Source organism: Pholis gunnellus (assembly GCF_910591455.1).
Source record: "Pholis gunnellus genome assembly, chromosome: 12".
NCBI lineage: Eukaryota > Metazoa > Chordata > Actinopteri > Perciformes > Pholidae > Pholis > Pholis gunnellus.
Genome location: NC_136539.1, coordinates 12,049,769 through 12,110,716, shown reverse-complemented (window position 1 = coordinate 12,110,716; position 60,948 = coordinate 12,049,769). Strand labels below are relative to the sequence as shown.

The 60,948-nt window shown below is 41.1% G+C and overlaps 3 protein-coding genes across 3 annotated transcripts; 1 reads left to right on the top strand and 2 right to left on the bottom strand.

The window, feature by feature from the left end:
- Nucleotides 1–439: 439 nt before the first annotated feature.
- On the bottom strand, nucleotides 440–2,741 carry LOC306704169 (claudin-10-like; the record flags this gene model as incomplete). The annotated part of the gene is made up of 5 exons (XM_079170399.1): nucleotides 440–707; nucleotides 798–905; nucleotides 1,007–1,094; nucleotides 1,186–1,347; nucleotides 2,510–2,741. The coding sequence occupies 5 exons, from the start codon at nucleotides 2,739–2,741 to the stop codon at nucleotides 512–514; spliced, it is 786 nt and encodes a 261-aa protein (XP_079026525.1). The 3' UTR covers nucleotides 440–511.
- A 1,175-nt stretch (nucleotides 2,742–3,916) lies between these two features.
- On the bottom strand, nucleotides 3,917–8,214 carry LOC306703795 (claudin-10-like; the record flags this gene model as incomplete). Its single annotated transcript, XM_079169867.1, has 6 exons — nucleotides 3,917–4,073; nucleotides 4,186–4,284; nucleotides 4,371–4,452; nucleotides 4,536–4,697; nucleotides 5,389–5,600; nucleotides 8,081–8,214. 6 exons carry the CDS (start codon nucleotides 8,212–8,214, stop codon nucleotides 3,917–3,919), a joined length of 846 nt encoding a protein of 281 aa, XP_079025993.1.
- A 1,947-nt stretch (nucleotides 8,215–10,161) lies between these two features.
- LOC306703711 (ATP-binding cassette sub-family C member 4-like) lies at nucleotides 10,162–46,089 on the top strand. The gene is made up of 31 exons (XM_079169765.1): nucleotides 10,162–10,255; nucleotides 11,181–11,291; nucleotides 12,109–12,229; nucleotides 12,327–12,551; nucleotides 12,659–12,748; nucleotides 12,980–13,143; nucleotides 13,248–13,373; nucleotides 13,871–14,120; nucleotides 14,216–14,323; nucleotides 14,552–14,641; nucleotides 15,388–15,579; nucleotides 15,714–15,808; nucleotides 15,888–15,974; nucleotides 16,074–16,170; nucleotides 16,815–17,045; nucleotides 17,258–17,389; nucleotides 17,553–17,590; nucleotides 17,878–17,972; nucleotides 18,377–18,523; nucleotides 24,199–24,278; nucleotides 30,230–30,380; nucleotides 31,442–31,561; nucleotides 31,713–31,823; nucleotides 31,928–32,028; nucleotides 33,083–33,274; nucleotides 37,806–37,961; nucleotides 40,833–40,922; nucleotides 41,382–41,554; nucleotides 42,249–42,354; nucleotides 43,680–43,814; nucleotides 45,186–46,089. Exons 1-31 carry the CDS (start codon nucleotides 10,182–10,184, stop codon nucleotides 45,261–45,263), a joined length of 3,966 nt encoding a protein of 1,321 aa, XP_079025891.1. The 5' UTR covers nucleotides 10,162–10,181; the 3' UTR covers nucleotides 45,264–46,089.
- The last annotated feature ends 14,859 nt before the right edge of the window (nucleotides 46,090–60,948 follow it).

Genomic DNA, 60,948 nt, shown 5'->3' with positions numbered 1-60,948 from the left:
ATTTTTAATCATGCATGCTTATGAAATCATCTAGTTTAAAGGATAATATCACTTTAATAAGACTTAGGTCTTATTTTTGTAGTTGGCTGTCATTTTAAACAGTTGAGATAACGGTGTACTCAGCAAGTAATTTCTCATCCAAACTAAAAAAGAAAATATGCACTTTCTCATTGCCATTCATATTAGCATTTTTACTGTATCAATTTAGAAATATTCCAATGACGTTATCAATAATAATCCACGCTTTGGTTAAATCACAACAAAATTAACAATGAGCATGGAAGTGAACAACAACAATAAGTAAACACAAGACAGCGTATTCTATACAGAGTATGACCTGTTCTCCAAAAACAAAACTCGACAAGATCATTAAAACAACAACAGCAATAACAACAAAATACAATTGTACATGATGCTCTGAAGAGGAAGCAGAGGGTGTTTCATTCTATCTACAGTATGCAATATTCTGATTGTTAGTGAAACTATACATAAAAAAAAAAGCTTTGTGCAACTACACAAATGCATCTCTTTCTGAGATTTTCGTGCGCGTTGTCTGAGAGAGCTTTGAGATCTTGGAGCTGTTGGATGGATCTGAGCCCAAATAAGAGCCATACTGCCTGGGGGGTCTGTAGTATCCGGTGTACAGGGTTCTTTCTCTGGAGCGAGGGGCCATGTACGTGCCTCCTCCATAGGCATATACCACTTTACTGTAAGACCAAAACATGTACATGTTCATAATGTGGAATGAACTCAGAAGACAAAGGAAAAAAAAAGTGAAGATGGATGAATTTAAATACCTTTCTGGGACAATTACCCGGTAGACGGTCACAGCGTAAAACATAGCCCCTAGAAGGATGAAAAAACATCCCGCCAATCCTAGAAATATGGGAGTTCCCAGGTCATACCTGGAATTAGTTAAATGTAAGACACAGAGTCTAAATTATACATACTTTAAATACTTCAGATTTTTCATAATATTATATTGTGATGTAGACAGAAAAGGTACCGTAAGACTCCCGGCCCTACACTCTGCGCAAAGGTTGTTCTGGCAACCCTGTTGATGTATAAGCAGTAGGCGGAAATATCTGACACACCTGCATGCAGAGGTTTTGTTGAAATCAAGAAATAATGAGGGCAAAACATTTCTGTAATTTACAGAGACAAGCGTGTTTGTTGTGTACTCACTGCCAGCAATATGAAACACTGCTCCGGCAAAAAGCAGTTTGTCCTTGGTTTTCTCAGCTCCACCGATGTAAGTGCACTCCATCCCAAAAAAACAAAATACAACACCAAAAAAACCAAGAGTTAAACCGCACATTAGCAATCCTCGTACTGCCTGGACAAAAGCTGTAAGAAGCAGAAAGAAAGAGTTCAGGCAAAGTATTCAACAGTTCTCTCAGACAGAAAAGACTCTAATGTGAGTATGAAATGGAGGATGCCGAAGCTCCTTTTATTCACTAGACAATGAAATACTGCTTATGCTTATAATAGTTTTCTCAGTTTTGCTGAGATTATTTTTGAAGCTGGGATGACAAAATATTCGTTGCACCTTAAATTCAAACTTTACCAAAAATGACCATAGTGAGTTGAATTAACACCTTTCTGACAAAGTTGTTACAATTATTTAACTTGTACTTACTTACTACTTAAATTGTATTGTGTGCTCATCTTAACCTCTGGAGTAAACTAAATGTCATTGACAGCCCTCATCCATTGCTATGCCTTGCTCCACCCGCTGAACAGGACTTCACACTTTTCTTTTCATTCAGAATGTTAAATCTTAGTATGCACATAAATTGTACCTAAGCACTTAGATTGAGTTTACATTTCCTCTTAAAATGTGACTTGAAGTGACCCAAAAATTCCCACAAAACTGAATGTTAAATGACAATTCTTTGATTTTAGCTATGGGGTTTTCTGTCAAAGTCAGTATTGTATTAGTTGTATTCTTAATCTCACAATATTTGAAGGTTTCACTGGGACAAATGAAACTCTGCTGTCTAATGGTAGTTTGTTACATGCACAGAATTCATAAGACTACATATTCATACAATCATCTTTTAGGATTTTATTACAGGTTTTGCCTTCAAAAATGTCCATAATATTGACTAGACAACTTTCCGACAAAACTGAAACAAAGAAATGTTCACTTTATCGTGTTGGCCTCAGCACCTTAAAGTAAGTCTATGTGACTTTTTTCTCAACAGCGGACACTGTGGCTACAAGAAGCGTCAATAATGGGATAATGTTATATGCTAAAAGGTCGGGCGACAATAGCGCAGGTAGAGAAGAATCCCGAAGTAAACTAGCAAGTTATTGCTTATGAATTCAACTTTTCATATTCAGGAAAAATATGTTATAAAGTTAGTTCTTGTTTCATAACAGTCTCACTTTAAGCGCTGGTGTGAACTAAGTGCCACTGTGAACACTCATCCATAACTGTGCCATGCTCCCCCTGTTGAATTACAGGTCTGCCAATCTGTCTATCAATTCAAAGTGAAATACTCACGTGTGACACTCCAAAGCACAGGGAAGTCTCTACAGTTGGTGACGGCTGTGGAATCGGTGAAACAATCCTTCCATAAATTGGACCAGTACCAGGCCACTTTGATGATAAAGGAGCCCCCTTGTCCTCCTAATTGCGTGATCCTCCAAAAGTCCATGGCCATGGTGCACAGCACAAACAGCCATCCCAGTGATGAAATCAAGAAGCCAAGTACTTGGATCAGACGTTTGTTCATTTTGGAAATCACTAAATGAACCCAGGTAGGGTCCACTCAGTTGGGTAGAAGCTCTAAACACGGCAAACGTCTGGTCTGCGTTAAGCATGAGTCGTTTCCTGTTTCAGGACAGGAGGACATTGTGTCTGTGTCATGTGCCATTAGTGTTGATGAGGGCTCTGTATGATTGTGTGAGATGTTTACTGTAAACTTTTTGGAGTGTGCCACCCACTTGTGATCATTTCCTCCAACTCGAGCTACTTTTTTCAGGTTTAAGTCCCTTTTTATGCATCTATTCGTATGCAGCATACATTTAATATGTGTTTGTGGTAGGAAAGATCATGCTTGTAACCACCTCAAAACGATTGATTCTTTTTGTCAAACACATCATTCGGATAAAATGGTCGACTCTCACGGATCTTCTTAAGAGAATGTAACACAGAATGCAAAACTGCTGCCCTCTGCTGACATGATGTGATCACTGATGAGGAGATATAATCTGTTGATTAAACAAGAAAACAAAGAAAAATGGTACGCTGAAACTCAATTCTTTCTTTTATATTTTATTTCTACTCATATACTCTTCCAAAAAACATAGCCTTCTCATCATTAGCCACACATTTCAATAAATTACAAAATCCAGACCTTTTCTGACCCTCTTCAAGTTTGTTTATTAAAATCATAGTTAATGCCTATATAATGGAAAACAAGAGAATCTGTGTTGGATTCCGTTTTAAATATTGTGATTACAGATGAACAACATGTGCAGGTTACGTACAGTCAAAGATAAAAACAACGAAGGAAATATCTTGTCAAATATTGCACACTTAATTGCCACAAACATCAAATATAAATAGAAAAGTATATGCAAAGGATTTGATTAGAGAGGCCCATTCTTGACCCTACATATGTTTTTGATTTAGTTGTTTAATCATAATACATACATAATCCTGAAATTCAAGGCAAAGTAATATGTACAACTGCCAAATACAGAAGCTGTCTGCTGTATAGCAAATAGAAATCCCGAACATCAGAGAGTAAACTGCATCATACAATTTAAATTCAGACCCCTGGAAGGAACATTTAGATATTCTAAATTGACTTCCCGATGAGCCACATATTAACAGTAACACATTGTACAGTACCTCTTTTAAGACTCACGATTGGCATCAACTAAAAGTGTTTATTCACATCCCTCACACATATGCATTCTTATCAAAGTGCTGCGTCCTGGAGGAGTTGCTGTACTCTGGAGGCGGCCTCTGGTTTACAGGCTTTGCCGTCCCTCTCGGGTAGGAGGAGATATGAGAATGTGAGGCAGCACCGTTGTAGATATAGTTTGTCTGACTGTGGCTGGAAAGAGACAGAACAGAGATTCGTCTTCATAAATTAAATTATGTTTCAACAGAACCGGGTCATTCGTGTATCTACCGTATAGAAACGTAGTATGTGTTACTCAAAGCACCTTTTGGAACCTGAGATGGAGAAGCAGAGCATGCTGCCTCCAACGATGCAGAGGACAGAACCTGACCAGCCGATAAAGAGAGCAGCTCCCAGTTCATACCTACAGACAAAGACCAATACTTGTTGATGATGATCATTTTCTGAATAGGGTATAAATACTCTCTGAAACAATAAAACAGTTCTTACTTCTGTGCCATATACATTGGGTCAAAAAACTCTGTTGTTATCCGGTGTGCATAGAGGGAGCACGCTGAAAGTGAGCAGAGGCCTGAGAAGAACAAGGAAAAAGTCAATGTAATCAGACCACACATATAATTACAGATATTGTAAAGATAATTTGAATGTACTTACCACTAAGAATGAAATTTACACCTGCAAAGCAAGCAATCCTAGCTTTGTTTTTATCGCTTCCTCCAATTTTTGTGCATTTCATTCCAACAAGGGCAAATATAGAGCCAAAAAACCCCAGACAGACAGCTGCAATCATCAATCCCCTGCATGCTTGAATGTAGCCTGCAAATGTAAAATAGAGGTGAAGTTATATGCAATCAAAAAAGTGTTAGTCTCTCGGGCTCCATTCTGTGGTTTTGCATTCCCTGTAGTATCACATCTGCACACCACAAGGTCAATGGGTTAGTGACCTTGTGACCATTTTACACATAAAGCAAGAAAAACAATTTGTCACAATTAACCCTAATTGTTTTTAGGCACTTTGCAGTAGTGTAGGGACTATCTTGGTATGAAACGCCCCATTAAGATGCGATTTTGTGGCAAATTGTAGCTTGGAAGTTAACCCCTGAAGTTAGTCAGTCATGGGAAAAAACACCTGAGGGTCAGAGTAAATCTCCTTTATGGTTTCCAAGCTCTTAGAACACAGGCTAAACATTGACACATTTGGAGGTAAATGAGTTGTTCCTTGAATACTTGAATTAGGCCTTAGGGTATCTATCAGTCCTGAGTAGCAATGAGCTTCAACTAGAATTTTCTTCCAAAGTTTAGACCGAGAAGGAGCTGAACACTTAACAGGCACTTCAAAACTGAGGATGAGTCAGCGCTAGTCTACAGATAGAAAAAATACAGCAAACCTTTCAGGCATTAACAAGTGTTCTTTAACAGAAAAACAAACAGGAAATCATTTCAACACGATTGACCAAAAAAGGCAGAAAAAACAAGAATCCAATAACAACGGGAACAACGAGCTGACCCTCCAGCGCCAGCATCGAGGCAAAGTCTTTGCAGTTCGAGACTCCAGTTGAATCAGTGACGCAGGTCTTCCACAGATTGGACCAGTAGGTAGCTGTGGTGATGACTGTTCCATCAAGTGAAGATACTTTCCAGTAGTCCGTCGGCAAGGTAGAAGACACCAGCACCCACCCCGAAGAGCTTAGAATAAAGGCCACGATCTCCTGAAACATGCTGCTTGTTCTGCAGAGAGGACTCCTCCACACTGCGGTGTGACATCCAATTAAATTGGTGAGATCTGAATTTGTTTAATGGTTCCCTGGCTAGTGAGGAGTGTTGAAAATGTAGCTTAGCGCTACACTAGTAAGTTCGATGGATAGGCTGCGATTGATAGTTAATGTGTTGTGGACTGTTATATTCTGTAGGGAGGAGTTTGGCCCTGAACATCAACAAGTGGCCAATGGTCTTTATGGCGCCTTCCACCCCCTCATGCAGTACACGTCACTGCGACTTACAGTCACAGATGATGGGGACTGAAAGTTCTGAATGTAGAAAGCGTCATGATGACATCAGTTACGATGTTTAAAATCATAGCAACTGTAGGCATGCACAGATAATGTAATGCTCTGTGTTAGTGTGTGTGCATATCATTTTCAGTGGGCATTGTGAGGAGCATAAAGTCCAACACTCAAACAACTAGATTAATAAGTAAATATATTGATACCATAGCGGAAAAATACTTTGTTAAAAGTGGAATTTTTTAACAAAAATGTTTACTGAATTAAAAGTTGATGCGCTTCCATATCAAACACGTAGTATTTATTCTGAGTTGTGTTACATAATTAATGTATTAACTGGTACAATGTTTTTAGTGGTCATTCCTATTCGAGGGTAGGTTAAATAAAAAATGCATCACAAGGCGTGAGCCAAATGTAAATCGTAAGGTGTTCATGTTATTTTGTCCGTCCACACCACAAAATGTATGAAAGGTGAACCTGCACCTCTCTGACAGCCTCAACAAAACAATAATATTAAGCTTCACAAATCTCGAGAGTCGAATCTGTCTTGAGAAACCACAGCAGACATTTGAGACAGGATACAGTGAATGTGTCGCTTTCACCCTTTCACCTTGCACTGCCACCTGCATAACAAGAGTGCTGTAACTTCCTCAAAGACCTGAAGTAGCAGGATTTAAATAACTTATTAACGGTGTGTCATTCACTCATACGGAAGCTCTGAGAGGAAAGTGAGAGAAAAAAGTCTGATCTAAATAGTTTTCTCGTTCTTGTTTCTAACTCCAGAACAGGTTAAAAAGGTTTTTTTAGGATATTTTTTTTTACCTGTTTTGCCATGTCAGTATTTGTTGTTGCAAGCCAGGAGAGGCTGAAATACACCAAAACCCCATGTTCTACTGTAAATAGCAATACAATCATTCACATTTTCTTCCAGGGGACTACTAATTTCTTTATCCACTCGAAACACAAGGTACATGTGTTGTATGTTGACAAGTTATGTGATGTTACTGTCATGTTTGTCTTTTGGCTAGAAATTTATTTTAATCTGCTGTTGGGCAATACATGAAGGCTTTTAGTCCTATTTAGAGCATATGGTAGTGGTGCACTTCAGCCTCTTGTGGCCGAAATTACAATCACAACCACAACAAAAAATTATTTTCACAGAAGTCAAAACACTAGAAAATGTTGTGCATATCCAAAAATATTTGATTACAAACAAAGAGCAAATTCCCTTCAATATAAAGTAAATAAAACAACATATAATATGGGTGAAAGGGATCACATGATTTCATGATTAGAATTTAATGGAGTCTGACTATTATTTTCTCCTTTACTGGCCCATTACTGCCAACAACAGGTATGTGTTTACTTCCTCTGTCGAAGCTGTGACTCAGACACGCTCAGTTTGACATTTCCAACAAAGGATTACTCATTTGCCACTGTGAACACATAATCTGTAAAACAAAATAATTATTTACTTATGTTTTTTAGCATACATTTTATTTCTTCTGTAAATCTCAAACAATACTTGTCGACGAAACATGCAATTTGTGATTATATCATCAATGATCATGTAAAAGATAAGAAAAAAGGACACAATCTGATTCTCAAGATAAAAGTCTGGATTATTTTTTAAATTAATATAATCTCATTCTTTCATTGACAAAAACAAAATGCTGTCAGAATGTATCCTCTACAATATATACCTAATGATGCACCTTTAACAAAGATTTCTTTGCAAAACAATCACTTAACAATAATGTATTTCACAACATTTTTTCATAACTTTTCCAGTAACCTTCAATAGTACTTTCAAAGACTTATTCATGTATTGAACCCATTGAAAAGTGGTAACTAGCACAATAGAAAAAAATAGGCACTGAATTTACTGAGTTTGAGATTTGAAAGAAATTGGCCGCATGTTAATGGTTCCTGATACATCACAGTTGCATGCTTGTGAAACCAAGATTAACATTTGTTTCTGTGTTGAAGAATATTTAGATTACATATTGAGGAACACTTTATGTAAAGCACAGTATACATACAATACCTCTCCATATATCAGCACATAGGCTATGTTCACCCACTAGATGTGTTTCCAACCGCTCCGTTAACATAGACAAATGCGTCATGCAGCAGTGTGAGAACAGACATATTGCTTTGTGGTCGCCCTGATACTCTGACCCCAGTATAGCTTACCTTCCAGCTGAAGGATAGTATGATGTGGTCTGCAGTGCAGAGCTCCAATGGCATTTCCAGCACAGTTGTTCCACAGACCCTGGAGCACCCAGGTCGCTGTGATGACTGAGGATGCCCGGCTGGTGGCCCTCCATTCATTGGACACTGTGGCAGCAATGGTGGCACCCAGCCCGGCCAGGCCGCTGACAAAAGCCAGAATCTGAAAGCCTGACATTTGAAGGTTTAAGATATGTAAACTGTCTTTTAACAGAGCCAAGAAAATGAGAAGAAATAATATGGCCCCAGATGGGCAAATTACACTGTGGACATGTGTTTCATTGTGATGATTTACAGACAGGACATCTTGCCTGCGTCTCTAGTGGCGAGGGATGGACACATGCGTCTGAAAGTAAAATAATAGGAAGGAAGTGAGCTGGCAGTTAGTCATTACATTTTGGCAAGCAGTATTTGAAATGCACATTTTGGTCCAGAAATAAGGTCAAGTATCATATTAACATTAAAGAAAATAAAGGAGTAATCAGTAATCCTCAAAATAAGAAGCAATGTGACAAAGTCCAGTTGGTTCATCTATTTTTGTACATAATATTTAGCAACTGAATGACTAATGATTACCAGCTCATATGTGAACGTGCAAGTTGTTTTTCACATTCACTGTTCACTTTCCCACACAAGAGTGCCCGTTTGGATCTGATACTATGAAAACTAAAAACCTATAAAAGAGAACATGGCACCCAAAACATTAATAAAACTAAGACCGTGTCAGATAGATTGCAGATCTTGTACTTGTTTACTTTTTGTAGTATTTTATAATTGCTTTCTTTTCCATTACAGAATAGGAAAAACACAAAGAAATCTATCATTACATGTGATGTTTGTGATACACATGAAATGTGTTAGGACTGTATGTGAAGTTTGTGGAGTTGATTACAGAGAACAAATAAATATCAAAAGTTTACAGTTTCGTAATTGGTAAACAAATTGTGATTCAGTGCATTTGACAGAAAATTGTGTTAGAACAGTCAATGTCAATTTTCACAATTCACAAATAACAAAGATAATTTATATGAAGTTTATAGGGTTCCTATGTTTTATTTGAGGCTATGCAGGCAAGCCACATACTGCAGGTTGTGACAAAGAATTCCTGGTAGATGTCACTTTACTCTTTCCTTGAAAAACCCCCCAAAAAAAACAGATTAAGAATTGGATTACTTTCTCTGGTCCACAAGTGAAAGTTTGTTAAAGGGGAAAGGGTAAATACACGTATCTTCTAACAGAGGTAGAAAGAAACTTTATACAGCTTACATCTGTATGTTTAAGCAGATTTCCATTTTTCTTATTCATCAGATATGAAATGCTTTGTTTGAAATAGATCGAGTAATCAAAAAGAAGAAAGGTTTGGTACATTTTGATTTATGAATAGAGGTCAAACTAATAATTTAATCAATCAGGTAAAATTGAGAGCAATAATTAATATTATTTTAATCTAAACAATACATGTTGAATGTATCTACTACTCCAGTACATTACAGGGGGACTTTTTACATTTTTAGAAATATTCATATTACCAGATACTTTAAATATTTTGTCTTATTTTCTGTAAAAACAGGCAAAAATTATATTTTATTTGAATAGAAAAAGTGTCATAGCCAATGATATAATATAATATAATACAAAATAAAGCACTATTAGGGTAGATCCTGCACGGTACTTTTGTATAAACATTTTGCATTACTTTTGATACAGTGTGGATGATATTACTTTAACTGTAGCACTGTGTTTAGAATGATAGTCTGGGTGAAAGAGGACAGAGTTCATGACATGAAGGAGTTTGAGAAATGATGGAGACTTCCATTAGCCAATCCCCAGGCGGTGGGCGGGTTTACGCTCCGACCGGCTCACCTGACAGTGAGCCAAACCAAGCCGGCGGTGCGTCTCGCGTTGTTATCCTGTCCTGAGCGTGTTGTAAGTGGGATATTGACAGACATTGGAGTTCACAGCAGCTGTTCTGTCGGGGTTTTACTCCTCTGAGTCTTAGTCGATATCCCCCTGCCACTATAGCCTGCAGGGAAAGTCCTCAGGTTGCTTTTTACTGTTGGGGGGCATGGAACCACTGCAGAAGGAGGCGAAGGATAATCCGTCGGCTTCAGCTAATCTTCTCTCCAAGATTTTCTTCTGGTAAGAAAAGCGGCCCGCAGTGACAGCCGTGCTTGACGTTAATTGAATGGAGAGCTCTCCTGTGTGACAGTTTGTGGCCATTCAAACGGCAGGCTGTCCCCTGGATGCGATAGCAGGTAGCTGCTGAGCATCCGTCCATGCGTTAACATAAACCACACCGTTCCCACACGGAGGAGGGAGCTCAGGCTCTTGGGTTTACATTTATCCCCGTAGTCTTAAATCACAACAGGCTGACTAGTGCAAAGTAGCCTACTTCTGGAGTAGCATGGAGCATGACAAAGTGTGCTATTCAGTTTCACGAGTAAAGTAAAAGTAGTTACTATAATAATAACTTCAGTTGTGTAGCACTATTCTCGACATAAATACAAAGTAAAGAGACATCAATACCCCTTCATATGTGTATTACTGTGTAAATTATGAAGTATAAAGTTTTGGAAGTGTACAACAGTAAGATATATAAACATATTCGGAAGAATGGAACATTCCACTTCTGTTAACAAAACAAGTGGTTTGGCAAGGATACTAAACTTTTGCCCTTTTGCAAAATGACAGCAGATCCTACTTTCTTATAAACAAACTCTGTTCGTCTATTTTGATGTTTTTTTTATGCACTCTGGCACCTACATTAAAGATACAAAAACTGTGAATCAATTAATTTTCATAGTGAATTAGAAAATGGTCGTCAGGGCCACACTGCATAGTATCACTGTGGTATGTAAATGTTCCAGCTCATACAATAGTTCTACTTCCATAATGTACAGTAGCAATGTATTTCTGTCTTCTTGTAAAAATCATAGACTGAAAACTTTCTATCTCTTTCATTTCCATGCTTTCTCATTGAGCTAAAACTAGGTTTTCATAGTTTATGTGAACCATCATTAATTAATTAACGACTGAGCTTACTTTCATGTAACTTTCTCTCCAGTTGGCTGAATCCCTTGTTTAGAATTGGGTACCAGAGGAAATTGGAAGAAGATGACATGTATAAAGTTCTCCCAGAGGACGCATCACATCGACTCGGGGAGGAGCTACAATGGTAAGACATTAAATAATGTCCTTTAAGACCTCTTTAGCTTGATTGTTCCCTGTTCTTACCAGCATTCATTGCTGGTTCCTGGCATCCGCTTTCATAATAGCGGTTTTGAAAAGTGTTCCCCGACTCTCCAATGGTTTCTGAGGTACAGGAATCCAATCCAGCATCATATAGTGAGTGATCAGTTGAGACTTAATTAAAGTTCTCTTGCTAGGCCTCTGAACTGATGAGACAAAACTGATCATCAACCATTAGCATGAGGTTTGGGCGTTCTCCAAGACCCGGTTCACGACTTCAGCAAAGGCATCGTACTCAAAACTACTGCCTGTAAACAACAATCAGAGCTTTATTCTCATACTAAGCCGTGGCCATGTTGGAATGACCTCCTTCTCCACTGGGACATAATCCAAGTGTTTAGTGGCCAACCACAGACGGGTGGATGTCCCCATCACTGCCTGGCACCTCTCAGCCTGGACATTTTGTAAATAGGGGACAGACCACCCCCTTTGAGCGTTTGGTTACAGAGTCACTATGTGCTTGGAAGTGAAGCCCACCTATAAATAGACAGTACCTAGATTTCAATCCACTGCAAAAGCCTAAAAAGGAGTCTCATTATTTTGTCATTACGATGCAGGGCTACAAATATTTGACTCAGTAAATATTCATATATATATGAATATGCACATTATTCTGCTCGAAATATGTGAAACTGAGTTTTTCCTGTGTATTCTTCTCCAGAAACATTCAGTAGAGCAACAGTGCCTTATAGTGAGTAACACTGCATCATTATTTTAGATTACTGACTTTTCACTTTTCAAAGGTACTGGAACAGAGAGGTTCAACAGGCGGCAAAAGATCTGCGCCCACCCAGACTTGCCAAAGTTCTTGTTCAGTGCTATTGGAAATCATACGCACGCATTGGAATATACATCTTTATAGAGGTACAGTGCAATGTCACAGTGAAACCAAACGTCTACAGAAAACTGTTTTAATGCAGCACACCCACACATCTGCCATACATCTCATTCTCTCTATCAGGAAGTTATCAAAGTCATTCAGCCGGTGCTACTTGGGAAGATCATTGAGTTCTTTGAGAGTTATGACCCCAGCAACACAGCCGCGGTCTATGAGGCCTACAGCTATGCTGCAGGCATCTCCTTGACCACCATTAGCCTCTCCGTCCTTCATCACCTCTATTTCTACCACGTCCAGCGAGCCGGCATGAAGATTCGTGTGGCCATGTGCCACATGATCTATCGGAAGGTCAGTCATTATGAGGCGCATGTATGTATATATGTCATCCTCATATTCCATATATGTTTTATTCCTGTTGTTTATATAAGTTGATTTAACACCTTTGTTCTGCAAAGGCTCTTTGTCTTAACAGCAAAGCATTTGCCAAAACTACCACAGGACAAATTGTGAACCTCTTATCCAATGATGTCAACAAATTTGACGAGGTAATTATCTGAAAGTGTCTCATGTTTATATCTTTAATTCTATATTTACATGTGACTCAATCAATAATAGGGCTGGGTGATATTGCCAAAACTTCTGTCACAAAAGTAATATCTTGATAACAATATACATCACCATACAATCATGTTTTCTGGTAATTCTGGTAAAAAAATCATGGTATCAATCCACCAAAAGACGACAAATGATCATGATGAATTATCGTTTTCTTACAGGTAACCTTATATTTGCACTTTCTGTGGATTGGTCCTATACAAGCAGTCGCTGTGATATTTTTGTTGATGTATGCGATTGGCCCATCATGCCTTGCGGGAATGGCTGTCTTCTTCATCCTGATGCCAGTACAGACTATGTTCGGACACTTGTTCTCTAGTCTCAGGTTTGTAGTCAGTCGCCAGATTTATCAAATATAGAAAACTACTTTTAGGTTTGCGTTGTTTGTTGCACCGGTGCCATTTCTGCCATTTGTGTCACTTGTTTTAGGGCTGAGACAGCAGTCCTAACAGATGACAGAATACGTACAATGAATGAAGTCATCTCTGGGATCCGCGTTATCAAGATGTATGGGTGGGAGAAGCCCTTTGCTGCATTGGTGGATGATGTCAGAAGGTACACCATAAACTAACCTGCATTCCCTTTCATCAAATTTCATTAAAATCTATTAACATGTCTTTGTAATGTCCTGTTATTAATAGGAGCAGTGTGTAGGATTTAGTCGCATCTAGCAGAGAGGTTGCAGATTGCAACCAACTGAATGTCCCTCTCTCACCCCTCCCTGTCCAAGTGCGTCGGACAGACGGTGGCCTTCAGGTAATGTGAAATTGCTATCGGCCCTCTCATGAGCCTGTGTTTGGTTTGTCCATTCTGGGCCACTGTAGAAACATGGCGGTGCACCATGGTGGACACCGTGGAAGAGGACCAGCTCCCTAAGTAGACATGAAGGGCTCATTCTAAACAAAAACACAATGATTCTTAGTTCAGCCCTAAATCCTACACATTGGTCTTCAATTGACAAGCATATGAAAACAAATGCTCTTTTTTGCTGCCATTATTGTGAATGAAGCATTAAACAGCGTTTACTGACAACCTGTCTTGTTATTGTACAGAATGGAAATCTCCAAGATCATGAAAAGCTCCTACCTGCGTGGCCTAAACATGGCGTCCTTCTTTGTGGCCAGCAAGATCATCGTCTTCATCACCGTCTGCATCTACGTACTGACTGGAAACCAGTTGTCTGCTAGCAGAGTGTTTATGGCTGTTTCCCTCTACGGGGCGGTCAGACTCACCATCACGCTCTTCTTTCCCTTTGCCATAGAGAAGGTCTCAGAGTCTCTCATCAGCATTAGAAGGATTCAGGTAAATACACCACAGACAGATAATATATTTATACTCAGTGTGTGTTGATCACTGTCAATGGAAACTAATAATCTGGATGTGATCTTTCTTTTCAGAATTTGCTTCTGCTGGATGAAGTTGCTCCTCAGCATCTGGGGCTTCCTAAGGCAGAAAAGAAGGACTGTATAGTGAAGATTCAGGATTTAATATGCTACTGGGATGTGGTAAGAATTATTGTGGGCAAAGTGTCTCTCCTTTCTATCTGTATATTGCTCACGTGCAACAATCCTTAAATCCCTCCGAGAGGGTCTAAGTAAGGATAAAGAGTGTCGCTATACAGATGGTGAGGCGCCTCTAGAATGGTCCGTTAATGTCAGTAAACCCGACAATAACAGACATAGTGAATAGTTACTACATGACACATGTTTCAGTTCATTTACCTTTTCTTTCAGATGCTAGAGGCTCCGACTTTACAGAACGTGTCTTTCACAGTGAGGCCTGAGCAGCTTCTGGCAGTAATTGGACCTGTTGGGGCTGGAAAGGTCAGATCTGTTTTGTAGTCTCATAGTCCTTCACACACATTATGATAAATCGGAGACATGTTCACTGGTAAGTCAAAATCATTGATAATATAATGTCATCAGTTGTACAGGAAGTATAGCGTTGAGTCAGTGCTGAGGTTTAGTGCTTATTTTACCAGCAGTTGAATGCCAAATAAAATGTCACTGGGGCCATTAGATTTGACTGACACAATGGAGACATAGATGGTATAATGAGCAGGAAATAGCAAGATTCCTTCATTTTACCATAAATTATTCCTGTTTTTGTATCTGCGTAGTGCTATTATTTCTTGTTAAAGCCAAAGGGCAGCTAGATGCAAGATAGTTAGCTTGCATGCAGGCAGCAGAATGCATTCTTTTGTTTAAAGTTACTGTGAGGAACTTTTAAACGGATGCCTCTATATGACCTATATAAGTAAACGAAGACTGGCTATTTCTATATAGTTATTTGTAATGCTTGCCAAGAATTCATAATTCATAAGCACAAACGGAAACAATGTGTGGCTTTACTGGGAGTTATGTGCTGTAGCTATTTCTTGCTGAACAACAACTTAACGCTAAGCTAAGCTAAGCTAAGCTAATTACCTCCTGGCTCAGTTCAGTACTTATTTCCAGTGGTATCTTCATATCTGACTCTCGGAAGGAAAGTGATTTTAAGCGTGTCTCCCAAAAGGTTCCCAAAGTTGATCCTGAAATCTTAGTGTTTGCTCTGTGTTTGTGCATGTCAGTCCTCGCTCCTTAGTGCCATCCTGGGAGAACTGAGTCAGGAAAGTGGTGTGGTCAAGGTGAAAGGAGAGCTGACATACAGCTCTCAGCAGCCCTGGATTTTACCTGGCACAATTCGAAGCAACATCCTTTTCGGCAAAGCGCTCAACCCCAAGAAGTACGATAGAGTTCTGAGAGCCTGCGCCCTCAAGAGAGTGAGAATCACTGCTGATTATCACATGCCCCGCTGCATTGTATTGCTCTGTAGACTAGGTATTAGAAGAAGTAGCTTGTGGTGAGTCCCGTTTTTGCGAATGACTTGTAAGGGTTGCATTTGGACCCTGTTCAGGACATGGACCTGTTGCCAGGTGGTGACTTGGCGATGGTCGGGGACAGAGGGGCCAACCTCAGTGGTGGACAGAAGTCAAGGGTCAGCTTAGCAAGGTGTGCTAAATCACGATGCAGCGAAGCACATTTTTATTTGTAAGTGACAGAGATAACCTCCGTTTGTGTGTATTTTTAGAGCAGTGTATCAGGATGCAGACATCTACTTGCTGGATGACCCGCTCAGTGCTGTGGATGCTGAGGTGGGGAGGCACCTCTTTGAAGAGTAAGTCTTGTCTCTAACATCTCCCGATTGTTTTTCATGGAGACATCCAATGGAAAGTACATAGCAGTTAATCAGGATAGAAATGTTTGTTGTCTTCAGGTGCATTTGTGGACTTTTGAGGAAGAAGCCTCGTATCCTGGTTACACATCAACTACAGTATCTGAAGGCTGCAGATGAAATTATTGTCTTAAAGCAGGTGTGTGTTTATGTTTGTGTTTGTAAGGAAAAGTGCTCAATAAAACTAAATCTTAGTGTTTTAAATAAGCCAATAAAAGATTTGTTGCTGGTTACTATGCTCCAAGTACTCTGAATATTTACTATTCAAATAGTTTCAATCATGATAAAGTAGAATAATAATGTCGATTATCAGCTTTTACCACAGCTTTCAATCAGCAAAGAAACGAAACAAAACACCTATTACATACTGTCCAGTTGTAGCGCAGGTAAAACACTTGAAATGATTTATAATACCCGTTGATATGACACAAATGTATTACTTTTACTTTAATATTCTTCATATATTACCGGTGACCATTGTGTCCCAATACATCCAGACATTCAAAGATATTCTGTGAAAAGCCTCAATGAGGATGTTATTCTATTACGTAGAGAACACATTTGAGGACTTTGTGTGTCAGGTGGGATTTGTCTTTCTGTAAGCGTTTAAATGTATCGCAAAAAAAATAAATCTCACATACTGTACATGTTCTTTTTATTGGTCATATTGACAGGGGGCCTTCTTCTGTTTAGATGTCATCACACTTACAGATGCTGAAATTTCAGTGGCAATGTGTGTGAGTTCTTGTGTTGTTTACAGCGCCTCTTTTCTGTCATTGTCAGGGTCAGATGGTGGCACGCGGGACCTACAGTGAGTTGCAGGGCTCTGGACTTGACTTCACCTCCCTGCTTAAGGAGGAGGAGAGCCAGGAGGAGGAGAGGCAGGGTGTGACTCCCATCTCTGGGACGGTCTCCCGCTTCCCTCGTACGCTTTCTGACAACTCGATGTCCTCTCTGTCCTCCCTCTCCTCCTCTCGGTACTCTTTGATTGAGGGAGTGGAGCCACCTGCAGTGGTAGGTATATTTGAAACAATAAATTGCTTATACTTGGCTTTAATTGGTTAAAAAGCATAAATTCATAGCAATCTCATTGTGGGTAAAAGGCTTGTTCTGCAGTCTACCAGCCACTAGAGGGCAGAAGGTACTCACCCTTACCCTGCTGTTCATTACAGCCAGATCTGAAATGTTGCTGGAAGACTGGCATTGACACTAGTGTCTATCTGTAGGTGGTGCAATCAACGGAGGAGGAAAGCCGGTCAGAAGGAAACGTCGGCCTGCGTATGTATGTGAAGTATTTCAGAGCAGGCGCGAACTCCCTGGTCCTCTCGGTCCTCATTTTACTCAATGCCCTAGCACATGTGAGTCAATTTTCTTCAATTAATTTCGGTGTGTGTTTTCTATCAATTTTGGAAAAATACAACGCATATCTTTATCATAATTACATTTTAGACGAAATTGAACGGTGTAATAAATTGTGTTGATAAATGTTTATTTACGACATTGTCATTTTTTCTTGTTTAGATTACATTTGTCCTACAGGACTGGTGGCTTGCTTGCTGGTGAGATTTGTTGTATTTTACATCCTGTGAAAAACACGAATGCTTGAGAATAACAGGTTTTCGAAGTCAAACTGACATTTTCTAAGCTTGGAAATGGTTGATGATTTAACAGAAGACGACTGAACCAAACTACTTTTCTTGGCATTATCTGTCACTGGTTGAAACTGACCTTGTGCTTCAGGATAGGAGGGATGTGTTCTGAATTGTGCCTTCATGTTACAGCGTTCTTTCTTCGTTGTGTTTATTTGTCCTTGTGAATTTTTGGTTCTTTTGTGGCTTACTTGCAGGGCCTCTCAACAGAAGCACATCAATGTGACAGAGCACCTCAATGGCAGCTTCCCTCGGCAGCTGGACCTTGACCTGTACCTAGGTGTTTACGCAGGTGAAGCCCACTGAGCGCATATTGCTTTTCATGTACTGTTGAGGCTCTGAATACGCCAGCCATTCAATGAACAGATCCACAGTTCTTTGGCTGTGGCCCAAGGCCTTCAAGGCCCGCTGTATGTGTACATGGGTCTCAGCTGTACAGGGAGATAGCAGCGCCTTTCTTGTTCTCTGCTATTGCATTGCTCTGATTGTCTCCTTGTGACTCTCAGCTTTTTCACTCTTTCAGGCTTTGTATTCACAGAGATAGATTGACATTCAAGACATAAAAAAACATAATTAAAGGCAAAACTTAAGTAGAATATATCTGCTTTGGAAGATGGAACTTTAAATGCATACCGTGGAACAGGTACAATGATAGCATTGTGGTATGATCGTTTTTTTTTCCTGTGCTTTTGGCAGGTTTAACAGCCACTTCAGTAGTGTTTGGCTTCCTTCGCAGCTTGGTCTTCTTTAATGTCCTGGTGAGCTCGGCCCAAACCCTTCACAACAACATGTTCAATGCCATCCTTCGGACCCCTGTACACTTTTTCGACATCAATCCAATCGGTAAGTGGCTCATTTCTTCATCAAGCTCTCATTTAGATGATTGATAACTCGTAACTTACTTATAACATGGTCAAGGTTGTACAGGAGTGATGAAATGATTATGAGATGTAAACATCCAGTGGGACCTTCTGTAGAAGTTATTGTGCTAACATCTCACCACTAGAGAGCAGACTGTTACTTACTTTGACATGTTTTGATCGACTTTACAAACATCCATAATATGCTTGCCCTATAACTCCATAGTTTGTTCAAGTTCATAATTATAATCAAGTTATAATTATGATAACTTCTGATTTCAAATGTTACAATTTTCAGATGAAAAATCTTAAAATCTTTTCAAATATTTCATATTGTCATATTATTGACATGTTTATGTAATTTACCTATAAATAGAATGAACTGATACATTTCTAATATAGTGGCACTGCATTTAGTACAAGCTTTTTGTTTGTTGAATTTATGGGGTTTCATTTCTGACCGTGAATAAACTGGCGTCACAAAAGTCGCTGCTGGGAAGTAAAGTCTCTGTTTCCAAGAGGCCAATTCAGTCAAATAGCCGAGTGACGACTTAATATAACGCCGTAATGTATTCAAAAAATACTAAATAGAGTGCTATCTTTTTATTGTGAGCCCGAACACAAAGCAAACAATCATATTGAATAAATACTGTTTGCACTAGATCTTGGACAGTGTTGTGTTTGTACTATAGAGCTGTGTAAATACAGACATATTTGTCTTGTGCGCTGTATCAGAAATCTTCGATTATTTCTTTTAGCTTTGCAGGATGTAGCTGCTGGGTCAATGGATTAGGCAGATGGACACGATTTTAAAAGTGTGCAAACACTCCAAATACGTCGCATTTTACTCGGGGAGGGCTGCTGTTTATTTTAATTTTTCAGGGGTGTTTTGCACAACCGTTTTAAATAGAAACTACTAGAAAATTAGAGCGTAATTCAAGATTAGATCATTTGCTAAATATTTAGCTCTCCTATAATTGTGTGGTCTCAATTGAAGACCTCTTTTAATTAAGGGGAAGTTAGTACAAGTACAATGTGTCATTCATATCCAAAGTCAACTGTCAAGTGGCCCACTTTGATAACTTTAATTTTTCTGGAGCATTGTTCACCTGTCAGAAGATAATTACTCAGCCTAATCTCTTCATAGTGACATGCATGTACAACACAATCAGCTCGGGTGGGAATTCTCAACAAGAAGGGAACTTGTATCTGTATAATGAGTCATAATAAGCTGGTAACACAAGTCTAAATATGATTTGAGGGTGTTCAGGAGCTTGCGGTTTCTTCTGGCATTAGAAGTGGGTGCAGCGACAAAGCTTTCCTTTGCAAAGCTGTGTTTGGAGCAAACACCACAGGTCTTAATCTTTGGCTTTTGTTTTTACTGCTGCCGTTGTGTTACGTATTGGACTACCTGAAGGCTTATCTGGGTGTGCCTTGACTTGGTAATCTACGCACGGGAGGAGGACAAACACTTTGAATAATGTAATAATCTGTTTAATAGCGCAGCAAAGGAGAGGCTTAACAGACACTGCTATCTGATTGCTGTTGTGCTGCTATCGGTAACCATTGTATGACCAGTCCAGTCATTACAGTTTGGCCTCCAGGCTGGCAAACATCACTGTGCGTCTGACTGGATTTATAGAGAACTGTCACAGAGAGTGCATTTCTTTTGTCCTTTGTCCAGTCAACAGTAGATTAAGCATGACCACGACGGTTTTTTTTAAACAATAAGCTTCACTGATTTACATGTTTTTTTTCTTCACCTGCTCTGTATTTTTCATTCATTCACTTGAATTACAAAATCAGCTGTTGTCAGTTGTGCCGCTTTTCTCTCACTCTTCGTTCTTTCTTATTGTTTTGCTTCTGTCTCAAAGTGTTTTTTTTTTCTTCACCTGCTCTGTATTTTTCATGAAGTAAAACCAAACAGAAAACACCAGGACAAAGACAGCTGTTGTCAGTTCTGCCGTTTCTCTCACTCTTCTTTCTTTCTTATTGTTTTTGCGTCTGTCTCAAAGTTTTTTATTTTTTTATTTTACACAATAACTGCCACTTCCATAGCAACTGCTTCCACGTCCACTTCTCGCATGCAATAAGTGTGAGTAATTTGTAACTGTGTGCCTATGTGTTGTTAAGGATTTGACATCTGTTTACATGTGTAAGTGATAGGTGTGCTGCTGCTCAACAGGCCTAGTGTTTGATAGCTGTCCACGGAGTTAAAGGTTACCATTTCAAGCGTCGCTGCACAAAGGTCTTATTTGTTATTCTGTGAATGTGGTTTCTAACAATAGAGTACAGCAGTGGTGAATTATGATTGATGGAGAGGCATTGTAGCTCTTCTGTATCAGCTACTGAATGCCTCTGCTCCATGTGTTATCTTTTGTGCGGTGTGGAAATAGTTGATTTCCAAGTTGTGGTGATTAATATCTTTATATTTCATAACAATGCTATTTGATAAGAAGATATGATTTGGATAAGACTACAGATTGGTTTTTCCTCTGCTATATAAATTCATATGACTTGATATATTCATGTTGCTCAGTTTTAGCAATATGTACAGTCTTATTACAGCTGTTCATCCAAATGTGATTCAGTTAGAGCAGCACAGACAGCGGTGGATGTGTTGAGCTGATGTTGATCCCTGTAATTTAGTGTCATTGAGTGGGCTAATCCCCTCAGAGACTGCAGGCCAGGGCTTCAGCTCATCAGCACAGTCAAGGAGTGGAGTTTTAGTCAACACACACACACACACATACACCTCCACCGTCCCCCTTTTCACATCGACATAGTGGGCCATCTTGGTGCTAGGTGTCACTCAGTTGCTGTTGAAGCAGGGAACATTAGATCTTCTGTAGTCAGTGATGTGAGATTCTAATTGTGTCTACACAGGCAATGTTTTTAATGTCTGTATTTCAGGTCTGGGATGCAAGAGTGTTAAGAGCAAAGTGGAAGAAGTACTGCAGAGAGGATGATGATATCGAGGTGTGTAAATTGAATGTGGAGATGGAGCCGTGTGTGTGTGTGCAGTATGGCTGATAGGGCTCCCCCTCGCTCGGCACTTCCACTATTTAATTGCATGAAAGGGAAGCAGAGGAGATTGCAGGAGCCTGGCGGTGAGAGCGAAGAGAATGGATTTAGAATGTATTAGTATTGGCAGCAAGGCGCCAGCGGTGGGAGGCTGCCCCAGGCCCCGAGGCCCTTCATGGAAGTGCAGGTGAGCTGTGCCACCTCCAGCCTTGGCAGCCCCCTCCCCAGTATTCCTTCATTATCGCACTTGCCTGACTGAAAGGCCCCTCCAACTGCACTGGGGCCCACACATGGAGCGGCTCTGAGTCGTCCCCTTATCTTGATGTTTACAGGGAACAGCGATTTGCCACACGCCTCGCTCTAGCCGGACCCCACTGTTCCACTTCTTTAAGTGTGATTGGGGGCCCTGCTCACCTAATATCTCCACCTAAGGGGCCACCTTAGTTGGGAGGGCTTGATATTTCCTGAGCCTGAAAAAGTGGTGCAAATCACCCCTGGAGTCCTCAACCATGAGAAATTGTTTGATACTAATGCTGCTGATATCCTGAAACGTCTATACCCCTCCTTACACAATAGGTGATATTGTTGACAACCACCCATAGTGATTGAAGCCATTGTCCCATGCCGATCTTACCTCATAGGCATTTCCATGCAGTGGATGTCTTTGTGTAACTGCATCACTGTAATGTATCCCCTCTATAGTCTGCGCAGGATAGAGAAGGGTCTTTACTTCATCCCCTCTGAAACTCTCTGTTAACTGAGCCGCTTGTCAAACAGCTGATAGCTGACTGATGTTCTCTGCTCTAACACCCTCTAACCATGGTATGATGTAACCCAGAGAAACCTATCCTTTTCTCATTGGCATTGTTTGTCAGATATGCATGAATGTAGGTCATCTGTGGCTTAGACAGTAAAATTACATAAAATATTATTGGATCTTCCGCAAACACAGTTTGACAAGTACTCCCCCCATTCCCGGACTAAAGCAGCGATATTCTACACTAGTATAGTAGCAGCTCTAACCCCTTGCATGAACCCTCCCCTCAGGATGTCTGTATGCTAAAGGGGCACTCACACTGTGAATAAGATTAGTCTGCCTCCAAGTGTACAACATGCTTACGCCACTTGACTTTGAATCAGTACTGATTTGGAGCATTGCTGGATTGTTGCGGGGAATAATGCTCTGGCAGGGTTTATGCAATGGCTGTTATGGGGAGCCCGGCCTCGTCTGCATGCATGTTTTTAGGCGGGAGCGGCATTTTGGATAAAGCTGTAAGCTGCTTACGGCCGTGGAGAGAGGTGATTACAGGGCCCACCTCCGTAGGACTGACTGGGAGGCAACTTTTTGGTCAGCGGTGCCACGGCTTCGCCACGCCTTCAGAGTGCCATACCAGCACATTCTGCCAATTGTGCCGCTTAGCCGTTCCCGTCTCTCTGTCCCGTAATAAGTCCCACCCTATTTCACGATCTGTGAGCCTTGATAAACTCATCTACGTGTGATTAGTCTCACTTTATCAGGGGGTTGTACACTAAATACTGTATGTGAGTGCTGCTTTATTTACATTCTCCGCAAATAGATATTACTGTTTGCTCAGTGATGTGTCACGCTGGGTTGCTTTAACATTATGACACCATTTTGGAGGTGCTTTGACAGGGAATATACACTATACACAACAGATCTACACAGCTTGTCCGTGTCTTTTAACTTGAGTTCAGTCCCAGTAGTGGCAATACTGGCACTGTTCTGGTACTTTTTGTCTGCCTCTGAGAGTCGAAGGGCTTCCTTCAGGGACAGAGATAGAGAAAACCTTTCTTCCTGGCCTGCCTTTAGGTCGTGTACTGTTGGGATTTGCTATCACTGACCCTGCAATACACAGTGTGTGACAACAGCTGGAGCGTAATCTTATGTGCTGTGGGATCAGAACAGGGGCGCAAAGTTACTTAAAGAGTCACAATAAAGGGCTGCCACAGCACCTGCAGAGCACCAGCCAAAATAATGAACACCTGAGCAGATTGGAGGCAACTCAATTAACGTCACTGACACTGCCAGTCAGAACATAAAGGCAGGTACGCAGCTTCTGTTGCCCCTTTGTTTCCAAACAAAAGGTTCCCTCGTGTATTCAGCAAAGAGTAGGGCAGTCTTTATGAAATGCCAGACAAATAATGATTCATTGTTTAATCTAGATAGGCCTGTGTTTTTCTTCTGATATCACACTCACAGTGTATAAGCTCTTTTCTGTTAAATTGGAGGGGACGTTGGCAACAGTTGCTCAACAGTCTGGTGAGACTAGAAGGAAATGGAAACAAGATAAATATTGTTTTTTTTTATTGGTGCAGAAAAAAACTACATGTATCTTTTTGTTTTGCTTAGATTTGTTCTTCCAAATGTCATATAGGACTAGTTTAAGGTAGATCTTTAACATTTCAAAATAAATACTCCAATTGTTCCTTCATACTGCAGAAATAGACATTACATCACATTCTTTCACCTAATTTTAGTACATTCGACTGATTGTACAAATTATACACTTGGCATCTTTTTAACCATAAAACTAAATTCGGCTATCAATTGTGTGATTCTGTTATATAGTATCTACTCTAATGTCATCTAATCTGTGCTTTTGTGTTTCCCAGGAAGAATCCTCAACAGGTTTTCGAAGGACATCGGTTACCTGGACTCTCTGCTCCCATGGACGTTCGTGGACTTTATCCAGGTGAGTCTCACCTCGGCAGGTTTGGTCGCTGGCGCTGCAGCATGGGAAGGCCATTTCATGCCTGGCTAAACCTGCTTTGTGGTCCGGGTCCCCTAATCTGGAAACAATTACTGTAGGATTACCCGCCAGCGCGGCCCAGCGCCTGCACAGATTTAATAAAAGTGTGCACATAGGCTGAGGGCGTGGCTCCCTCAGTGTGACACAACAGCAGCGGCATCTTGAGAGAATGTGTTTTGGAGACTAAGCGAGACGATTGGGAGAGAGAAAGGTACCAAAGAGGAAAGAAAGGCCAGAGGATGATGGGGATGATGTGGAGGAAAACAGTGGGGAGGCGAGGAGGGGTTGACAAGGATGATGCGTTGAGTGGCAAAGAGCAGAAGTGTGAGCAGCAGGCGTACGATGTGTTTGCAGGAGTGGAGCTGGAAGCGTGGTAGAGGGGAAAGGGGACAGGTCAGTTGGAACAGATCCAGAGCGGGACTTGCCCCTCTCAGCGCAATTCACCTAATGCTCGACGGTCTTCTAGGCCTGGTAGCCGAGGGCCACCCTAGTGCATAACCAGGTTGGGTTACCAAATGCCACCCTGCCACCGTGACAGCCATCTCCCACGAAAGCCTGCGGAGATGAGCCAGCTCATGCACCTCGCACCACAAAGAAGGGAATGTTCGCTGCACAATTCGAGGTAGAGGAGCAGGCGTGGCTCTTTGGTTAGGGCCAAAGAATAGAACAAAGGCGTGCTGAAAACGAATCCCCCCTTCACAATGCCTGAGTGATGTTTGTGGCAGATACCCATCTCACAGTAGACAAAAGCCATCTTAAATGCTGAAAGCACAAAAGATCATATGCACAAAAGCTTTTTGTCTGCTATAGTTTTCCTCATTTTGATAATAAGGTGAATAATGGCTGGAGTAAAATAATAAGTTGGTAGAAGGCGCATAGGTCCATCTGAAAACAGTGACGGTAGACTAAAAACAGACTTGTGTTGCACTTATATACTCACTGTACACCAAGTTTGACTTATCCATTCCAAGTTATTACCTGTCTTATCATGAAATACCAGACGCAATATTATTATGAACCATGTGTCTGTATTGCAGGGAAAGCTAGCTTTTAATAACTTGTCAGAGTAAGACTGTATACATCATATGCGCATTATTTCTGCCGGTTGTTTGCTGCAGGAGAAAGTGGGAAGTGATTGGGATAGAGCACAAAGGTGGCATCCTTTGGACAGAACACTTTTGTTTATGCTGCTTTCTGCTCTTGTTTGCAGGTGTCTTTCATGGAGCAGTCTCTAATGCTTTCAGGAAGGATGATTTTCACTCTTTTTTATCAAAGTATTAGCCGCACAGAAAAGCTGCTGATCCTGACTATTGTTGCTCATTCACGGAGGGACATTTCCCCATAGTCATTGTTTAAATGGTTGTCAGGGGAGAATAAAGTGAAACTTCATAAACAATGCCCTAACTGGTTTATCTCCCTCTATGGGGAGAGGCCGCTACTGTGTGGGGATTTGCACCAGAGCCTCCCCCTTTATGGTGGAGTAAGCACTTCACAGCCCCTCAGCACTGCCCCCATACCCGCCTAACAAGGGGATTCCCCCAAGCTGGGGGAACCTGGTTACACCCCAGAGCCCTATTTTTTTCACTGGTCTCATTTAGCACTAATTTAGTGTATTGGGAAAAAGGGCTCTTTCTCCCCTCTCTTTATGGTCAGGGGACAAAGACAGAAATGTCAATTAAAAACACCTCAGGCTTCGGGGACTGTCTGCTTTTGTGCAGACTTGACCTTTAAATCCTGGGTTGGCTCTATTTTCACAGAGGAGGCAGAGGAGGAGGGCAAGACAATGAGGGGTGAGTACAGGGGTCTTTCAGTGGAGGATTTCGTGTGAAGGCTCTTGACCAAGTCACATCACTAACTGTGAGGTCCATAACTACATTCATAGGTCTTCTAAACCGTCCATACAAATTCAGTTTGTCAGCATGTGCATGGCAAGACACCAACTGACAGTTACTTTCATTTAAGTGGGATTTAGCCTGCTCTCGCCAATGTTAATGACATATAAACATGCATAAACACTGGCTTATGAATCATAAATTACAGCAACCTACAGTCCCCTGGAAGAGATAAATTAGCTTACAGTGCGTGTGAGAGAAAGAGGGTGTGCATGTGTGCGGTATGCAGACACAAACCCAGCACAGAAGACACACACAGGCACACAGCAGAGATGGCTATTGTCTAAAAACACTGGCGGGTCGATCGTTGTGTGAGTCTGTATATTGTGGCACATTGTGTGTCGGGCCTTTTCAGCGGCTTTGTGGGATTTGAGAACTGCTGACGTAACCGTGAGTGCTGTAGGATGGGATTTCACCGGCTTTCTCTCTCTTCTTTACCACGCTGGTGACAGAAGAAGTGAAGAATGCACTGCCTCCAGGCGTTACACAGGTTATACTGAGAAACACACAAGATGGTCCTGTGTGGAAATGTATAGGCTGTGCCATAAATCCCCTTTGAGCATTGTTTTATGACAGTGCCATTGTCTTCCCGCACAGGGTGAAAAAATACAAGTGACCCAGAAAGGTGAGAAGCCTAAAGATGAACTATGCTACTTTTTGTATTCACTTATTCGTCAAATTAGTGTAACAAATAAACCAGAACACTGTGAGTGTAGGTATGTTGGTGTGTGTGTGTGTGTGTGTGTGTGTGTGTGTGCTTATGGGTGTGCCTAACTGGCCACTCAGCAATACCACACATGGTCATTTGATGGCGAGCATTGGCCAGCAAAAGCTTCCAGTGTGTGTATGTGTGGTCTCTCATGATGCTGCGGTCCAGCACCTCAGCTGCTCTTACTCAGACATACAGGCCAGGCCAGGGGTCCATTGAGCCTGGGAACTTACATAACAAAGTCCCAATCTTATCTAGCATCTAACCTCGTGTCAATATGGTGAAGATAATGCATTCTATGCTTTCTGTGGGTGACTTTTGTAGTTGTGAATTGCTGTTTACGTAAACATTTAGAAATGTTTTTTTGTTGTTTTCAAGAGAGGGAGAAAGGAGCAATGACTGAATGAATGCATTTGCTGGACACAAGTGATTTATAGAGAGAGAGAGAGTGAGAGAGAGAGAGAGAGAGAGAGAGAGAGAGAGAGACCGCATTTCAAAGCCTTTCTCTTATTTCCAAAATGGGGTTGGAAATCAGCAGCTTGACTGAGCCCAAATAAGTGACTTCTTTTACCTTTTCACAGCACACAAAGGCCTAATCCTAGGACTACTTGAGCCACCAATGTAGACAGCGACTGAGACCACCACAGTATGTGTCAGACCCTCCTCACCACACACAAAACACATTGACTGCAGCTTTATGAAGTGAAAATGGCCCAGAAAGGAAAAAAATGTGAAGGAGGTGTCCACAGTCATTTCTCCCAAAGAAAGGCCATAGCATCTGGGCATTTAATGCTAAAATAAAGCCCAAAGACAGAGTAGAATGGACTGGGTCACTTCTATTGTTCCAGAGCCCGGGTGGAACAGCCCTGTTTTGTTTCAGTACCACTGACCCTTGCAACTTATTGTGCCGCTCTGTCACGGAAAAGTGTGGAGTGAAAAAAAAAATTCCAGCGATGACAGAGGACTTCTTTTGAGGAATTTTCTTTGCCATGCTTTCCCCTCCTTTCCTGTTTTGTTTGCACATTTTTCACCCGTGGCGAGTATTGCACACTGTCAGTAAATAAAGGGAGGATGAAAAAAAGAGGTTGTAAAAAAGCGAACCGATTCTTCGTGTCCGGAGGGATGTTTAATTAAAGGCAAGTGTTTATTTTCTGCTGTGGAACAACAGTCGCTATCATTGCTGAGCACAAATATAGCAATTAACTTCAATTTTCTGCATTTATTTTGACATCAAACAGCTGATAGAATCATTGAGAAAATAAAGCAATTAGGGTCCGCAGAAATCTCAATGGTCTTTGGACACAGCAGTGCGCCTAGTTTGCTTGAATGACTGAATCAGATGCGTGCGGTAGCTTTCTTTTCTTGCTAAAGAGCAATTAGTGGTAATTCTTTATTTAAACTGTTTGTATACAAAACCTTTCATCCTTTTATCCGCTTTTATGTGCAGTGGGATGTGGCTTTGGGAGTTTTCTGTTCCTGTGTGGTTTAATTGGAGATATGGATGTAGTCCGGGGGGGTGAGGTGTATGCTTGTAGGATCACTTATCTGAATCATCTGTGTGTGTGTGTGTGTGTGTGTGTGTGTGTGTGTGTGTGTGTGTGTGTGTGTGTGTAGTGTGGGTGGGGGGCCACGGTGTTCCCGATGCTGACATGATAAGCGCCAGACCACGCAAATGGATCACATCAAACAGGGCCTTGGCGACAGTGGGCCCAGGGGAGCAGGAGGAGGCAAGACTCCTATCTAATGGTTCCTGTTCCTCTTCTGTCCCCACAGATGACCCCGCTGTCAGATAAGCCTGACTCGGACCTCTGTGGCCTCCCGACTGAAATGGGCCCAATTAGAATTTAAGGAACCAATCGGCAGACATGAATGAGCAGTGTCACCGTGTCACCAATCAGCAGCAGGAGGAAAAATAGAATATTTGATAAGACATTTGTTCAGTTGATATTTGATCCCCTCAAGGGAAGGCTGGATAACATGCAGTAACGGCTCGTGGGCCACCATCTCACTTTGCAGTCTGGTAGCCTTCCATCAAGGCTAAGATTGAAACTTATGTACTGTGAAATTCTTGGGATCAGTTGTGCTCAGTAGCTTCCACTCACTGTTTGATTGTGTGGGCTCCACTACAGCAACGGTTGGACTAGTAATACCCTCTTATCTGAACTGCAAACGAAATTGAGTAGCTTTTCATCATGAAACTACACTGAAAGTGATCATGCTTAAATGTGTGCTTAAGTGGCAGATAACATCCGTAATTAAGGTGCTAAATTAAATTTCCATCTCTCTGGGCTAGTCTGAGACCACTGAAGGTAACAGTACGATCCTAATCTCCACGTTTTAGGATTCATTTCTTAGGATGTGTCTAATTTCAGGGTGTGAGGTTTCATTTTTATCATCGATCAATCGAATATGAAATACGTAACACAGTATACCTTTCAGTGAAGAAGAAATGGTCTCTCACATGTGCAGTGGTGGAAGAAGTATTCACATCATTTATTTAAGAAAACAAGTACCAATATCACTCAGTAAACACACTCCACTAAAAGTCCTACATTCAAAATCCGAGAGTAAAAGTATCGAAATATTGTCAGTATACTTATTATCAAATTATCAAAAGTGCTTGTACGGCTTGTGTATATATATATATATATATATATATATATATATATATATATAATATAATTATTTATCGGATTCATAAATCAGTTTCATAAACACAGTGCAGGGTTGGGTGCGTTGATGTCGTCATTGCCTTCAATCCTGTTTCGGCAGCTCTGGTATCCTGGTCTAGATGTGTCACAGAGCCATTAACACGGGTGATGAGTCACTGTGTTGTTGAGGGCTGTGTGGTTTGAGTGTGATGTATCAGATACCCACAGTGTGGTTCCCAGAACCCTCTGCCAGTCACTGTGGCCATGCTTGTTGGCTGGCTGCTCTGCCAGGGAGGCTTACGGGCCAGAAGTGTTGAAGGGAAAGCCCGAGGGAGCCAGGGATATGAGCTGCAGTGGCCAAGTGGTAAATTCTCACCTGCTACTAAGTGAGAATTAGCGACGTGGTCGTTTTCCTTTCACGCTGTGAGTCACATAACCTCAGTCCCACAACCTGCTGTTACCTTACTGTATGTCTGTGATGGTCTCACACAAATACAACTGAAAGAGTTTCTCTTGTTTAGCCTGAAGAAATAGGCCACACTGCCCCGGTGGTAGCCCACACAGCAGCAGTGGAGCTTTTCACTCAGATGCTGTTTGTATTAGTTAGTGTTGAGCTCCTTTCTGTTTCTCTTTCTGTCGCAGGTATTTCTCCAAGTCATCGGAGTGATTGCAGTAGCTGCCGTCATCATCCCCTGGATCCTCGTTCCCGTTGTTCCCCTTCTTGCTGTCTTCCTGTTTCTGCGATGCTACTTCCTGCAGACCTCTAGAGACATCAAGCGCCTAGAGTCCACCAGTAATTTATTTTTATTTTTTTCCGGTGGTGGTGGGGTGGGCATGTCCATTTGTGGTAAGAGACAAAAGCGGACCACAGGAATGCTAATAGACCATTGAGGAAAGCCATGGTCATTAGCATAAAGGCTAAAGGTGGCGTTGGCCTATGGCTCGGCCACACGCAGTTTCCTCAAGAGACGGGAGTTCATGACATCACATACAATGGGAAAAATGCCAAGTGGGCATGACTAGGCCATTGCAGGCTTTAGTTCATCTATTTTATTCTGGGCTGAGAGCCCAAATGCACATTGGCCAACAGGTTCTATCATCTTAAAGAACAAAAGTTCTATTAAATAGCCCAGAGGAAACATTTAGGTTTTGTCTTTGGTTTTGTAAGCTTAAGAAGTAGCAACAAAAGAGCACTCAATTGAAACCTTTCCCTAAATCAAAATTATTTGGCATCAAGGACATACTGAATGTTGGTATGATCCAGCACATATTTCACTATTGATTACTAAAGCACAGTTTCGTTGTCTTCGCCTTCTGAAGTACAATGTGAACTGACTAGCTCACTTGAAAATACAGAATGTTAACATAGAAGCAGTAATAAAAGCAGGATATACAAAAGCAAATATGTCCTGAAACCGTGTTCACATATAAAAGAAAATGAAGGTTTAAACTCTTCAAAACTGCTCTTAGAATAGAATATGGGATGCATTTGTGTTGAAAAATGTCATTTTTTTAATATGTATTGATAGCTGATTTTACAGATTCAAGGATATTTTATTGTCATTACTCAACACAGGGTTGCATAACCAAATGTAGTTGTAGCCCATTTGTTGCAAAAGTAAAGACATGACAAACAAAACAAAAACAGTTTTAAATATACATCAGGAGGAATGCAAACATCGGCAACAAAAAGATTTTCTGTGCAATATTTTGTTGGCAACTTCACATTCATATTTTGGACATCAGAGAAACATCATCCATCAACTTTGACTGTGTCTCAGCACAAAGCATCATTGATGCATGTTTGTTCAAATGCTAACTAACACATATGGTGTGTGCATATATTTCTTTCAGCTCGGAGTCCCGTATTCTCCCACCTTTCTTCCTCTCTCCAAGGACTGAGCACCATCCGTGCCTTCAAGGTTCAGCAGTGGTTTCAGCAAATGTTTGATGAATATCAAGATCTTCACTCAGGTTGAAAAGATACATTTTTTTAATTTCAGTTTAGGGTAATAACCTTTTATCAAACCCATAGAGGCTAATGTTACATTTTTCAATACCAGCAATATTTAGGCTGTAGAGATTACATGTATTGTATAATCTGTGTGTTTTTCTTTGTTAACAGAGGCCTGGTTTTTATTCCTGACTACTTCTCGCTGGTTTGCTGTCCGTCTTGATGGAATTTGCTCAATATTTGTCACCATCACTGCTTTTGGCTGCCTTTACCTCAGGGATGGTATGGACTTTGGCTAAACCATGTGACCCATCGTTGACATGTGAGACTTTATTAGTGAAACTATGACGATGAACTCCCACCTTTTATGTTTACTATGTTTTCAGGACTGGAACCAGGTGCAGTGGGTCTGGCTTTATCTTATGCAGTGACACTTACAGGCATGTTCCAGTGGGGCGTCAGACAGAGTGCAGAGATCGAGAACATGGTGAGGACATTTACATTTGAACACTTAACTTGAACACTTACATTTTAACACTTAACTATCACCAAAGTCATTTCACGAGAGAGCGTTTTATTTACAAAGGGAAACAAAGGGAAACAAAGGGATAACACAAAAACAAACGCTACCACGTGAACTACAAATATAACGAAACAGGGGAATTAGTCTACTATTTTAGCAGTCAACAAAAGTAACAACAAAACAATATAGTCTAAAGAAATAAACAATATCTCTAAACTACAAATCCCCCCCCCCCCCCCATGATGTGGCTGGCACTTGGTACATTCTGATTGGCTACTTTATTAAACAGCTCTGCTTCAAAGGGTGCATATTTTGCTCCAGCATGACAAGATTGCCCTCCAGCAGTAACAACCAGCACTGGTAACTCAAGGAAAAAATTAATTTCAATGATTTCGGGCAAATGTATCTAAAGACAAAGTAAAGCACAACTAAATGCTTGTGCTACAAATAGACACTAGATAAACTATGAGTATCATGGTACTAAAGCCATGTGTCATCACTAAACTGCTTGCTGATTGGTGTGCAGTGTGCACGAGGTCAACAATGAGGACAAAATGAACTATGAAGCGTAAACTTCAGAAAACTAAGACGTGGGCAGTAGGGTAAGCGACGTTCGAAGCAGCCGTGTGGAGGCTCTAAAGAAAGACGCAGCTAAGTTGCATTGTGGGAAATGTAGGCTCCAGTGTTTTTGGACTCAGTTCAGAGACTAAATGATATCTTATGTCGGCCTCTGCTTCTTTGATTGTGGCCACTTTTAGTTTTTTTTAATCCATCAGTGATCCCCCAACTTTATGGAAGTGCAATACAACATTACTGGAATACTCCTATAAAACACTAATTCACCCGCTCAATATGATTCTCTCTGAGATGGTTAAATTTGAAATACTAGGAGGACATGTTGTCATATTTGCTGTTTTTTGTTTGTTTGAATAACTTTACGTTTTCTGAAGCTGAAGTACTGACATTTTTAATAGTTTCAAGTGATCAAAAGAGCAAAACCTTGCTTTATCTTTTGTAGATGACATCAGTGGAGAGAGTGGTTGAGTATGCGGAGCTGGAGAGTGAAGCACCCTGGGAGACGGACAAGCAGCCGCCGAATGATTGGCCCACGGCAGGGTCCATCACTTTTGACAGAGTCAACTTCTCTTACAGTGCCGGTGATCGTTTGGTCCTAAAGAACCTGACTGTCGTCGTCACATCAAGAGAAAAGGTTCTTGTCTTTATTACCACCTGTGCATGCTTACTGGTGTGCACAGCCCGTGACTTTGGTTGATATGCAGCTAGTGTAGAAGGCGTGATGTGATTCCTTTTTGTGTGGCATTATTTTGAAATCAATTATTAAAGGGACACCATATTGTGCTGCTGAATCTTCAGGACTATACCATTTGTGATTCATGGAATACATATCATGTAATTAAGACTGTTCAAGTGGATCCATTTGTTCCCAATTTGCATTTTGAGCAACCTGACAGTGACAACTGTTTATTCACTATGAGAGGAGAGGAGAGGAGAGGCCGAGGGAGATGGGCGATGGTGGAGAGAGAGAAGCAGAGGGAGATGGTTGAGGATGATTGAAATTGTGTTTAATGCAGGGGGTGTACTTTGCATGGCTATGGTTGGCCAGGGCGGCTGATTTCACAATGGATGGGTTGATAAGTGCAGAGGCCCTGGCTCTGACAGCCCCTGGGAGGGATCTCTGTCACATGCCATGGGGGTGAAAGGCTTTGTGCAACCTGACAGTTCCCCTGACACCCTTTCACAAGGAAATCTGCACCTACAGTACAAGAGCCATTCTCTCTGGTCCTCACTACAGTCACTTACTGTACATAATCATATAAAAACACACAACTCACTGCAACACCACAGTTGACCTTCCTTTGTTATTATCTACACTAGGAGGATCATGCAATTGGTTTAGTGTGTGTGTGTGCGTCTGTCCAAGGCTAATCTTACATTTTGGTTAATATTTTGGGTGGCCAGTTATGGCTGCATGCTCAAGGACCTCTTGTGGTTTCTGTGACTCACACTTTCTCAAAACACCTATTAATGCCTGTTTTATATGCCATTGACTGCCTGCTCCTCACTTACAACTCTTAACTGGCCCCTGGCCAGTAGGGGCTGCTAGTGGTAACCCAGCTTACCCACTGCTCACGGTGGGGTAAAACAGTTTGCACACTTTATTTGTTGGGACAGTGTGTTTGGCTAACAGCTAATTGAACTACTAGTGCAGATACTTCTGCCATTGCTATGCGGGCAGACAGCTTGTTGAGTTTCATTGAGTTTTGGGCTTTTGATTGTATGTCTTATACAACATCTTCAAGTTGATTGCCTGCATACATTGCCTGCAGACATTGCCACACTTCATTCAACGTCAAAAGTAAGTGTGTTTTACAACGCTTTATAGCCCATTTGTGTCTAGATGGGTGGGTTAATATTCATTTAATCACACAACACAGGAGTGGTTGTTGCAGACACACTTGGCGGTGATCTTCACGAAGTACACCTTTTCAGTTTGGTGAGAAATAGCTTAGTAAGGCCATATTACTCATCTCTAAGGTCAATGATACACAGTCCTTTGCGTTTTCATTTTGTTATGCTACAGATACAATTTAACTGAATATGCTTTCTTCAATGAACTTTGCTTGTCTGAAATGAGATGGAAAAGTAAAACGAGAAAAGCTTTTTTTTCCTTAGTTTGATTAATAAAGGCCAAGGAAAGTTCTTTTGAGAAAGAGACCATTATTGGTAATTTTTTCAAATAGCTTAATATTACCTTTGTCTACATTCACTGCCAACTGGAATTAGGGTGAACTTATAAATGGGTGTTATACAAATATAACAAGTTACATAGCAGGGCCTTTGATCTGCCATATTCTAGAAAAATCTAGTCATTCAGCCATCAGTTTGTTAATTTTCTTCCCTTATCCTCAGACATATCCTTATGTATCCACATGCTTAAAATGGGCGTGCAAAGCACCAAAGGGCAGAAGTGACCCGACTTAAGGATGTACAGTCTTTTGACTTGTTTTGGCTTGTGTAGCCAGAGGACAAGGGAGGAGGCTCTTCCTGGTGCCCATCCCTGTGATATGAGCGGACACGAAGCAAGCCCAGTTGGAATTCATGGTATGATACCTTGATTATGGAGAGCAAAGTGCAGCTGGAAATATTTCTGTGAATAGCAATCTTTTAAACAAAGATACATAGAGCTTTACAGACAGGAGAAGAAACTCAACAGACTGAATACATGTACTGAATACAAGTAGTAGTTTAGACAGTGAACCAGTACTTGCTGACTAGCACAGAGGTGATTTCTGCTGGGAAAGGATGACCCAATGTGTGTAGCTCCTATTCAACAGCCCCATTTGTGATTCAGTGGTTGCAGCAATGTTTTCTCCTGCTTCCTCTTTGAAAAAGTCTAAAAGCCTTTGTCCATAATCTCACCCCTGTAACCACCTGGGTGAAACGCATATGTCTTGGTCCTGAGAGGTTTATGTGTCTAGGATATTTTGGCTCTGTGGTGAAGCCTTTTCAATGCATGCTTCCACAGTACCCCATTTCTGTTTAACTTGGAGGATGCTTATTCTGTGAGCTGCTCTCTGTGCACTCTTCGCTGCAGCCTCTGCAGAAGAGAGCTCTGTCGTATTGTACTATCAGTAAATGTGTCTGTGACTACTCTTGACATGAGGTCACAAGGGTTTTTGGGAATGTTTTTTTCTGATCTGAAATGCTTCTTACAAAGGCCAGGTAAAGGCATCTAGTTGTGCATTCCTGCATGTCTCGTGTGATAATCACCTGTGTTTCCTTGAGGATTGTTTGTTTTTTTACCTTGGTTTAAAGAAAAAGTTAATGTGACCTTTCAGTACACCCAAGTGTTGTGCTTGTAGATATACAGTATGTGCCACATTTAGACAAACCCCATCATCTACGTCATTAAGATCCTGGATCATTGAGGTTGCTCCTTCCTACAGCACTCTCAACCTAAAATCAAACAAAAGGTTGTCAATTGGCTAATGGCATTTAACAAACCTATGTGTTGGCAGGCAGCAGCGTGTGGCATCAGCAGCCCAGTTCAGTGGAATGGCCTTGTGATGTCAACGTTGTCATCATTTCCATTTGGTTCTTGGTTGCGTTTCGGTCTTTGCCGCCGTCAGCCAAAAACAGTCTGATCTAGACTGGTCATGGTCTGTGTGAATGGCATGATTTCGGTGTGCAACAGTGGAGCCACTGGCTAGACCTGCAGGTTTTCACACCACAGTAATGGCAGGGTGACCCTGCTTTCCCACTAGACACACTGAAGTTACCTTCATCTAGTACGCCTACTATCAGGTAAAAAATGTCATTTGTTCAATACTTAATATTTGACCAAACACCTTTAGCCTAGCTATGTTGTGTTTCGTGGGAATTAGCAAATATTAGCATGCTAAGATGCTAAAATAAGACTTGTATGGTAACCATTATGCCTTTAAAGAATCAGCCTGTTAACGTCATTGTGAGCATGTTAGCATGCTGACATTAGCATTAAGCTCAAAGCACTGCTGTATCTACAGCATATAAAGCCTCACAGAGCTGCTAGCATGGCAGTAGACTCTTAGGTAGCTGAAATCAGCCATGCATTAAAACACAGCAAAGGTCTGCGTTGGTGGGGGTTGGTGCATGCTGGTGAGGGCAAATTGCTTCAGGTACAGTGAAGACATGAAATACAATCTCGGAACCAACAGATTTGTGAATTTAAAGTCTTCTCATATGCTAAAAAAGATCCTGCTCTGCGGCTTATAGTAGGATTACTCACAGAAAGGACTCTGGAAAGTTTTTACAATGACAACAATGTTGTCTTTCATAACAACAATTTTGTGGTTTAGAACTAGTTGAGATACTGTGTACCTGGTACAAAGTAATTCACCAGGAATGTGTGCTTGCAGGTTTCTGTTCGGCCGACACACCGTCTTGCTGGATGATGTCACTGTGGCAATAGTTGAACCAAGTTCAGGTCTCATTCAAAGGAATGAGAGGGCTACATTTTTTTCATGCAGGGCTATGCTCACTGAACACAGTCTTTGTCTAACGTCCTGATTGGTTGGCTTGCACAGTACATGATATACACAGATAGAAAAAGATGAGTGGTTAAGCCTATGAAACCTATAGAGCCTTGTTTAATGGTTTCACCAGTTATCATAGAACTGGAGTTATAGGGAGTAACTAAAAGTTTCCAACCTACTGACGTTGGCATATGAAATGCATGACACTGTTGTACTATGGAATGAGCACTTTTATAGAATATAGAACCCTTTAAAATAGCTGCCTTGAATTTTAAACATGCAAAAAAGGTCCAAAACAAAATGATACTGATGGTACCAAGATGGGTTCACCTGATGCCATGTGAATAAGCTTAAAAATGATACAAACAAGATACAAGAATATTTTTAGTTTTGCAATGTGACTAATAAATGTTCAACAGAGGCTTCAATCATTCTTTTTTTAAATGTCTAGCATTTACTACACTATATGCCAAAGTCATATAACTACTGTCAAAAAAGTGATTTGTTATACATGCTTGTTGTAGAATATTATGTTTTCCATTGATATCTTTTAATATCCACACAATACAAGTGGCTCTATTGTACTTAGCCATATGAGATGTTCCTCTGTGACATGAAACAATGAGCATAAGTATGATTAATAACCCTTTTTTTCTGTGAATTTGTGGAATATTTGTGGAAATAGCTCTGATTTCTCCACTGTAGGTTGGCATCGTTGGACGCACTGGTGCTGGTAAAAGCTCCCTGATCTCTGCCTTGTTCCGGCTGGCAGAACCTGAGGGAAGAATAATGATTGATGGTTTTCTGACTTCTGAGATTGGTCTGCACACCCTCCGCCAGAAAATGTCCATCATCCCACAGGTGCGCTTTTAAAATTGCCCTCAGTCTCAACTGTTCTGTCTTGACATATAAAACTGTATACTAATGGATAACTCATAATAAAATATTCGACATAATAATAAAATATTATAACCTACGTACAGAAGTCCAACGTTCAGCATAATGTTACGTTGTGTTTAATGTCTTTGTCCTTTTCTAAAACTGCTGGACCTTCACTTTGACTTCACTTCTCTGCTTCTTTTGATTCCTCATGATTGAGAATCGTCTGAAATGTCAGATGAACACTGGTAACAGACACCTTCATGATTTGGCCCTTTTTTTTTTTATACGCCTGGCTTTTAAAAAGCTAAAACAAGTGAGGAAATTTACAGTCGTCTCTCAGGGGATTTCTGAAAGTGAGACAAACGGATGCCTTGAGACAGTTTAACTTTATTTCCGCTTCTTGAAACTGATACGGCATTAAGAAAATGCCAGCCTGCGGGTGAGTGTCAGCAGAGTGGAGGGAGGGGAGAAGACTCCCACGGCCTGTACTGTGAAGAGAGCAGTTCCCCATCCCTGACAGAGGATTAGCCCTCTACCCCCCAAACATGGGAAAGCTGCTTAGAAGAAGTCTCCCCCATCCTCACAGTCAGAGTCCCCTTGTACACCGTCACTTAGCCCAAGTCTCAAACATTTCGAGGGTGCAGCCAAGATGCCCAAAAACAGTTTCATTAATGCTTTTCAGTGGATTTGATAGGTTTCTGGCATTGCTACTACTTCAGATAAAGTTTTACTTCCTCATCCAAAGTAGTTTGAGATGGATGTGATGTGTGTTTGATGTGATTTTGTTTACTCTTTCTGTCTCTCCTGGGAGAGTCTTGCACAAAGTGGCAGGTTACCAGTCAGAACTTTAACTGCGTGCCCATCTGCATCACATACTGACTGTATTGCATTTTCACGATATGAATTCTTACTAGTAGAGTTTCTCTATATCATGCTCTTAGTTTTTACAAACTTGTATAGACCTAGTCCCTTGGATTTACACAAATCCATCTGAAAGCCTTTTTGTTCTCCTCTGAGACGTCAGAGATGAAATGATATTCAGTCAGCCTTTAAAATGGAAAAAAAAAATCTTGATATAAATTGCGAGGTGCGTTACCTTCTCATGTGGCATTTTGAGTGTGATATGTATACTATACATTGCCAGTGAGGAGTTTAATTATTTGCCACCCACAGATTTGATTATGATAAGCATTTATTAGCATATTGCGTTTAAAAAAGGATCTATTTCAGTTTCTATTGAATTCTCAGGAATGACTCTGAAAAAAATGATTTTTGTGGCAAACATAGAGCTTAGAATTGGTGGAGCACATAATCGTTCTATGGAAAGCTGTGCTTGAAAGCAGTTTCTCCGACCGAACATTGAATCCTCAATTAACGTGTGTCACAAAACTAGTTTGAATTGGGACTTCAGTTGGCTTTATGACAAGGCGGTATTTTGGTGACAGAGGGAAAAGCTCATTGGAAGTAAAGAGGTGTAACATTTTCTAAGGCACAGGTAGCAAGCATGAAAGTCCTGCAAGCGTTACTTTTTCTGGATGAAAATTGAGCAGTTAGTCCTGAGTTTTCTGACCTACACGTTTGTTGAGACTTGATTTTGTATTTGAGAGGTGTGCGCTGCATACATCTGTGTGCCCACACACCTGAGTTTATGCTTAATTTAGCACTGACTGCTGACCTGTAAATGAGCAGAGATGAAAGTGTGTTAGTGAGTCACATTCGCACTAGAAGTACTACAAACTTAATTCAGGACACTCAGCCTTTCACACCTTTGTGTACTTTTATCTCGCTCCTGGTCTAATCTCAAATTTACCAGATAAACAATTCCTCTTGATTTATGGTTAATATGTTGAGTAAACTGAAGTTATCGCATTGCCGTTACTGTTGAGGATACAGTTGAAGTCTATCGGTTTTTCTTATAAGCATTTGTTTGCTGCCACGCGTCACCTCTATTCCTGTGATAGACTCTGCCACATCTCTTTAAAGCTTTTTTCAAATTGTCATTATAACCATTTAAGTGTCATAAATTCGGTGTTATGTTTCAAAGGAAAGCGCCGCCGTATTTGTTCACTGATGGGGGGAAAAAAAGCCATATGAAAAGCTTATCTACAGCAGCTCTGTACCATGAGAGGCAGGACGTTCTCCGTATGACGACCTGGGAGAGTCCTAGTAAATCACTTCAGCACTGGATCAGCATTTATGAATAAATATCTGCTCCTGCTTATCAGGTTTACCACAAACAGAGTGGCATGTTGGAACAATGCCTGTGGACTCGTGGGCTCGTTCATCGGCTCTGTAATAGAGAGCTTTATTTACTCTCTTAAAGATGACTGTGTCGATGAAAACTGATACAGGTGTGCGCGGCTCAACATAAATACATATCTTGGACATTCTAGCTGTCTGAGATCTGAGGCTGTCCTTTTATGAGGATAGTAAACTGATGTGATAACCCCTTGTGACAAACGCTTGTGCAGTAAAGCTGTTACTTTTGGCAGACAATTTGAGATTATCATTTCTAATACGGCTACTGTATGAAAGCCTTTGTATGGTAACAGTGACTAGATGGCACTTTTTCTGCCATTATATATTCAGACAATGTCGTACAACAGTTATTGTCCACCAATGCCAGTGCACAAGTGCTGGTTTTCCAAGTAAAAAGATCAACTTATTGAAGCATATTTAGGGATCAATGAATAGAACTCCTGAGTGTAGCAAGTCCTTTGTGAACATCTTCCCCTCAAACATTGCCTAGCGGCGCTCTATAAAGCTTGTCTTAACCCTTTCATACATCTTCTCCCTTGTCATTATCTTAACTGGCCACGGCCTTCTCTTTCTATATCCATCTATCCACAGGACCCAGTTCTCTTCACGGGCACCATGAGGAAGAATCTGGACCCTTTCAGGCTGCACACAGATGAGGACCTGTGGAATGCACTCCAAGAGGTACTCCAGCGTGGCTCTGAATGATTCCCCCTCGCCGGCCCAGGGGGGGATCCCTCTGTCCCGCTGTACAATGCTGCCATTCAGCCTCCCTGCTCGCCACAAGTCATGGGGGGAAATCCCATTAGGGCCATGGGGCCCAGCTCAATGTGCGGCTTGTAACTGGGAACCATTGAAAATGCTGGGGGAGATGTGTTTGGGCAGTCAGGCCAACCAGGATGAAGGCTCCCCCCACAGTGAAGGGCTTCAGCTCCTGGTCCTGCCTCTGAATGGGTTTGGTGGCCTGGATTAAAGCTAGAGGCTGGCCACAAGAGAGCACTGGCCAAGGTCATCAGTGGACCTGGCCCTGCATTGTGCCAGGCGGTTAATGGGTGTGTTTGGATAGCTCTTTAAAGACATCCCCACAGGAAGCCTTTATGAAGGGGTAATGAAGGGTTGGGGCTCTGCTCTCCCTCTCTGCAGGTGCAGATGAAGGCCGTGGTGGAGGACCTGCCCAATAAGCTGGAGACGGTGCTGACTGAGTCTGGCTCTAACATCAGCGTGGGCCAAAGGCAACTGGTGTGTCTGGCCAGGGCCATCCTCCGGAAAAATCGCATCCTCATCATTGATGAGGCCACAGCCAATGTGGACCCAAGGTCAGGTGACACTTGAGTCTACAAGTAAAATGTCAGGGAGGAAGGAAACAAGTTCCTTTGCACTTGTAGCTATAGTGTAAACTAGTGCTACTCCAGATGTTTTTTTAAGCTGGGTTTAGTAAAAGTGTAGCACCACTGTTGTTATACAAACCAAACTTATTCCTAAAATGTTCAAACAATTCTGTCAGTAAATCAATAGCACATGAAGAGAAGCGCAAATGTTACACTCATCGACTATAATGCACGCTGCTTGGTGGGAAACTGAGGATGTAAAAGGATTATATCTTTTGTGATTGGAGCATTAGAGCAGACCAATTGCAGTTGGCTTGTCATTATCCTACTACACACGGGTGGATTGACCAGAGCCTTCCTGTAGTAAACAGTCAAAAAATATTCAAAAACAAACGAGTAAAAAAAGTAAACAATTACACTATTGGTATGACTGGTAAAACAAAATATGACGTGTAATTAGTTTGTAATGAAATCACAATATTAAAAAAAACTACAATAAACGTCAAAATAAACTATTTTTGTTAACGTAAAGGAGCTCTGCTATCCTTTGTTGTTTTTACCTACTAGTGCACATACCTCACTGCTGATGTGCCATTGTTCAGTGTTAAGTAAAACTCCCTGCCCAAGGGTCTGTAGGAAGCGGGCTTTTTGTGCTGAGGTGTTGTGTTCCCTGCTCCTTTAGAACTGACGGCCTCATCCAGCAGACTATCCGGGACAAGTTTCAAGAGTGTACAGTCCTCACCATTGCTCACAGGCTCAATACTATCATTGACTGTGACAAAATACTGGTAAGTAGGAATGCAGTACCTTTCCATTGTCCAGGACTCCAGTCAGTATTTTAGATGACATCACTATCTTTCTGTAATCAGTTAGTTAACAGACTATTTTTTAGTTAACAGACAAATTCAGAGCTTTCAGCCCTAGTAATTTGTGAAATCCCGTCACAAACTTATCAACTATGATAAATTAAGCTCCCATTGTGTACAGAATATGTTGTAGAACGGGATTTAAATCACAAAAACATGCAGCTCAAATGCACTCCCACTGCAGTACGTGAAACTCACCTGAGATTCAGAGCTAACAAACTCCTCTTCCTTTCTTTTCAAGGAGCCTACTGCACTGTCTTTAGAGATGCAATTCACTTCCTGTATATTGCAACAGCTGGGCTGATTTCTCGCTCACAGCTTTCCCTCATTGAGCCTTTGCTCGGGCCACTTGATCTTTGGCCCTTTCCTGCTACTGCCTGCAGAGGTGCCAATTAGTGCCATTTGTGGCAACATTTGTTGAGCATCTGTGGAGGACAGGGCACGACCTGGTGGCTGCTCGGCCACTGAAGGGGTTGCTGAGAAAAGCCAAATATCACACAGCGGGGACTGTTTCACACCTACACTTGTGTTAAATGCCCCCAGATTGTAGCGCCTTCTAGGAGAACTACATTGGGGCCCACCTGAATTGCCTTGTGCAAATCTGAAGCTGTGCCATATTTAGACGCAGAATGCTTTCCAAGATCCAAACTCCATCTCCTAGTATCTATAACAGCTGCTGCAGAAGTCTCCCTTAAACACTCCCTGAAACTGGGCTACAGCGATAACACACTGCTCGTCATTGCTCTAAGGGGATCGAGCTTGTTAAAATTTGTCTATAATATAATTGTAGTCTTTTTCAAATTGCTTGAATTGGCACTATTCTTTGTGTGCTTTATACGGCATGTGATGACACAGAAATGATGGTAATTTTCTAGAGTGTCTGAAAGGTGTGATTGTTGGATTTGACTGAGGACCACCCCTGAGCCGCTGAAATGCCGGGATAAATACATGGATAAATCACTGATCTTCAGTCTGTCGGAGTCAGCGTACTCGACTTTCACACTGCTAACTGGCTAAGCTTATTGTCCGTGGCCCTGTCGAGCACAAACAGGCACCGGTGTTTGTCGTTGCATGAGTCACATGAAATGGATGGTTCCACTGTGCAGAGAACTAGTGTTTCCCCATTCATCTTGCCCTGTCTGCATGCAACACTCAGCAGTGAAACAGCTGAAATGTCAGTTTTCCCCGAAGTAAAGTATACAGGCAGCGACACGCACTCACACCCAGCATTGTATGTGTGATTGCAGGTTCTGGATGCCGGCAGGATCCAGGAGTATGACGAGCCATATGTGCTGCTCCAGAACCAGGAAGGGCTCTTTTACCAGATGGTCCAACAGACAGGCAGAGCCGAGGCCGCCTCACTGCTGCACACAGCCAAACAGGTAACCACACCCACCTTTGTCCCAGGACGGGGCTGTCACTAAATAAAGTCCAGCCAGGGCACACTAATCCCAGACTCTCCCTCTAACTCCAGACTTCATTGCTCACCTCCAAAATGATACAGTTAAGCAAGAGAAGATGTGCATTATCCTGACAATGCAAAGACACTTGATTACCATTTTAATTTAAAGTGCCTACTTGGAGCATTGCAACACCATAACATTAATTTCGAGAGAGAAATTGTCCCCTTTGTAGATTTACATCCTCTGATTTTATCAAAGAAACTCTCCGTATCATCTTTTTTTCTCATAATGTAAATTTGAGATCATTTTAGAGATGATTCTAGAAAAGCAGCTTTCTTTGCACGATATCTATTTGGAAATATTGGGTTTAACTTCATCGCGATTTGGGATAAACTTTCTATGGGGATTACTGTAATAGAGAATGTCCATATTTTTTCCCTGTGAAATTCATTTGTGATGTATTTCCCCTTCAGACAGTGAACAGATAAGAGCCAGCTATTCATTGTTCAATTCCATTTTATGTGCATCTGTCTGGGACTACAGATACCATATTGCAACTTCAAACAGGTCTTTGTGAAATAAGAAAAAAGTAGGCATCATTTCATTTTCTCTCTGTCCCTCGCACAAATTTATCAGCGGAACTGTATCTTCTCAGCCAGAGGAGTGAAATGAGTAAAATACTGATTTCAAAGACTCAGCACAGTGTGGTATTATTTGGTTTCATCTTACCCTGCACACTGGCGGATTGGTAGTGACATTGTTCAAGCCCTTACGTTTTTCCTTTCTTTATTGTGGGGTGCTCTCCTTAGATCAGATTCCTGCAGCATCCATAGCTGTCTAGCACCACTTATTAAATACTGAGATGGTCCACATGTTGTGTGTCAAGTTTCTATAGTTGTCAGTCAGGGTTTAAATGCATTCAATAATCTGATATCAACCTCTGGCTCCTTTGTCCATGTTGAAAGAGGATCCCAGAGTAGACGGTATATCTCATGCTGAGGCCAACCTGTTTTCACCCGTTTGTCTCTTTTCTTCAAACTTTCTGTCATTGAAATCGTCGGTCTGTCATAGCCTCTCTGTGCTTAGAAATCAAGCATTTTGTAGACACTTTAAGCAGACACACAAGTAAAAATGAACTCAAATGAAACAAATAATTTCAGTGATTATCTCAAAAAATGTTCCTCTGAATTTCACAGCGCTAAATAAGCCACTTTTGCACGCTTCACTGGGTGACAAATCCCTATACCTGGCTCCGACTGGCTCTGTCATGAATCACGCCTTAACAGATTGTAGTTTAGATTGGACTGTGTGCTTGTGTTCTGTGACACTGCTTCCCTGATGCACTTCCAGGTTTACATGAACAAAAAGCGGGTGACAGACGTGTGCTGTGCCAAGGACATCTGCGTCATCTTTGAGACGTCGCTTTGACAGTTTGGAGAGTCGCTGTGGCCCTCATGCTCGCTCGCCACCACTGACCAAATCTTTTACCAGATGTACCAGACATTTTGACATTCCTTCCAGTGTATTAAAAGCGTCTTTAGTCTCCCAGCAGGCAGAGGATAGTATGTGCTGCATTAGATTGGCGTAGTCCTTTGGTGTGGGACAGAAACGAGGCAAGTATCTGAGGCAGGGTGCACCTTTTATTGACAGCATATTACTGCATGGCTGTTTATTGATTACACCCTGCTATGTTTATGTATGTGTGTTAGGGCCTCTTGGGTAGCTTCAATCCTGCACTGGTGCTTAAAAAGAGTGCAGGTATTGGATGTGTTTATCCTGGTGCAATAAATTATTGGTGGCTTAAATTATTCTTCAGGCAAACATTGTTTGTTAGGACTGAAGTCTTTTCATTATTTGGAACATGCTTGAAAAGACAAAGAGAACCTGAGAGGAGACAGCCTTGTTTTCAGTAATTATTGTGCCTTAATCAGACTATTTTTTTTTTTGTTTGTAGTTGAACTGTTTTAATTAAGTAGTCTTCCAGCACTTTGATGATAGCGGTTTAATGTCTACCTCAGCTCTTGTCAGGGATGAACAGTAAAGTTTTAAATGCAACATGTCATGTGCTGGCAATGATAACGCAAAGAAACGTGGGACAGAAGTGTATGTCCTTTGAAAAATGTTCTTGAGTGTAATATCCACTTTCTCTCTTTATTCTTTTGATAAATGGGCTGTTGTTGCTTCTATTTAAAGCTATGTATTTTACATTGTTTGTTTTCTATATCTTTGTGTATGGTTTTATCGAAAGTAATATTTCAGGGAGTTGCATTTTGTAGTTGTTTAGTGATCATTTACAGAATACAATATTCTAATCCCATTTAATAAAACAGTATTGCTTGAATGTCTCAGTGCTGTCTTCGTTTTGTGTGAAAACATTGTCTCGTCTCATGTTACATTGACTCACTGACCATTTCCTCCTGCTGTTGCTCAAACTATATTCAGATGTCTGAATGGTGTGTTTGCTTCAGGTCAGTGGTTACAACTGGTCTTGACCAAGATGCTACAAATTGGTAAGTGGTTAAGGAGAACAACCTAGTGATTATCTGGTTGAGTCAAGTGATTCTTAAATTCTGTTCCATGGTGGGAAAGTGTTGTAGCCTTTTACTCTATTATTTTTAGCGTGGTAGTGCAATATGACGATTAAGTCTCCAATTAAATTGTAATTTTGTCATCCCCGGCTCAATTAACAGCTATTTGATTCCCCTCCATACAGAAAAGAGCAAAGCCGGTGATTACACATTCAGAGATGGCTGTCAGTAAACACTTAGCTTGCCATAAAGGGCTGCATTTAACCAGGCTCAGATTTGGGTCGTGAACTGTGGGACATCAGTTCCTTTAAAAGCTGAGTGATTTACACAATTCATTAAAGCCAGTGAATCTTCAGCCAGCGTCATATTAAATGGTTACTTACTCTCAAATAGCCCCCTGGGAGTTGAATTGTTGGCCTGCGAATAGATTAAAGTTTACATTGAAAAGAGAAATTGAATTCAGAGGTAATCAATAGCATAATGGGCCAGTGAGAGGAGCCTGCTGCCTGAAATGAAATTACCATATTTTTAATCTTAATTTTCCACTCTGTTTATCTGACAGTGTGGATGTGCAATCCAAACAGATAATGAGAGAGTGGGATATTGACAGAGAGGTCCTCTGGAGTGCTTGTTTCAGTGATTAAACGCTGTGATCTGTGATTACTTTGTGTCGGGTGTCAGGCTGGCGGCCAGGGCCCAGGGAGACACAGGCACATAGCAGCTGGAGCATCATGGGTCTCTGAGGTGCTAATGCACCTGACACAGCATTGACAGCATTCGAAACCCTATCAGGGACTGCGCCGCACAGCAGCTGCCACAATAGGAATACTCCGTGGCACTATCTACATCAGAGTCAGCATATATCCTCTCTGCTCTCCCCTCGATAACAGCCAACACAAGAATGGCGACAACAAAGTTCGCACAATAAGTATTATTAACCAGATACCTTCCTACGTCGTCCAATAATAGCGCCATTTTAAGACCTATCTGAATAGGTGTGAAAATAGCAGCCGTCCACATAGTGCTGATATGGCTTTAATAAATAAACGTCGGAGAAACCTGGCTCTCCACACAATGAAGTTTAATCCGAGAGAAATAAAACACAAAATAAGAGTCAGCACAATGTGGAGGCAGTGAATGAAATGATGCTTTCACACACCGTAGCATTTAGCCCATCCACACTTTAAGAGAGGAGTGATACGCTGGTGCTGATTGCAGGGTGTGATACGTGTCCTATTCAGCGAAAGATGTTTTATTGTCAGTTGAGAGAAGAATAACGTAACAAGTATCGACAACAACAGAAAGTGGTTTAAATTGTTTAAGGTGGTTTTGTTGCGGGCAAGCAAATAAGTAGTCTCAAGGCCATTTTGGGTTGAGGAGACAAATGTTTTTCACAAACTTTCTGTTGTGCCAGCATATTCTTTTGTGATGGATACTGCTGTTTGACAAATGGAAACAAATTGCATGGTGCAGGCGCCTGAATGGCAGGGAGTTGGGGAGTGTCAAACTCGGCGCTGAAAGACGATGAAGCGAGAGCCTCAGGTTTTTGTGGGCGACTCAGACCTGACTGATCCCAGCATAAAGTACTTGTTGAAGAGAAGGAGAAAAGGAGAACAGGATTTCGACAGGCTGCAGTGAAATTAGGAGAATTGACTATGGCGGCTTTGTTCCTAGCTGGTGACATGGGGTGGGGGAGATGGGGAGACTGGAGCGATTCCCCAGAGACTCTGTGCTCAGCCTTTCTAAAGTGACTACAAACTGAATATCTGACAAGTTCCCAAGGCCTGACATGACTCTGTGTGGAGCGAAGAAAAACAAACAACAAATGGCACGTTTTTTTAAGATACATGTTGTGACACTGGATGTAGTGTGTTAGAAAACGGCTTTTTATCTCGTTAAAAATAGGTTCTCAATTTCGGAATATGTTGACGCTTATATATTCTAGCTTGTCGCAACAACCTAGTTGCAACTAGTTTCCTCCCGCGGCAGACTTTGTGAAAGTAAAGCTATTAAAATTGTCCAACTTATTAGAGGGCTAACAAACAAGCAGTTTCTCTTTGATCTTGCATCTAAAAAAAAAAAACTTAAAACATTAGGTGCACATAGTTCTTTCCAGCGTGCACACGTGAGGTTTTAATAAGCCACGCTGTATCACGGTGCCTCAGCAGTTTAGTGACCACCCTGGACTGGCCGACTAATACTGCTGCAAACAGTAATTATAGGTCAAAAGTGTAATGGATGACTGCACTTGGTAAACTCCCCATGCTGTGGTTTGTTTCAAACTCTTCAGAGAGTGAGTATATTTAACATTCAGTGAATAATTTCAAAGTTTGTATGCACATTTGCACAGAGGCGTGAATCTATTTATATATTACCTTATTTATGTAAAACCTAAGGAAACAGAACAGGACGTGCCAAAGAAGTTTTTGGGCATCTTCTCCTGCTACTTTGAACTGAACAGGCTAATGTGGCCCTTTTGAAAGGCCACCAAATAGGAAACCTCTTTGCATGCTTTAGCCTTAAATCCCGGGCATGCTCTGTCACCTTCCAAAGGTGCTGTTTGATTCTTCAACTGCGGGAGAAAGAAGCAAAGTGGAGGGCGAGACAATAGCACAGGGCTTATCTCATCAGTAAATAAGGCTTATTGCTTAAAGCTATAAAAGGCTATGCTTATTGGTGATGTCATCCCTTTGTGGAAGATTGATGAAGCTTGAGGCAGGGGCATAATGTGAGTGAGAATGTGTGCAAGTGTGGAGAAAGAGGCCTAGTGCACCAAACTCACGAGTTTATAACTTTCCCCTCCAGAGTTTGATATAATTTAAAATGTATGACATATATTTTAACTGCTGCTGCACTAAAATTGCAGTCTTTGGAGGTAAACTAACCCAAATGTACTTCAAAGTTCCATCTGGCCAGGGGGCTTTTATCCTTGGCCATGAGAGCGGTTGATGTTCTGTGCATGTAAACGTGCAGCTCTGGGTAAAGGTGGGGACAGCTTGTGTCCCCCATTATTGTCTGGTTGCATTTACGTGGGTCCAAGGGCCCACAGTGTCTTTTCGGGTTACTTTCTCATCATTTCTCCTAATGTAGAGACCCACAGGGTTGGTGGCAAGTGCACAATGCGGCTGTTGTATGGTTACTGTCAGCTCTCTCAAATAAGGCTTCCTGTTCATTAGACTTCTTTTCACCTCCGCACAATGTGCCGGCTTTGCAGCAATAGTGAGTCGACGCCCATCTCTTCAATGCCATGTGAATAGTTCTAAATAGTGTTTATGCAAGCCATTGTTGTCTATTGTGTGCCCAGTCTTAATGCACAGTGATTTGCCTGCTTTTGTAGCCTGGGATACATTATCTTGCCTATGTGGCTTTAGATGCATGCCTGGCCTTTGAGCGAGTAAACAGTCTAAAAGTTAACTCCCTATGGACAATGCTGGAGATGCCTGATAAAGTGGGGCAGAGTATACGAAATGTCTCTATAATTACTCAAATGGCTTCTTCCTCTGCCGAGTAGATATCTGTTTTAAACTTACCGTCATCTGAAAAAATCACCTCTCTAATTTTATTTTGAGGACTTAAAGGCATTATTTCCCTCGGAAATGTAATAATTAAAATAAAGTTTGGAAAAGAGTTTAACTTCACCTCAAAGATTATTTCAAATCATAATCTGTGATGATTTTTTTTTCTTTTTTTTTTCAATAAATACATTGTAAAGTTGATACTGTTGCTTTGAAAGATTAGACTGACACTATCTGTTGCACATCTGGTGAAGAATATCCATTCAGTGGGGAGATGTATTTAAACCCTGTGTCTTTATTCTTCAGACTGTCAGTGTGAAAATGAAAAGGTAATACAGATAGACAGCCAGGTGGATAATCTGACGCACATCACAGTCAAAGAATAAAAACTTTTAAATCTTAAAGATAATGTCAAAACGATATGTCTTGTAATGGAAATTGTATGTCTTGTGACTTCCATCAGTTACTTTAACAAGGATTTCTGTGTATTTGTACCACAACTTTATTGATTAAACTGATTTGTAAAAGGAAGCAAAACCTCTCAAATTGTGCATTTGGTTCAGTTTATGCACTTTCTTTGCTGCCAGAGCACTTGGAAAATGTTTTTTCTTACATTGAGTTAAATTTGATACAAAAAAGTACTCTTGTATTTTAGAAGAACGCCCCCAAACAACTGCGGCACCTTAAATGTTTTTTCCAAAGCGAGACAAAATATCCCTGAAAATTGAGAAAGCGGGAATGTGCAGCATATTATAGCCTTCATCTGTTTGTGGCATTGTTCTAGAGAGCGTATACATCACCTCCAGAAAGTAACTGATAGGCCTCACCATTCACTTCTTGGATAGATGCACAAAAGCAGAAGATTTCTGCGGCACAGATTACATTATACTCGATTCAAAAGCATTCACGGTCAAGTATGCAGAACTGAAAAAATATGCTTTTAATGCCGGCCAATGATTACAGGTGAGTGATGTAACTGATAGCTGGCTCATTATTGTTCTGACATTTGGTGTGTTTGACCCCCTAAAGCATTCTGCTGCCAAGGGAATTCAAAACGACCTTTGGACTCCGAGGAAAGTCGGCGACACTGATACAACACTCTCACATCGCTGACTCCAGACTACAGAGCAGAGTCTCACTTCACCAACACTTAGCAGCAGGCATTTCATTAACCTGTCAGAGAGAGGCCAGATGTTGCTTTGTGTTTGATTGCCACATCCCCTTACGCTCATGCTGCTGCTTATACATTTGACCTCCATTAGCCCACCAGGTGTGTTTCACATTTTATTTAATGAACTGTAGTCGTGAGGTAATTCATTGCCTGCTGCAATACTCCTTGAAGCACTTTTTTTTTTTTCCTCACACCAAAGTGGTGATGTTGACTTGCGTTGCTTCTGGGCTGATATTTTCATTAAAGGGCCTCTTATCAAATAATGAAATAAAGAATCTGTTTCTTGCCCAATGCCAGTACCTCCCACAAATCAAAAGGTTTCCAATGTAATGTCTTGCCTCCAATACCAGTTAATTAGGTAGCGTTGTGCTACATACTAATGCTGCTTTCATGAGAATAAACTGAGACAATAAACCTGTCTCTTTTGTGTCCTTCTGCAAGCCCTCTTAATTAATATCAGCAAACACAAACCCAAGTTAATTGAAATTGGAACATCCCATCTTTACAGTTTACAATAATGCAATCGCTAGTGTTTTGTTACTGTTGTTGAATTACTATAATAGCTGGTATCATATCTCTATTTAGTATTTCATTGATCACTCTCAGATGCAGCCGAAATCTAAAAGAAAGAAATGTCTTAACCATGAGCAAATACAGGAGGCAATATATGCAACCCCAACATTGATTTAGACCGAGACATTAATATTCACACTCCTCCAGATAATCACAGCAAGGTGTACATGATTTGTTTTCATTGATTAACTGACATTGCTCAGCTTCTCACACCATGGTTATTAATATAGTTTGCATTGATATTATTTCTGCATTAACAACAATTCCACCAAGTGAGAGAGATTACAGGAACGATGCAAAAGAGTATCATCTCGGTGGCCGAGAGCTTTAATCAGAACCCCTTTTGATGCAAAATCTTTATAACTTTAATCAATCTTTATGGACGGTCTCTTCAAACTGTATGCAAGTTTGAATAGCATAGTTTTAAAGAGGCTGTGCCCTCCTGTCAGATACCAGATATGTTTTCGTAAATTACAAATCCTTCTAGGAATATGAATTAGGTTGTGCAACCCTGAGTGTTCCTTCCATTCATGTTGTACACAGCTTACATTTCACTTTATATGATTTCTTAGCCCCAGCTAATGTAATCAGGCCAACAATTCCCAACTAGCGTGGGATTGTAGTACACAGAGCCCGAAACAAAGCGTAATCTGGCACGCTACTATTCCAGTAGGATTGTTTTTGTCCTCACACTTCTTTTGTCACATTGGCCCATGAACAGAAATAGCTAAACAAAATAAATAAATAGATAAACAGTGGGTTGTCTTTATAGCCTTTATGCGGTGATATTTCTGAGCCAAGAACATTTCTGAAGTTAACAGTATTTATGTTCCGGTAGTGTTGGTCACAGTCTGTCACACATTATTTGCATCTGCATGTCCGATTAACAAATATGACATATTCCTAAGATCAGGCTCCTAGCACTCTAACCACCCACCATGGCAATTAACTGTCTACTAAGCTAACAAGCGTAACACACATGCCTGATGCAAGCCAGTAGAATATCAAGCTCCTACAGTAGATGTATCCCCGTTTACCCTGTGGTGCCGCTGTGAACACACAGTACTCATGTGCGGACACATTTTACATTTTGATTAAGTTGCAGCTCTGGACTGAGGATCTTTACTCTCACGAGTATTGATGCGGGGTTTACGTTGAGTGCCTCTGACATTTGAAATTCTTTAGAGATAGAGAGAGCTGCCGACCATGTTAAGGACGAGTGAGACCTTGTCAGGCTGAAAAGAGTCTGTCAGACAAATTCAATGGGCTTTTCTGTGTCTTAAGGACTGTTAGCAGTGAATCTACTGAAACTATCGACACTGAGGGCCTCTACTGTGTACAGCTAACACGCTACAATCATGCTGACCCTCACACTACTCAGGCTTGTTATCGCTGCTTAGGCAAGAAAAGAAAATTGCCTAAAAATGGCAGAGTTCTACAAAGACAGATTCATAGATAACAAAGATAGTGGAGCAGAGAAAGGCCTCGCCTACGGCATTCAGTCACTCGTATTGTGAGTCAGGTTAGAGGGCTACTGGATTTAAAAGATGAAAAAAAGAGGCCACTTATGACAGCACACACTCTATGTTACAAGAGGTACAAACCCATGTTCATTCCACTATGGGGTCTTAACCAGAGTTGACATTGCTGGAAATGTAGATCCAAGGATGGCATTTCACAGTTGCTATGACTTCATGGATTATATCCAACATAGCATCTGAAGGTAAAAAGGTTTTTGTGGTAAACACAGACCGTTTCTTTATAGCACGATTGCCACCAAAGTGAGCTATCTGTTCTATTTTCTTTTTTTTTTTAAAAGCATTGACCGCCGGGGCATAGCCAATATGGAGGTTAATCCATTCTTGTGTCTATACTATGGGATGCTTATGGAAGCATATTTGCTTAGGGCAGCCATGCAAATTATTACTTACTGCCCTGTAAGCTGATAACACAAATTAGATACCCATTAAAGTTGAACAATGTATATAGAATGAGAAAAGATTGCAAGTGATACCTGAAGGGATGCTTAAGTCGTATGGCACTAAAATATGCCTCATGCTTGCAAACTTCAAAAGTGGGGAGATGTTTATCCTTGGGATTGGAAGATGCATAATAGTAATCTCATATGCACAGAGGCAGCTGCCAGGTGGAGGATAGCACACTGCATGTTTATGAATAGAGATCATTACAGGGACTGGGGAACATACCGGCATTGAACCAGTGACACAGAACTTTGTTATCATCTACCCAGCGTTCACTACAGCACTAAAAAGTTGATGTGCTGAAACGTTCAGCAAGGCATTAGTTGAACTGTGGTCATTTTGTGCTGTATTTGATTGTTTTGTTCTCCATATATTTGCTTGTTGAACAAATCCAACATTTGGAAAAGTCCCTCTAACTTTAAGCCCTGATCTGAATGGGGGTTGGAGTTGAGAACAACAAGGCTGTTAATACGATCCAGCCACCTGAGGGGCCTGTGAAATGAGAAGCATGGCAGCTTTAACGGCAGCGCCACAGCTCCACTGGGCCTCTACCTTCACTAGCCTCTGCTCTTATCTGATGAGCCACTTTAATTCATGTGCCAAACACCTCTCAGAGGGTGAGAACAAACGTACAGCAGCTTTTAGGAGGTGGAAACGCTGTTTGTGGCGTGTTAGACGAGAGAGGAAGTGCCTCGGGCATGTTTGGAAGCCCCGGCTAATTCTACCTTTTGACTTGTCTGTTGTTGTCTTTGAGCCCCTTTCCCTTTCTGCTCCACTGGCCGGCTGATAGTTAGGGATTCATCTTAAAACCTCCCCTTTGTCTGACAGACCGTGGAGTCAGCAGTTATTCTTCAACTGACGACTTTCAATGCTTGGCGGTGAAAGAGATGAAGCTGAAACACAAAGGCAAATTAAGGGTACAAAAACACTCGCCATTGTCCCATTGTTGAGGGTCACAAATCGTCAAGTAAAAGCAACACAGCGTGGTTGAAATGTATTCGCCTCCATCCCTATCCCCACTCCCTCCCCTCTCCTCTCTTTATATTCATTAGATTCATTATAGGCCACAAAGGATTGCCAACAAAACAGCTTGTGATTTTAGTTGAATTCATCCCCCTCTGAGGCCTGCAGGGAAATTAAAGTAGGTGACTATCACTGGAGGGGGAGCAGACTTGACACATCTGAAGCTTTCAGTGATGCAAATAGCCAAGCGTATCCAAAATACACAGGAGCTGACCTCAAACAGATTGTGGGGGTTTAAAATCATTAGTTTGCAAATGAAGCAAAAGTACATTGGTTCTATGGTAGAATCAGCCCACTCTAAACCTTTGATTAGTGTTTGTCAACTCCCCTTTCTCTTCGTACTCCCCCGCCCACTTGCAATCCAGAAATTAATAAAGGAGACATAGCGACACTTTGGAGGGAAACGCTTGCATCTCCAGCACCTGTTAAACAAATGCACTTAAGGCAGGAATCAAATTGCAGGCAGGTTTAAATTGGTGTAAAATCTTCATTTAGATGATGTCCCCCAGGGCCTGCTTATTACTTGAGATTTATATAGCATTAGTTCTGCCTCGCAAATGTGGTGCACCATTCCACCTCAGTGAAATATGAAGAGGTTTGATAAAAAGCGACAACAGATTCTCTCATTAAAAAAAAAACCTAAACCTTTTAAAGATTCATTAATTTAACTTGTGGCATGCAGCTCTGACATGCACAGAGTTCTGTGCTTGTGCCCTTGAGCGCTGTACGTTACACAGTGTAAGATGTTTCTGTGGCTCATCGGTATAGGTCTCTGAGTTGAAGTGCACTGACAAATTAAAGTACCTCCAACGCTGAATGCATCTCATTTTATTGCAGATGTTGTATTTTGACACATGAACTGATACTAGAAAAAGCAACCTATATGGAATTCTAGAAGATTCTTTGCACCTGTTGTTTTTTATTTCAAATCTGAAGTTGGTCACACTTGCTATCACATGTCATGTTGCCGTGAATGGCACAAATCATGGTGAAGGCTGGAAGGAAACAACCACAAAGACATTTCATTTGTAGCAGTAACCCTATTGAGTATGTCTGTTTCAGTCACCAATCTGTTTTGTTCTTCATCCTTTTCAATTTGTTTACATTTGGCCCCTACTGGAGAGGGACAGTCTATTGATTTATTGTCCCCTCTTCCAAAGAGTGCCATTAAGCACCCTCCCCCCCCACCATCTTCAGGCCCTGCTCTTACATTGTGTCGCCTGGTTGCTGGCTTCTGTTACAGAGACAGGCCAGGGAAAGGCCTTGCCCAAGCATCACAAGGACCCCACAGGAAAAAAGCCTCAGCCGCACGAAGGCCTGAGCGAGAGCACGGCAGCACAATGTAGCTCCGTCTGAATAGCAGACGTCGTGGGACATTCGCCTCAACTGAGTGCTTTTTTCCGTCTGCGTTTTTTAAACTCTTAAGATTCTGACATGAGATGTCCATTTAATGGTATTATCAGAACAGTTACTACACAGTATATGTCTGATTATTAAATAATATAGAAATCTATAAATGAAAGATAAAGATGTGTACAGTGTATACACATATACATGTATGGATGTGTATGTTTTTGATGCTATATGTACACTCACATTTTTCTTCTTCTATCAAGGTGGTTTTTTATTCATGTTTTGGGACATCTCCTTTTGCAGATTGATATTTTGTATGAAAAGCACCTGTCTGAAATTCTACAGAACAATTTATTTGCGTCAAAAGAATCGTTTCAGATGAAAGTTGAAATGCTATTGTAAAATGGCCTTTCACTCCTCCCGCTTGAAGATAAACAATTTCCCATGAATATATGGCTGGGCCCCCTATCTATCACAAAAATCAGAATGTGTCCCATACTGAGCCTATTGTAGTCTATTAAAAGAAATCCTTCCCTGTGGCAACCATTTTGCAGGTTTCAAGTAGATAAATGCCTTCCAAGAGGGATAAGAATGCATTTCTACAAAACTGCATTAAAGAGTAATGTTTGTCAACTACTCCGATAAAAACTTCACAGTCACAATTCTTTTTAGAGGCGGCAAATGCATTGGCAATGTGTAAAGCTGATTGGTCTGGGGAGGCTGCCTACAGGTTAGCAGGCCTCATTTCCAATCTCTGACAGCAATATGTGTCGCCGTGCGCTTCATCCCGATTGCTCATGTTCAACACAAACCATGGTCACTCTATATATGGAAATCTCTGTCTTCAGGGCGAAAAAAAATTAAAAAGGTGAGATTGTCACTTTAACCTCCATGCCCCCCTGAAAATATGTTTTAGTCTGATACATTATACTACTGCGAATTATTTATCAAGAAGATACAAGCTTGATATTTCAAAAAAATAATGAGATGTTGAGGTGGCAGCTGGAATGTTCTGGTCCAGCGAGCAGCATCTATGAATCGGGGGAAATGAAGTAAATATGGCTGGCTGGGACACACCATGTGCAGAATGTGAAAGAGTGGAGTGCAGCGTTTAGGTGGCACTGACCAAAAACTTAAAATCTCTCCTTTGTGGCTCTCTGTTAGTCCCTTTTGAAAAAGTGGCACCAAAAGGTGGTCGCGTAATGCAACATCACTTATTATAACAATTTTATATATATATATATGCGTTTCTTTTCTTCCTAAAGTGCTTTGAGCGCATATACTGCAGATAATAATCAGGAAGTGTATATTGAATATCTATTTATTACATTTCTTTGTTTAAATGTCTTTGTGGTTATCAAACGGCTCAAAAGACGAGAGTCCGTCATTGAGTGTGAACTTCATCAGACAAAAACAAAAACGAGTGTTGTGCTAAGTTGAGTTGAAAGAGCCCACCTGTCGACAAGCTGCATTCAAAGGACAAGTCATCCAGTTGTTGCAGCTCATACAAAGCGAGCGAAGAGAAGAAATCCATTCACACACTTGAATTGCGTCTCTCCTCAGATGACTGTTATTTGTAAGAACAAAAAGAGAGGCTGCGTATTAATTCGCTTCAGACCCTCTGTCATTGTGTTCACTTTAATGTTAGTCCCTCACGCTTTGATCAGCACACAGCAATCAAGGTGAACCGTGACTTGTTTGATTTTTTTTTTTTAAGGCAGTGAGCAACATGTTTTTCTTCACAGCCCATTTGTACCTTCACAATGTCATTTAAAACCGAGGTGTGATTTTAGAGATATCATTTCTTCCTCCCCTTTTTGTGCTGTTTGTAGATTCAAATGCGACACAACGTTCTGTTAATGTATGTAAAATAAGTATTTATATTTGTATTTATTTAATCTCCTGTCAGATATCGAGCTTGTATTCAGTATTTCAACTTTTGAATTAAATAAATCAAATGACAAGAATTAAAAAAAAGGTTTCAGAGCTTTCCCCCTCCCCACCCCAAACTCCAGTCTTTGTTTTGATTTATTTCATCCTCTCAGAACATCCCGTTGCTTTTCAGGGCCCCCTTTGTTCTTGGTGAAGGGGTCTTTTATTTGGGAGAAATCTCCCATCTCAGACCAGCGCTTTGGCTTGATGCAGATCTTCATTAATCTCCGGGGCCGCTGTGGGCTCTACAGCTGCCTGCCGTTTTGATGGGAATTGAATTTGATACCGTATTGTGGCTTGTATGGAAGCTAACAATGGCCTGTGTTCCTTCCTGTGTATGTGCACAATCAGAGAGACCCAATTAAATAATTTGGTACAATAAAGGGGAACAAAGGGATACCCAGGCATAAAGTGAGGGCTCCAACATTTGTATTCTACCTATTTCTGTATCATGTTTAATTAATTCACTTTGAAACCACAGGGGGAGGAACAATGGAAAACAGTGCAGCTCATTTCAAAGTATGTCTAAGGATGCTTTATATTCAGGTGACATGCTAAATCAACATTTTACAATAGAAAAATCGCATTTTTCTCTAAAGCGCCAGAGACAATTATAATGTGACTTTTCTTGATTTGAATACAGTTTTCACTTGCTTAAAGTAAACTTTATATAGCAAATCCATTATTTAAAAATCCCATTATTCATGTTTTTTCCCCCCTTTTTTTTGGGTAAATCATAAAAGGCTATTCTGTAGCTCGGATAAATAATCCCACGTCTGTTTGAATAGAATAATTTTGCATCTAAAATGACTGTCATGATAACCTGCTCTTAATTAACAATGTGTGAATTGTGTGATATATAACTGCTTTTGTTGATGGTAATATGTCATATTCAATGAAGGGTAAATGAATTATCCACGAGTGGCCTGTGATAAGCGGTGATGGGACCCATATGGAGCTGTCAGTGGACCGCTGGTGGGCTCTCCTAGTCCAGCCGCTGTAATTGAAAGAAATGAGCCATGGAGCTGACACATTAGCAGTCTCCCCAGAGATGGACCACACAGCACACACACACACACACACACACACACACTGCTAGCACATCCACACACACTCACACAAATACACACATATTCTCACTTTTTTATACATCATCTATACAGACTCTATCTCACTGAAAGTATAACCCAGACAATGTCAGCTAGGCTGACGTAGGACAGCGCTCTACTGTAAGTGAGACAGGGTGTAAGATTGGATAGGTCTCCGTCTGGGTTAAGGGGATAATGAGAAACTGCCCTGCAGTGAGTTAATCAGCTCATCGCTCTCCCAGCACTGCCATTTATTTGCTGTTTATTCCCCAGCACAGGGCCCCCAGGGGGAGGCCTGTCTGTGAGGCAGCACCTGCAGCTTCCCCGACGCTTGATTTAGTGCTGTAAATGCTGCTTGTGTGCCAGATTAGACTGGACAGTGATCAAACCTTATTTGCACTCTGATTAGACAAACTGCTCCCTGCACTGACCAGGCTAAAGCAATTCCCCTTTAGCAATTTAATACTGATGCCCTGCGTACAAATTATTAACACTGCCTGGATAAATGTATCAGACCAACTGCTGTAAGCCAACTATTAGAATCACAGCTGTAAAATGTACCTGATATCCATTAAAACCTTATATAAGTAATCACAGAACGTACACCGCTTCTTCACGAGGTCAGAACGGAGTAAGAAAATGGGCATTACCATTTGTGTCGATGCATATAAACAAAAAAACAAACAATACCTGTAATTCACCTCTCAATATCTCTTGACCAACTTGATTTTATCTTAGTTTGCCAGCGGAAGTTTGAATGAGTGTTTAGGCTAAACCTGGAAGACATTTAATCACAAACATGTCTACAGAGGTGCAGCGAAATTAGTCAAAAGCCACTTTGCAGAATTCATTAGCGCAGAAGTCTAAAGGTAGCACTTTGGGCTCTCAAAGCAACCTATACACGACTAACAAAGCCCACAAGCTCCCAAATCCTCTGACCAAATGTAACGCACCACTCAAAAACTGTCCAGAAAATGATCCCAAAACATCACGTTTGGGTTTGAAAAATATCGCTAACTGGCATTTACACTAATATGATCCAACTTTGTATCAATGTTTATAATTGGAAAGTTGTTCCTAGTTTTCTACACACCTAGCAAGACTACTTTTTTTTGTTTTTATTTTGTTATTTACATTGTATTTTATCTAACCCCAATGTGCAACCCATGCATATGCACACACGCACTCACATTCACACACACATGCACACAATACATCCTGTAACCTTCAAACGTATTGTGTTTAGAGTAGGTCCCCTGTTGCATTCAGACTGGAAGGCACTCCAGCTCGGTCATTGTACAGCAGATTTTCATGCTTTAGTGCAACACAAAGCCTGCTCTTTCCACCAAATGATCAGGCCATCGTAAATGTTGCACCTGAGACTGAATAGGCATGTATGTAGTGCATTGGCAAGGTCTCTTTTCTTTCATCTACCTCTGTGCAGAGGCTAGCAAGGTATTAATGAAGCTGTTTTCTGATCTTCTCTCTTTACCCTGATCCTCCCCCAGAATTCTTCTCTATCACTTTTCTATCACTGTTTTACCATAACCCTGATGCAAAGCCCATTTAGAATTGTGCTTCAGCGACTGGGAAGCATATTAAGAAAATGTACAGTACAGACAGCTGAAAAGAATAGAGATGCTCATAATGGAATCTGAAAGCTTTCATTTCCCCCTCATTGTCTCTCCTTCCTTCTCTAAACAACCTTCCTTTTTTCAGCTATCAGAGCAAAGTTCCCAGAGAGAAAATGAAGTGCATTCATGCATCCTGAAAGAGGCTTTTAAGGTTGAGTAGAGCTCAAACAAAAATGAAGGTGAGCTTCGGCTGGACTGAGTATGACTCAATGTTTATAACCTTGCCGTGCAGAATTCAAGAATTCTGAGGAAATGAATGAAGCCGGCTATAAAGCACATCCAAGCCACAATGATGGGAAATCTATTGGTATTCA

Bases quoted from the DNA above. Each gene is read 5' to 3' on its own strand.
- LOC306703711 (XM_079169765.1), top strand. From the start codon at position 10,182: ATGGAACCACTGCAGAAGGAGGCGAAGGATAATCCGTCGGCTTCAGCT. The intron at 14,324-14,551 runs GTAAGAATTATT...CTTTTCTTTCAG, and splicing joins TAATATGCTACTGGGATGTG to ATGCTAGAGGCTCCGACTTT. The intron at 17,973-18,376 runs GTGAAGCCCACT...TGCTTTTGGCAG, and splicing joins GTACCTAGGTGTTTACGCAG to GTTTAACAGCCACTTCAGTA.